Source organism: Athene noctua, chromosome 27, assembly GCF_965140245.1.
Source record: "Athene noctua chromosome 27, bAthNoc1.hap1.1, whole genome shotgun sequence".
Classification (NCBI taxonomy): Eukaryota; Metazoa; Chordata; class Aves; order Strigiformes; family Strigidae; genus Athene; species Athene noctua.
Window position 1 is genome coordinate 1,959,244 of NC_134063.1, and position 60,948 is coordinate 2,020,191.

The following is a 60,948-nucleotide window of genomic DNA, read 5'->3' on the forward strand; positions in this document are numbered from 1 at the left end:
ATCAAATGTTGTGAGAACGTACCCAACTTCCCTTGTTCAGCCTTGTTCAAGGCTGAGAACCCAAGTGTTTGGCCTTGTTGGAAACTCCCTTGGTTCTCTCCCCGAGCACTGGCCAGGCTCTGGGTGGAATCCAACAGGAGAATGAAACCAGATGTTTTCACTCCAAGAAAAGTGCAAGTCTTTCTGACTTGCTGGCTTTTGGTACGTAAGGTTGGACCCGCTCACAGCAGCTCTGGAGGCCTCACCTATGGGTGGAGGCACCGCGTAGGATTTCCCACTCTCCGAGAAGGGCTCAACAAATCCTGGGTGTAACCAGGGCTGCCCAGTGCCTGCGGGGCTGGGTCGTGGGAACGGGTGCAAGTGGGGATGGAACATAATCACTATTCTCCCCATCGTGTAATAATGATTAGGTGCATTACCTTGCTCGTTCTTGTTTTTCTATCATGATCTGTATGTAGTAATAATTAAGTGTACTATTCTGTATTTTTCTTATTGCTTATTTGCTGTATTACTTATATCTTTTAATTATTCACAGTAGAATAAGCCTACTCTTTTTACTCCGATGTCTGAACTTAATTGGCGTCCTCAATCAGCAGAGCAGCTCTCAGCTAGCAATTTGGAATAGCATGCAAATACTGTATTGCAAATTGCTAAAAAATATAAAGGAAGCTGTCACGGTAGAGATGGACACAACAACTTTTGTGCAGCAGAATAGCCATCTTTATTGTTCCCCCATCTCTTACAGACTTTATTCTTTTATCCATACGTCATTCTTATTGGTTACATGGCTGTTTGTCTACTACTTTATTGGCTACTTTTCTTTAAATCCCCCACTGTTTGGGTATCTGGCAAACACAGTATTTTTCTTCTTTCTCCTTATCTTCAGTTTCTTTCTCAGGCTGACACAGCACTCCTCCGAGACTTTCCCAGCTGCTCAGGGGTACACAACAAGCTGGTCAAGGTCAAACTGTCCTCTCTCTGTCAGGCATTAGGCAGGCCCTCTGCCTCCCCCAACAATTCCCCCTTTTTGTATTTGTGCTAAGAATATTGCATTGGCAGTCTTCTGCAGGGCCCTTTGCAGGAGACTGATGAGAAATGGCAACATTAAAAGCACAGTTTTGACCAGAGATATCTACCATCCAGACATCCCCCAAACTTTAAACATCCTTGTCAGCCAATCTAAGCCTTCCTGTTCTGTTAAATGTTTAACACCGTCTTTTAACTGCTGTATGCTCTTATGGATCGATTCAGAATGATCTGCAGTTGCTGGGGAACCCTGGTTGCAGCGAGGATTTAGAGCACCTTTCCTTATAAGCTGGAAATCCTACGCGATGTGTCCATCCGTAGGTGAGGGATCCAACGTCGCTGCAAGCAGGTCCAGCCTCTAAATCAACAGGCCAAAATAACTGGCAATTTTCTTTGCGCAGAAACATCTGATTCCATCCTCCTGTTGGGTTCCACCTGGAGCCTGGCCAGCACGCAAGGGGGAAAACCAAAGGAGTTTCTAATAAGGTTAAACACTTGAGTTCTTAATTCTTGATATTGCTAAACAAAGTAAGTGGAATACACACATTTCATCCTTATTAATAACTACCATTAAGGAGTTGCAATTACTGTTAGCATTTTCTCTTAAAAGAGTTGACAACCATAGTGTGATTAAGAACAGAGATAGTCTATTTTGTCCTATTGCAGTAGCAAGCATTACCCATACATTCTGTTTAAATGATCAGTTAAAAAGACCGCAAACTCTCGGCACAGGGGCACCCACGGCCGGCTCCTGAGTGTCCACCAAAAGCTGCCTCTTATGCCTCAGGTATGGTCTCACACACCTTGCCGGTAACCATCGGGGGCCGTGACCTGTGGGAGCACAAGCATAACCTCTTCCCCAGGTTAATAGCTCACATGGTCCACTCCACTGGCCAGTAACTAAATCTTTAACATGTACTTTGATGCCCTTTTGCAAATTCTGTTTGGAAAAAAGAGGAGAAGAAAAGTGTTGAAAAAGAGGTGGCAAAGAAGGATTATCCCCGTAATGGAGAAAGTTAAGAACATAAACTGCTTTGTCTAAACATGTCTGTGGTGGTTCCCCAACCATTCCCCCTTTTTGTTTTTGAAGCTGTTGCTTCAACGTACCATGTGCACGCTCAACAATCGCTTGTCCTGTGGGGGAATGAGGAATACCTGTAACATGAGTAATACCCCACGGATTAAACAATGTTTGAGCTTTCTTTGAAACGTATGCTGGGCCATTGTCCGTTTTAATTTGGTGTGGTAGCCCAAGCATAGTAAAAGCCTTCTGAAAATGTCAAATCACATCTTTTCTTGCTTTTCCATTATGTGCTGTTGCTACCAAAGCATGAGAATAAGTATCAATTGAAACATGAACATATTTCTGACGACCAAACTTATTTATATGAGTAACATCAGTTTGCCAAATCTGTAAGGCCTGCGTACTTCTGGGATTAGTACTAAAATACACTGGAGCGTGAGTTCCTTGATAATCAGGGCAAGCAGCTACCATAGAGTGAGTTTCAGTATGGGACAAGCTAAACTGGTGTCGTAGAGCTCGAAAACTTTGATGAAAAAATTGATGTGATAATACAGCTTGTTGCTTCATGTTAAGAACAGTACTCAGAGCCATAGCAAAAACAAGAGCATCCGCTCTGGCATTACCTTCCATATAAAACCCCGGTAAGGTAGTATGACTATGAATGTGCATGATGAAATAAGGTTTTGTTTGTAGCTGAATACTCTTCTAGAGTTCTAAAAGCACATTGATTGTCTGACATAATCTGAAGTACTTTGTCTAGTCAAGAAACTAAGTTAGCTACAACATGCTGAGTCAGTTACAATATTTACAGGAGTAGAAAAAATGGAAAAAACAACAGCCATTGCACGCAGCTCTACTACTTGCGGAGAACTTTTTTGATATACTTTGTTGTTCCAGTTGTTGTTTTCATACCATACTACTGCTGCTTCACCTGTTTTTCCCAAGCCATCTGTAAAGACAGTGGGGCCTGTCACAGGTTCTGGCCGGCTTAAATTTTTCTGACCAAATGGTATTTCTTGAGCAAATTTCAGTAGCGGGTGCGATGGTAGATGATACGATATCTGTCCTGGAAAACCCGCCATGGCCGCTTGTAGCTCAAAATTACTTGCCAGACACCAGTCAAAATACCACAGTAGGTAAAACAATCGTAGCTGGATCACGCCCTGTTAGTTCTAAACATCGTTTTCTGGTTTTTATGATTACATCAGCAATAAGTTCAAACAATCCAGGAGCAGTTTTTCGTGGCCAGAATGATAAACTCTTCCATTCTAAAACATGTAATGGGTCATCCCACTCAGGATTCCACTGCACCAAAGCACCAAATGACACAGTTTTGTCAATTAGTACAAAGAATTGTACTAATTGAGACAGAACTATTTGAGAAACAAACCCTCAGTTTCTGTACATCATTAAGCGTTTTAACGTCAAGGTGGAGTTTCACAGGTTGGGGCACAACCTGCTTGCTTGTAACTGTCATTCCCAAATATTTCCAGGATTCTACCTTTTGTACCTTTTCAGGGGCAATAACCAATCTGTATTGTTGTAATGAATCTCTGGCCAAATTCTCTATGTCGTTCAACTGCTCCTTGCTATTTGATGCTAACAGAATGTCATCCATGTAATGGTAACAATAACTAGTATGAAATTTTTCCCTTACAGGTGACAAAGCTTGTGCTACAAACCATTGACAAATTGTTGGCGAATTTTTCATGCCTTGTGGTAAAACCTTCCATTGATATGTGTTTGAAGGTACCACGTGATTTAAAGAAGGCACAGAAAATGAAAAAAAAAAATTTTTTTTCCTTATTACAAACACCGAGGTACCTGCAGGGCCTTTAATTTTTCAATTGGCAGGGGCCACTGATCCACCCACACAGGATTATTTGTTAACCAGGTTAATGCAAGTGTGGGTTGTTTAACACCCTGCAACACAGTGACCCCCGTCAAAAAATCCATAGTAATTTTCACTCCTCACTGTAACAAGCAGTCCCATCCCCACAGATTCAGGGGGGGAGGGGGGCTGTCGTCATATGGGGTTTGACAGTCGCCTGTTGACCCTCAGGGTTGGTGATCAGAATTGGCACAGCTGCTACTCCTGCTTGTGTCGACCCTCCCAGTCCTACTAGTCCCATTCCCATATTTTCTGTTGGCCAGGTGGATGGCCAGGAATAATGAGATATAACAGTTACATCAGCTCCTGTGTCCAGAAGTGTGGTAAGCGTTACTGTCACTGGCAATTGTCTTCTGCTGGATGGTGTTCGGGTCATCTGTGGTCTTGATGATGAAACAGTCTGTGACCAAGAGACTTGCGAAGGTCCTGTGGATCCAAATCCTCCAGTCATGTCACAACTGTTGTTCTGTCTTAGGAACCCAACTCAAAAGAGGTACAAGTTGAGCAATGAAAGTGTCTTTTGGAATGGTTACTCGTGGGTAAGGAGTAGAAATCATAGCACAAATTTGTCCAGTAAAATCAGCATCAGTAATCCTCACATGCACGATTAATCCATTCGGAGTGATGCTAGATCTCTCAATTAGTAGCATGCTCAGTCCTCGTCCTGTAGGTCCTTTTGCATCAGCTGGGACCTTAACAATATCTTTTTATTTATACTTGTGCTTGGAGGTCCCCTTATCTTCTTCCAGTATTCTAAAATACAGCCTAGGGGACTCTTTTTGACTATTCTCCCACTCTGGCTGCTTCCTATTTCATCTACTTTACCTTAAAATGCTACCCAAGTAAGCTGACAACATCCCCCTCAGGCAGATGGTTCAGAGGTGCACTCTCCCCACAGAGTACTCACCTAAGTTCAAGACAATTAACACAGAATTACTGCCTCCCGCTAGAGGAGATATTTCACCTGAGACACTTAAAACCCTGAGCCCAAACAAACAGCAGCACCGATGCCCCAGCGGGCGGGCACCAGGCTCTGCCCTAAGGGATGTTCCCTCGCCCTGCACTGCCCCCGTGCAGAGTCTGCCCTGCGCCTCGTTCCTCCCCGGCGCGTCCCCGGCGGGTCAGAGAACTCCGCCCTGCGCAGCGGCAGCTGGGTCGCGCCTCACACCCGCAGAACAATCACACAATCGCACAACTACACGAAGAGGCCTCTTACACTTGTTACTCACACAACATCAAACGACAAATACTACAAGCAGCAAAACACCATTAAGAATATCTAAAGCCATTGCTTGTTGATTATGTGGTGTTGAGAGACGAGGGACGGTGCATCACAGTGTCAGCACCTGCTGTAAAAAACTGCTGCTTTTGGTGTTGGGGGGGGGGACAGGCACGGGCCGAGAGCACGGGGCCAGAGGCCGCAGGTGGTCGCCCCGTGGCGGGGGGGCTCGGGGAGGCCCCGGGGCCGCGTGGACTCCACACTTGCAGGTGGGGGGCGCGAATGCTGAGCACATCTGTGAGCGATCGCCTCCAGTATACTTGTTGTAAATGAGTTTTTAAAGTTCATCCTCATTAATGCTTTTCTGTAGTTCTTTAGTAACAGGGAAATGCCGTCCTTATCAGCAGGTAGTGGACGTGTGGAAGGGGCTGGCGGCTTTTCTGGAGGTGTTTCAGCTACAACTGTAGGATCCATCCGAGAATCAGATCCACTAGGTGACATAGCATCAGCTGCAGCTGCCGCGGCAGTCCCATCACTTCTTAACTCTTTCAGGGGTTGATGTACCAGTTGCCATGCAGTTGAAGATGACACAGCGATGGCATTCTTCCTTACGTCCACCTTGAATAAGGCGATCCCTGCCTCTTTCCATGTTTCGAGATCAAAAGCAGACCGTGCATCATCAGGGACCCCGTTCCTTTTGCACCAGTTAAGCAAAGTGCACAGGGCTTTTTCCTCATCAGAGGGAGCTGGCGGAACAGAGGGCTCCACGATGGGAGGTGGAGGGGGCACTGCCTGAGGGGGTTTCTGCTCATTCGGTCTTTGTGGAGGAAACAACTCATCTTGTGCTTCCTCATCAGAGTCCTCATGCAATCCCCTCGCCCTCAACCGTGGTCTACGTTTAGGATGGGCTCCCCCTGCTCTTTTTGATGTGGGTTTATCAGAGAGGTGCAGAGTTTGCATAGCGGCACTTAATTCTCCTTCTTCATTGCTCTCATTATCACTCTCACTCTCCTGCTCTGCACTGCCCTCCTTGGTCAGTTCTTCGTCCTCCTTGGGGGGTGCCTACTGCTTCACCCCCTGATGCCATATGCCCATCGCCACCCTGTAAATCATTTGGAGGAGGAGGAGGCTGAGAGTGAGATCAGGGCAGCAATCTTATTTTTCCCGTAAGGGGTTTTCTTCCTGCAACAGCCGACATTCTAGCGTTAGCACCGCTTATTCCTTCCCCGTTGTCTTTTACATTTGCTATTTCTATTTTCTTTTTTCTCACACTCCGCCTTCCATCCCTTTAGAGTCTCACTTAACAGTTGCCAAGTAGTAACCAATTCTGCTGCTTCTTTTGACCCTTTAGAAATTGCAACCCCTAGTTTTTGCCCTAATGCTTGCCAGGCAGTCATGCTGAATGCAGTGGCTGCCATAGCTTCCAATCCTTGCATTTTGCTCCATATCAAAATCCATTTTAAACTCTGCTCGGTGGTTTTAACACCTTTTTTCTTTAACAGGGCTTTTCATGTGGTCAGTATCTTTTCTTCTTCTTTAGTTATTTGTTGCCCCATAATTACAGTCCCGTTCCTGGTGGCTCACCTTATCAGGTGTCGAAATTCAGGTCCGGACCAAGCAGAATCTCTCTGCTCTCAGCTACACCGGGCTCCGTCTCCGCTGCACCTCGACCTGCAGCTCCACAAAATTTCTCTGATCCCGTCTTTGTTGCGATCACATCGGCTCGATCACATCGGCTTGATCACGTCAGGGTCACCAGTTGTCGCGGTAGAGACGGACATGACAACTTTTTTGCAGCAGAATAGCCATCTTTATTGTTCCGCCATTTCTTACAGACTTTATTCTTTTATCCATACGTCATTCTTATTGGTTACATGGCTGTTTGTCTCCTACTTTATTGGCTACTTTTCTTAAAATCCCCCACTGTTTGGGTATCTGACAAACACAGTATTTTTCTTCTTTCTCCTTATCTTCAGTTTCTTTCTCAGGCTGACACAGCACTCCTCCGAGACTTTCCCAGCTGCTCAGGGGTACACAACAAGCTGGTCAAGGTCAAACTGTCCTCTCTCTGTCAGGCATTCGGCAGGCCCTCTGCCTCCCCCCAGCAGGAAGCATAAATGTGTAACTTCTGAGGTAGTAACTTGGGTTTCTATAGCTTTTTGTGTTATCAATTGTCCTTGGACTATTGAGGGAAAAAAAGAATATCCCTTTGCTATAATAAAAATCTCTACTATGTGAAAAAGACATGTCTTATTCATGAGTGTATGTAATAGTTCAGGCTTTATTTTTTTGTATTCTAGCCTTCAGTGAATGTGGCTCTTTGTAGGGATTGCTTTTTCTTTTGGTGGTGATTGTGGGTTTTTTCTTCAAATAAGAAAGTGATACAGAGTGAAAAATGGAAAGACAAAGATTTCTACTGTGTTATTTTTATACTTTCTGTTTACGATGATGAAGGGGGTTTTGTAAAAATTAAAGGAATTGCATAACAACAATCATCTTATGCCTTTTTCAGGTTTTACAGACTTGACAAATCAGCAGGTGGTTAATGTCTGCATTTCTTGGTATGCACAAGCGGTCACCTGGTTCTGTTGAGCCAGTCTCCTTCCAGAGGGTTTAGGCAAGCCTAAACCGTAACCCGTTTGTGACAAGGAGACTCTTCAGTAAGTGATTCCTATGAACACATGCTCAGCCATGTTTCTGTAAATGTTTCATCAATAACAAGTCATGTTGGTTCGGTTGCAGTGTGTGTTGAAATTCTGTTTGTGAAACTCAGACCAGTCTGTTTTTTTCAAGAGTGTAGAATAACACAGGCAGCTTCTTTCCTGGATGTTTTTTAGAAAGAACAGTACGCCTCTGACTTCACGGACTTGCTTGTGTCCACAGCTTGAACTACATGGAATTTTAAACACATTACTATTAAACAAGAAATACTGTCAAGCTTGTTTTTACAGTAAAAGCATTACCTACATGTTTTGAACTTTTTATTTATTGCTTGAGGAAGAAATACACCTTGGAAAAACTTGTTTATTTGGATAGATTATAAACTCAATTGTCAGCCTTAATTGTCTTACAAATGCTCATGTGACATGTTTAAAAACCATTCCCTTTGAGAATTGTTGGGATTTTTTTATAGCGAACTTCAGTTTACACTACATAATCTGAATGCTGCATCAACCTGAAATGGCACTTGAGACAAGAAGGAATTGAGTCTTGTGTCTTAAACCTCTTTTAGCAAAGGCAGAAACAGGACTGGCTTCTTTCAAAGTTAGAGTCTTGTCTGTGCTTGAGGCTTAGCTTGTGCAATCTTCTGTCTTTTTAGTCCACAATTTTAGCTTGAAAATGTGACATTACTTATTTACCTTGCTTTTACTTTATTGCTATAGATGATGACATGCATTTGTCTAGACCTTTCTACAATTACCCTCTGATTCAGATCTGCTATACAGGTCATCAACAGAAGCTTGAGCATTTATCAAGGTTAGCTAGAAGACTTGCACTGCAAATTCAGGAGCGGAAGGGAATGGCTTTTCTGTCAACAGTTGCATTTGCTACGCCTAATGCCTTTGGTGGCAGTGCCTGTGTTCTGTTGAACACACAGGTTACTTTCCTGTGTTGCAATGTTTATGTATACCTCTGCTTAGTGCCCTTGGTTGGTATCCTCATTTTTTGGTAGCATACATAATTCTGCTTGTCTGTGTAATTTGTTACTATTGAAAAAGATCATGTCCCTGCTACTGCCCCAACCTGACGCCCCAGGCAGCAGCAGCCCACTTCATATGAAATGGTCTGGCAGCGGCTCAGCCCTGCTGCCTCCCCTGCGAGCTGTGCGCTGGCCGTGTTCCCCAAGGAGCCTTTTGAGGCCCCTTGGCGTCTTCTCTAGGGGGGGTCTTACTCCTCGCCACCTCTGGGCAAAGGCAAGCTCCCTGCTCAGCTCGGCTTTTCAGGGCCCTGTCAGGCATCTTGACGTAGACTTCCACAGCCATCTCGGACACTGCCTGGTTCGCTTCCTGAACTTCATGGGAAAGCCACGAATGACCAGAGAAAAGAACCCCGGCAGCGGGCAGTTCAGCGTGGCTAGTACGTGCCTGCAGAGGCAAACGTCAGTGTCAGAAACAGAAGGGCAGCCTTGTTGATGGTAGCTGGGTCCTTCCCATGGGGTGCGGTCCTTCAAAAACAGACTGCTCTAGTGTGGGTCCTCCTGCTCCCGTGTGGGCAGCTCTCCGTGGGGCTAACGCCATCGCTGATGGGCTCAGCTTTGGCCAACGGCAGGTCTGTCTTGGAGCTGGCTGCAGCTTGCTCTGTTGGATGTGGGGGAAGCTTCTGGAATCTTCCCACAGAAGCACCCTGTGGAAAGGACCCAGGCTGGAGCAGTTTGTGAGGAAGGGCAGACGGAGAAGTTCACAGTCTCTCATGGGTGGGACTCCACGCTGGAACAGGGGAAGAGTGTGAGGAGTCCTTCCCCTGAGGAGGAAGGAGGCAAACTGGCCACAACCCCCATTGCCCTGTAGCCTGCCCCTACCCCGCTACCAAAACCTGGTTGTGTAAACCCAGTGCAGGGAGGAAGAAGCAGCTGATCCAGCTGAGCTGAGTGGGAACTGTGAGCTGCCTGGGTCATGGCCTCACTGCCACCCACAGCCTCCCTGTGCCACATGGCAAATGCATTTGTGACTACTGCCTACCCAAAAGGCCACCGACTCACGCCTGCGTACCTGCTGCTCTTCCAGGAGCTTTTGCAACGCACGTGATGCTTTGGGGGCTGATCTCTTGGAGTGTATCCCAGGTGGAGTTCTGTCTTTCTGACAAGAACCTGGCCAAGGATGCTTTCGTGCAGAAGAACAAGATGGGCTTCATCAGCATCAAAGTGTGGATGTCCTTCAAGAAGGTAGGCAGCCCATGGTGCTGGCCAGCTGGGGTGGGGAATGGCCCTTATGTGGAGGCTGTTGGGGTGTCTGGGTGTGCTCTGGCTGTCTCTGGTGGAGTGTACTGGGAGGTCCAGGCTCCACTCAAGCTGACTGTGTCCCGGGGAAGTGCTGACGGTGCAGAGCTGACCTCTGCTCTTTGCCTTCAATGTGCTGAAGCAGTTCTCCAGCCAGGGAGAGTGGCTGGGGAAGCAGTGAACAGTCCTCAAACCAACCCCAGGGCTGGATTCGCTGCTTCTGTCCCTGGTACTGCCAGGCTGCTTTGGGAGAGATCATCCCCCAACCAAACTCTACAGGAAGGTACTGGTGGTGTGAGTACAGGAAAGCTGCAGCTTGTTGTCGTGGTCCAGGGGGCACTGGGGACCTTGTGCAAAACCAGAAGATCCTCACGTGAAAGACGGTAATTGACTTGCCATAAATTTAGGTTGATGGGGTTGCAGCCTGCCTGGAGTGCTTACGCTGGTGCTTGTGCAGCTGCCAACTCTTGCTCATGTTTTCACCATGTCCTGGTCTCGTATGTGCCCAGGCTGCAGCCAGGCCAGGGGAGGAGGGTCCCAGGCCGGCCAGCAGCTCCTCCCTGCCCGTTCCTGGGGGGATTTGGGGTCCTTTTGCTGCGGCGCTGAGGCGATGCCGGGCTGCGGAGCTGAGCGGGGTGGGAGGCGAGGGAGGGCAGGAAGGTCTCGAGGCTGGGAAGGGCTTTGCAGCGAGCCCTGTCCCCGCGGGAGGGGACGCTGGCGTGTTCAGGACGAAGGCCTTGGGCCCTGGCTGGGGTGTGTGCCCGTGCCCCCCCTGGTGCCCCAACGTCTGTCCTGGTGCCAGGGGCTCCGTGCTGCTGTCTGTGTGGGGCCTTGTCTGTGAGTCCTGCAGGGAGCCGTCTGTGCCGGCTGCCCCACCAAATGGCTGCTTGCCCTGGGGTAGGGGCTGGAGGAGTCCCCCCACCCGCCATTGCCTGCCCTGCTGGGGGTGCCTCGGGCCTGGGGGGGGCTGGGTGCCCTTCGGGGATCACCGGCTGTGATTTGGGGCTCAGCGGGGCTGTTGCACCCTTGGGTGCCGTTTCGCGGTGCCCCCTGCGCTGCCTCCCCCTCCCACACAGACACAGAGAGGTTTTGTTTTGAAGAGATTTTAATTGCTATAAACAATGGAGAACATCCCATCAAAACTCTTCTAATACCCTCCGTCCCCCCCAAACACATGAACATGCCCACCCTTGTCGCCCACTGCCCAGGTCCCCACATCAGTCTCTTTTCCCCCCTGGCCCCCCCGGTCTGTCTGCGAGCGCCCTGCGCTTGCTGGGGAGCGGTGACTGACTGCTCTGCCTCCTCTTGCAGCCCCGCTTCTCTGGCACGGCCGGCTGGGATGGGGGCGGCTCCATCCCCGCATCCCCGCATGGCTCCTGGGCCTCCAGCCCCAGCAGAAAGTCCTCCAGGCCCAGGACGCCGTCGATGGTGTCGGGGATGCTGGAGTCCGGGCTGAGCAGCTCGTTGGGCAGCACAAGAGAGGGGGAGTCACAGGGGGGGATGGCTGCGCCGTTGTCCCCAGGGTTCCCAGGTGTGAGGCTGCTGCTGGGCCCATTCTGGCTGACCCCCTCCGTGTCCAGGGAGCAAGCGAGGAGCCTGAGGGCCTCTTGCTGAAGCATCTCCTCGGTCACAACCAGGTCGTCCATCACGTCCCCAGGTCCATGGTTGTAGGGGTCAGCAGCGGGGCTGGGGGGGACGTTGCTGCCTGGGGCGATGTCAGTGCCCAGGGGTGCCCCCGCAGAGGTGGCCATGCCAGCGGTGTTGACAGGAGCCGATGGTCCCTCGACGTTCCCACAGCTGGGGATGGAGGTGGGCGGTGGTGGCGTGTTGGTCCACTCGTAGCCATAGACTCGGGGATCAAAGCAGCAGCCACACGGAGCCATCAGCAGCCCTGTGTGGGGGAGAGGGAGCTGTGCTGAGCCGGGGGCACCCTCTGGGGGCACCCACCGAGCCAGCCCCCATCCCAACACCCCCCGGCTCTGCGCCAGGCACGTGGGGAGCTCGTGCCTGGGCCGCTGCCCGCGGGGTGAGCTGCTGTGCCCAAGGGAGGGGGTCACAAATCGGGGAGGAGACTGGCTTCTCCGAGGTGAAAAGGGGAGAGATGGCACCAAGTATCTGGTAAATTCTCTGGCCGTGGGCTCTACTGGGCACACATCAGCCAGGCGAGGGCAGGGACGCTCGCCCGGGCTTGCCGAACCCTCCTGTGAAAACTGCCTGGGGAGGGGACACGGCAGTGATGGGGACGCTGGGATGCCCGTGGTCGGGGGCGCTGAAGGTGCCGGGGTGCTGGAGCAGAGAGGGGTGCCATACCTGCTGGAGGGGCCTGGGGAGCGTGGGGTGCCCCCCCCGCCGGGGGTGTCCCAGCTGCAGGGAAGGGCTGCTCCTGCCCGGGCAGTGGGCACAGGTTGGCTGAGCCTGGAAGAGAGACGGGAGCCATGGCCGGCGCTCAGCTCCGCTCTTGCACCCAAGAGCATCCCAGGGCTGCAGGGGTTGGGGTCGGGGTCGCTGCCTACCTTGGGGGGAGATTTCAAAGAGACGCAGGAACATGGTCCTTGTGGGTTCCCAGGAGCCGCGCAGGAACGACCACCCTGGTGGCAGCTCCATGGCTTGTGGTGGCTCTTGGTGCCAAGGTCTCTCTGGGGTTTCCCGGACGGAATGTTGTGGCTGCCATGGTAACGCCCCGCCCCCAGCAACCACCCCAGTTCCAGCTGGGGAGGGAAAGGGTTAAAAGGGGCCTGTGGGTGCAGGGGCCTTGGGCTGGAAGCCTTGGTCCGTGCCCAGAGCTGGGACAGCCTTGGCATCGGGGGGACTTGGTGGCAGGAGCCCCACACCTGGAGTGCTGGGACGGAGGGGGCAGGAGGGGCAGGAGGGGCAGGCAGGGCAGGCGAGGGCAGGGAGAGGTGTGATGCTGCAGGGCTGACAGTCAGCGAGGACGAGGACGTGGCTGGGAGCCTCGGGGTGAGGCTGAGGGGGATGGACAACAAAGCAGATGTCCCAGTGGGTGTCTCCTGCCACTCGCCCAGCCGGGACGCCAGCACTGTGCAGTTCCTCTGCGGGCACTGGGAGAAATCTCTGGAGCGCTGAGCCTGGTCCTTGTGGCAGCTGCCAACTGCCCAGTAACACCCGCTGGGAATCCCGTCCTGCCGGGACAAGCAGGGCTGAAACAGTCCTGAGTTCTGTGGGGAGAACTTCTTGTCACAAGGACTCGGGGAGGCAACTAGGACAGATGCCCCCCGAGACTGGCTTGGAGGGAGTGCAGAAGGGCTGGTGGGACATGGGGTGGCAGGGCACTGCCTGGGCCAGAGCCATGACAGGATTGTTGAGTTGAAGCTGGTCACTGGAAGGAGGAGAAAAGGGCAGCAGAGTTGCTCCGGAGGGTTGTGAGAGAGCAAACATTACGCTCTTCGGGGAGGTACTTAGCAGAGTCCCTGGCAACCTGCAGGTGAGGCCTCAGGAGCCGGCGAGTGCTGCTCAGGGTTGAAGAAGCACCTTGGAGGAGCTGGGGAGCAGGCAACTGCCCCGTGTCAGGCGTCAAGCGAGGGGGCAGAAGGGGGCTTGGCCGAGCAGGGACCTGCTCGCTGAGCTGCAGAGGCAAAAGGAATTGCACCATCTCTGGGAGCAAGGTCAGGCCTGGCAGGAAGGGGCAGAGCCGTGGCTCGCACACGCAGGGAGGAGAGAGGAGAGGCCAAAGCTCAGTTAGAGTTGGAAGTGTCCGGTGATGTGTCTGACAACGAGAAGGGATTTGTCAGTAGGACTGTAGCAAGAGGAGCTCTGAAGAAAACATCAGAGTGAGACTTGTGGTCGACGGTCACCTGACAGAGAGGCCTAAAGGCAAAGCGAGGGCTTGATTTTTTTTTTCCTGCAGTCTTTAACAACACTCCTAGGCTGCTGGAGGCCCGGTCCCCTGAGTGAATTCACCCCGAGTGTGGCAACAGCCATTTTCCCTTTGTGGCCACTGAAGTTGCCAGGGACCAGCTCTATCAGCCTGGGGAGCTGAGGCCGCTTCCCGCAGGCACCGTGGCCTGTGCTGGGCACAGGTTGTGGAGCTCGGGTGGGAAAGGGGCAATAAAGAGACGGGAAGTTTCCAGGCACTCTGGGGCTTGTGCAGTGATTTCTTAATTTTTTTGTTCTTCTTCAAGTTTGCCCCCGTCCCGGTCTCGTGTGTGCCCAGGGTGCAGCCAGGCCAGGGGAGGAGGGTCCCAGGCCGGCCGGCAGCTCCTCCCTGCCCGTTCCTGGGGGGATTTGGGGTCCTTTTGCTGCGGCGCTGAGGCGATGCCGGGCTGCGGAGCTGAGCGGGGTGGGTGGCGAGGGAGGGCGGGAAGGTCTCGAGGCTGGGAAGGGCTTTGCAGCGAGCCCTGTCCCCGCGGGAGGGGACACTGGCGTGTTCAAGACGAAGGCCTTGGGCCCTGGCTGGGGTGTGTGCCCGTGCCCCCCCTGGTGCCCCAAGGTCTGTCCTGGTGCCAGGGGCTCCGTGCTGCTGTCTGCGTGGGGCCTTGTCTGTGAGTCCTGCAGGGAGCCGTCTGTGCCGGCTGCCCCGCCGAAGGGCTGCTTGCCCTGGGGAAGGGGCTGGAGGAGTCCCCCCACCCGCCATTGCCTGCCCCGCTGGGGGTGCCTCGGCCCTCGGGGGGGCTGGGTGCCCTTCAGGACTGGCCGGCTGTGATTTGGGGCTCAGCGGGGCTGTTGCACCCTTGGGTGCCGTTTCGCGGTGCCCCCTGCGCTGCTTCCCCCTCCTACACAGACACAGAGAGGTTCTGAAGCAAAGAGATTTTAATGACAAACAAGCAACAAAGAACATCATATCCAAACTATTGTAATCGTACTGCCTCCCCTCCAAATACATGAACATCCCCACCCACCCCCCAAACGGCCCACCCTCATCCCCCCATCCCACAAATACAATGATATACCCCCCCAATACACCACACTTCTCCTGCACCCCCCAAATACCCCACCCTCATCACCCACTGCCCCACTCCCTACATCAATCCCTTCTTCCCTGGCCCCCTCGGGCTGGCTGCGAGCACCCTGGGCTTGCTGGGGAGTGGTGACTGAGTGCTCTGCCCCCACTTCCAGCCTCGTTTCTCTGGCACGGCCGGCTGGGATGGGGGCGGCTCCATCCCCACATCCCCCCACGACTTCAGGGCCCCAGCCCCATCAAGAAGTCCTCTAGGCCCAGGATGCTGTCGATGGTGTTGGCGATGTTGTAGTCGAGGTCCAGTAGCTCATCGGGCAGCAGAAATGAGGGGGAGTCACAGGGGGGGGATGGCTTTGCCATTGTCCCCAGGATCTCTATGTGTGGGGCTGCTGCTGGGTTCATCCTGTCTGATCCCCACTGAGTCCAGCGACCAACCAAAGAGGCTCAGGGCCTCTTGGAGAAGGTTCTCATCACTCAGTTCAAGGTTGTCTGTCGTGTCCCCAAGTTCTTCATTGTGGGGAACAGCACCAGGGCTTCTGGGGACGTCACTGCCCAGGTGGATGTCACTGCCTGGGGCTGGCCCTGTGGGGGTGGCTGTGCCAGAGATGTTTTCCAGTTGCCACTGGATGTCCTTGTAGGTGGGGACAGATGCCAGTGGCACTGGGGATCCTGGAGCCACTGCTGTCCTCTCTCTACTGGTGTCACTGGGGTCCCCGGACATGGGGCTGCCACTGGGATGGTGCTGGCTGACCTCCACCGTGTCCAGGGAGCCGTCAAAGAGCCTGAGGGCCTGTTGGAGCAACATCTCCTCGGTCACGACCAGGTCTTCTGCCGTGTCCCCAAGGCCTGGCTTCTGGGGGCCAGCACCAGGACTGAAGGGGACGTCGCTGCCCGAGGGGATGTCACTGCCCAGAGGTGCCCCTGCAGAGGTGGCCGTGCCGGCGGTGTTGGTGGGAGCAGACAGCCCCTCGCTGTGCCCGTAGCCGGGGATGTTTGTCGGCAGCACCAGTGGGGCTGTGGCCACCACTCCCTGCTGGTCTTTGGGGGGTGCCAGTTGTTGCATTTGGCCCTGGGGTATCCCTGGCGCTGCCCAGCCCTCGGGAACCCCCAGGGCAGCACCCGGAAGAGCAGCGGTGCTGTGTCTGAGCGTGAAGGTTGACGGTGGTGGCACATCTGTCCACTCGTAGCAGAAGACCCGGGGGTCAAAGTAGCAGGATGAGGGGGATGGACAACAAAGCAGATGTCCCAGTGGGTGTCTCCTGCCGCTCGCCCAGCCGGGACGCCAGCACTGCGCAGTTCCTCTGCGGGCACTGGGAGAAATCTCTGGAGCGCTGAGCCTGGTCCTTGTGGCAGCTGCCAACTGCCCAGTAACACCCGCTGGGAATCCCCACAGCACATTTGGCATCATCCATGAGTCAGTACAGAGACAGAGCACTGCCCATTTCTCGCTCAGCAATATTCAAGGCCAGCTGGACGGCTTTCACCTCTGTGAACTGACTCGATTCACCTTCACCTTCAGCAGCTTCAGTGGCTTCTGTGGGGCTCTATACAGCTGCCTTCCACCTTAGATATTTTCCTACAATGTGACAGGACCCATCAGTAAACAGGTCACATTGCTTCTCATTATCCAGTATTTCAGTATATGGTGGCGCCTCTCCAGCACATGCTATCTCTTCTTCTGTTGCCATTCTGAAATCTTTGCCTTCTGGCCGGTTTGTGATCACTTCCAATATTCCTGGGGGTTGGGTCCCTATTCGAGCCTGCTGTGTGGTCAGTGGGAACCATTTACTCCACGAGTCATCGCCTGCATGGTGTGTGGAGGGGACCCACTCTTTGAACATCCAGCCCAGCACTGGCAGTCGGGGTGCCAGGAGGAGCTATGCTTTCAGTGCCAACCTCTTTCAAAGCAGCTCAGACCCCTTCATATGCTGCCAATATGTCTTTTTCAGTTGGACTATAACAGGCCTCAGATCCTCTGTATCCCCAACTCCAAAACCCCAGAGGTCAGCCCCTGGTCTCCCCAGGTGCTTTTTGCCAGAGACTCCACAAAAGGCCATTCTTCCTGGCTGCCGTGTAGAGCACATTTCTAACGTCCTGTCTGCACTGGCCTGGGGGCTACTGCATGAACAATTTCCCATTTCATTTGCTCAAAGTCTTGTTGCTCAGAGGCCCATTTAAAATAATTTTTCTTCTGGGTCACTTGATAGAGACAGATTACAACCAAACTATAATTTGGGATACACATTCTCCAAAAGCCCACAGCGCATAAGAAAGCTGGTGTTTCCTTATGTTCTAATGCCAAGCTACTGGCTCTATTATCCCAGCATGGGAGTAGCCAGGTGCTCACCTGGATGATGGCTGAAATCCTGCCTCATGTCTCGCAGCTCACGCAGGGATAGGGATCGAGTGATTACCACTGGTTCTGCCTCCTCCTCCTGTTCTTGTCCTGGTTCATCACTGTCCCTTACAAAGAGAAGTGATTTTTTTTAATATTTCTTCTTATGTATAGGAGCAGCTGACCCTAGCACGGGCTGTGTCTCTGGTCCAGCTGCGGTGCCTGTCGCCGCGGTCAGAGCAGTTGCAGTACCTGTCACCAGGGTTGAAGTGGCTGCAGCGCCTGTCACTTTATTGTCAGATCCAGAGACCTTCTCTTCCCCTTGAGGGCACGGAATAGTGTTGCACAGGGCTCAGTAGGCATGGGCCAGGCCCCAGCACACTGCGGTCATTTTTGTCTCCCTGGAATTGTTGGGGTGACAGCACACTTCTTCCAAATGTTCTACTAGTTTCTCAGGATTTTGCACTTGTTCAAGGGTAAAATTCCTAAACATTCAGGTGCGCACCATCCTAGGTACTTGCCCATGCTGTCCCACACCTCCAACCGCTCATAACTCTCTAGCCTTGGGGTAGTGACACTCTAACAGTTGCTTAATACTGAACAAAACCTGAACCCCATGGAGGGACACGCTGGCTCCCAGCAGTAGGATGACCATGTTAGTGTCAACATTCCAAGGATATTCAAAATCGTCAAAATTCTCATAGGCTGCTGTAAGTAGCCTGGAGGAGAGGGGAAGGTGGAGGGAGGTGTCTCCCCCATGGGTTGGCTCTCCGAGAAAAGGTAAAGGGTGTCATTGTTAACCCTTTCCACTAGATGGCCCCCGAGGTACAGAGGTGACGGCCGTGCTGAGAACAAACCGCTCCCACGGCCGGTGACTATCGCGCCATAAACCAGAGTTAGTGCAGCAAAGCCAAAACCTTAACCCACCTCCCACGGGTGATAAGCAGCAGCACAGGGACTATATACGGCAGGTGAGGTGACACATAACACAGCTCTAAGAGCAAGCAACATGACTCTTAAGAGCCAATAAACTGACATATGAACAGCAACTATTAATTGCTTATAACAGACTATTTGCTTATAAGCAACTATTTGCTTATAACAAATTCATTGTAACACACTCTGATCAGATCTGTCATTATCTCAACCCTTCCAAAAAGGACTGTTGTGGTTTGAACCCAGCCAGCAGCCCAACACCACGAAGCTGCTCACTCACCCTCCCACAGCCAAGGGATGGGCGAAAGAGTTGTGGAGAGGTGAAGTTAAGGAGACTCACAGGCAGAGATAAAAATAATTTCATCACTGAAATAAAATCAAAATAATAATTATAATAATGATAGTAATAATAGAAAATGCAAACAAGTAATGCACAATGCAATTGCTCAGCACCCACTGTCCAATGCTCAGCCTGTTCCCAGAGAACAGAGAATCCTGAAACCGCAATCCTGGAAGCAAGGGTGAAATTACTTCTATTCTTCAGCCTTCCACCTATTCCTTCTTTTCCCTTTTCTTCTTCCTCCTCTATTTTCTCCTTTTTCTATTCCAATTTTTCCTTTTTTGTCCTCTTCTTCTTGCTCCTCCCCCTTTTCCTTTCTGATCCTCTTTCTTATTTTTCCCCTCCTCCTCCTCCTGTTATTCATCTGTCTCCTATTCTTCTTCCTTTTCCACCTCCTGTTCTTCCTTCTGCCTTTCCTTTATCCTTCTCTTCTTCTTCCTCTTTTTTTTTTTTCATCTCTGCCTCCTCCTGTTCTTCCTATTCCTCCTGTTCCTTCTCCAGTTTCTCCTCTCTTTTCATCCCCTTGTCCCCTTTTCTCCTCTTTTTCTTCTCCTCCTGTTACCTCCTCCGCCTCCTTTTTCTCTTCTGGCTATTCTAGATCCTTCTGTTCTTTCTCTTCTTCCTCCTCCTTCTCAACCTCTCTCTCTCTTTCTCCTCCAGTTCTTTCAGTTCTTCATTTTTTTCCTCCTCCTCATTCTCCCACTCCTCTTCATTCTTTTCTGCCTGTAACTCTGTTTCTCATATTACCTTTCTGTTTCTTCACTTGTTCTTCTTAATTTTATTCCTCTTCCTGTTCCATCACACTTTCTGTTCCTAGTGTTGCTCTTAGTCTTTTTCCTTACCAAGTTTCTTCACATTCCTTCTGATCGTTCTGCTCTTCCTTTACCTGTTTCTGTGTGGGTTCCTCTACCTCCTCTTCATGTTGCCTCCTGTTTCTTCCTCCTCCTCTGCTTGCCACCTCCTCCTCTTCTTGACTCCTCCTGCCTCCTGTTGCCTTCTCCTCCTGCTACCTCCTGTTGCCTCCTGTTGCCTCCTATTGCCACCTCCTGTTGCCTTCTTCTCCTCCTCCTTCTGCCTCCTTATCCTCCTCCTCCTCCTCCAGTTGCCTCCTTCTCCTCTTGTTGCCCCCTATTGCCACCTCCTCCTCCTGTTGCCACCAGATGCCTCCTCTTACTCCTCCTTCTGAGTCCTCCTCTTCCTTCCTGTTTCATTCTGTTGTCTCCTCCTCCTCCTCCTCCTCCTGATATTTCTTCCTGTTATCACCTTCTCATCATCCTTTTTCTTTCTGCTGCCTGCTGTTGCTTCCTCGTCCTCCTCCTCCTCTTCCTGAGGGCCACTAATAGCTTTCTGTCCTGGCCACCTCTGTGTCCAAGCCCTAGGTGGTGGGTGTCCATTTTGCGCCTGGGCCCTGGCTGGGGTGAGGGCTAAGAGAGGTGGAGGGTCAGAGGGCAGAGCCAGCACAGAGTCCCAGCGCTGGGGGGGCTGTGAAGGGGCTCCTAAGGGAAGGTGAGAGCCCCTGACAGCTTCCAGTCCTGGCCACTTCTGCATGGGAGCCCATGGTGGGGGGTGTCTGGACCCAGGGGAGGGTGAGGGGAGAGTATGAGGTGCAGTGTGCGGCGCAGAGCCTGTTCCTCGCTCCTGGAGGGCAGCGGAGCATGTCCCAGGCATTGGAAAGCTCTGGCAGATGCACTGGGGCTCTCTATGGAGCAGCAGGGCCCTGACCAGGCCCCAGCAAAGCCCAGTAACGTGACCAGGGCTCTCTGGACAGCAGCAGGGCCTTGCCCAAGTGACTGCAAGTCTGGCAAAGGATCTGGGGAGCTCTGTAGATAAGCAGGGCTCCTCACAGCACCTGACAAAGCCCTGGGGGCACTCCTTAGGGCACGAGGACCCCCTGAGGCTTCCAGCAAAGCTCGCTGAAGGCCTTGGGGCAATCTGGATGGCAGCAGAGCATTGTCCAGCCCCTGGCAAAGCCTGGCAAAAGACCCAGTGCTCTCTGTAGGGCATCAGGGTTCCAAGCGGGACCCAGCAAAGCCCAGCAGAAGCCCTGGGACACTCTGAAGAGGAGTAGTGCCCAGTCTAGACCCTGGCAAAGCCCAGCAGAAACCACAGGTCTCTCTCTTGGGCATCAGGGCTCAGCCTGGGCTCCAACAAAGTCTAGCTGTGGTTGGATGGCCAAGGCTGGCTGCCACATCCCTACCAAGCCACTGTACCACTCCACTTCCTCCACTAGACAAGGGAAGAAGATATGACGAAAGGCTCGTAGGGTGAGATACAGCTAGGGAGATCACTCAGCAATTACTGTCACGGGCAAACACAGTCTCACCTTGGGGAAATTAGTTTCATTTATTGCTAATCAAATCAGAGTAGGATAATGAGAAATAAAAACAAATCTTAAAACAGCTTCCCCTACCCCTCCCTTCTTGCCAGGCTTGACTTCACTCTTGACTTCTCTACCTCCTCCCCTGAGCAGCACAGGGGGATGGGGAACAGGGGTTGCCATAAGTTCATCACAAGTTGTCTGCTGCTTCTTCCTCCTCACTCTTCCCCTGTTCCAGCATGAGATTCCTCCCATGGCAGACAGTCCTTCATGAGCCTCTCCACATGAGCCCTTCTCATGGGCTGAAGTTCTTCACAAACTCCTCCAGCATGGGTCCTTTCCATGGGGTGCAGTCTCTCAGGAATGGATTGTTCCAGCGTGGATCCCCCATGGGGCCACCAGTCCTGCCAGAAAACCTGCTCTAGCATGGGCTCCTCTTCATAGAGGCTCCTGTGGTGCCACAGGTCCTGCTAGGAGCCTGCTCCAGCACAGGCTCTTCATGGGATCACAGTTTCCTTAGGGCACATCCACCTGCTCTGGCATGGGCTCCTCCACGGGCTGCAGGTGGACATCTCCTCCACCATGGACCTCCACGGGCTGCAGGTGGACATCTCCTCCACCATGGACCTCCACGGGCTGCAGGTGGATATCTCCTCCACCATGGACCTCCACGGGCTGCAGGTGGATATCTCCTCCACCATGGACCTCCACGGGCTGCAGGGGGACAACCTGCTTCACCGCGGTCTGCCCCACAGGCTGCAGGGGAATCTCTGCTCCGGCACCTGGAGCACTCCTCCCCCTCCTTCCTCACTGACCTTGGGGTGTGCAAGCTGTTGCTCTCAAATATTCTCACTACTCCCTTCCAGCTGCTGTTATGCAGCAGTTTTTACCCTTTCTTAAATATGTTCTCACAGAGGCACCACCACCTTTGCATATTGGCTCAGCTTTGGCCAGCGGTGGGTCTGTCTTGGAGCTGTCTGGACCCAGCTCCCTCTGACATGGGGGGCAGCTTCTAGCATCTCACAGAAACCACCCCTGCAGTGCCCCCAGATACCAAAACCTTGCCACATAAGCCCAATACACCAGCAGAAGCCCCGGGGCACTCTGGGGAGAAGCAGAGTTCCCAGACCCTGGAAAAGACTGGGAAAAGCCCTGAGGCAGTCTTTACCGAAGTATGGCCCCTGCAGGCCCCCCAAAACTGGTGAGGGGCCTGGGGCTCTCTGGAGGGCAGTGGGGCCCTGATCAGGCATAAGAGTAAGGGACAAAATATTCAAAAACTCCCCATTAAAACCAATAGATCTGACATAAAATGACCCACTGACCAACAGGAGTGAGACCCAGAACCAAGATGCTTATGGGGCCTCCTGGGAGAAACAGGATTTACAACAGGCCAGTTGGACAGGGTCCTCACACCCACCTTACAGAAACTACGGGATAATTGTGAAAGGGATTGCACTGATGGCCTGTATATGCGGAAGGTGCTAGATAAAATTGTGCTCCCTGCTCCTCCAGCCCCACTATCAAGAAACTAATGGAGGAAATCCCAATCCCCGGGCCAAGGCGTTCCCATGACCCATCCCAAGTGGCCAAACTTTTTTAAATAAGTATTAGTAACCGCCTTTGTATACCATTAGTGGTAAATGATAGATTTTCATAGGGGCATAGGAGCCCCAGTATTGATGATTAAAGCGAGGGACAGCACTGCAAAGAATCCAGAAACTTTGAGAAAGGGTGTATCCATCAGGGATCGCCAGCAAAAGACAAGAGCTCCCAGTAGCCAAGATAGGGTTGGGCTCAATGATCTTTACAGGTCCATTCCAACCCAAACTATTCTATGATTCTAGCAAAGCCTGGTGACCACCCTGGGGCTCCCTGGAGGGCAACAGGGCCTTGCCCGGGCACCAGCCATGCCCAGCAAAGGCCCCAGAGTACTCTGGAGAGCAGCAGGACCCTGCCTGGTCCCTGTCAAAGCTCAGTGAAAGTCCGAGGGCTCTCTGGAGCCCAGGCCCTGCCCAGGTCCCAGCAAAAGCCTGGCCAAAGCCCCAGGGTCTCACTGTACGGCACCAGGACCCCGCATTCATCAAATCCATATAAATCCAATTGAGTGGCAAGAATGTTTTGTGGGACTGTGTCAACAGCCCTACAGAAGTCTAAGTAGATGATAACCAACAGCTCTTCCTTCATCCACTGATGCAGTCACTCCATTGTGGAGGGCCACTAGATGAGTGAAACATGAGTTTGCCCTTGGTGAGGCCATGCTGGCAGTCTCTGACCACTCCCATGCCTGGGAGTTTGCTGCATGGTGGTTGAGAAGAGTGTCACCTCTTAGGATAGGTCTGTCCCAGTTCCATTTAATCCCTGTCCTGAAAGCTCTTGGCTTTGCAAAGGGTGGGCGCAGCCCTCAGGGAGTCTGAGTGCAGAGCTGCTGCAGCATCCCTGCGCTACTTATCCTTAGTGTTAACATTAAAGGTGCAAGTGCTGCACTGAGGTGGGAGTGAGGATGAGGAGACCCTGGGTGTCTGCCCTCCCACACCCCCACAGTAGCCACAGTGACGGGTGTGCTTTTTAATGTCAGTTATAATAAAATATTTTTACAGAGCCCAAAAAATTCAAAATAGTGCAAAACATCTCACTGTCATGCATCCATGGTAGCCGCCGCCGGCAGAGCCGCGCGGGGTGATACAGACACACAGGCATCAGTGACACGTGTGCTACAGGAGCAGAACTGGTGGGTTCAATCACATGCGGAACAGGACAATTTGGGGAGGGGGCACGGGGCCAGGGGCACCACGGCTGGGGGGTGTGGGGCTGAGCCCCAGGCTGGCCGTGCGGGAGAAGTGGTTAGAAAAGGGGTGTAAACATTGAACAGAAACAAGAGAGGAAAGCTAAACCCTTTGGTCCCAGGCAAACCCTATAGAAAAAGAACTGTGGGGGCCGGTCGGGGGACCCTGTTTTGGGATGGGGAGGCTGCTGAGAGCGGTACTGACCTGGGGGGTCAGCAGGCCTCTGCCTTCCCCTGCACTTAGGGCAAGCTGGCCAGCTGGGGTGGCCATCCCCCACACCGCACACTGTGGCCTCCTGGGCACTCACACGAGACACACACACCACTGATCACGCAGAAATGGTGGTTAATGGGAAACTGGAGCGGGGGGGTGATCCTCTCGGGTGGGGGTAGGAAAGGTCTTATTTGCACCAAGGAGGTCTCATGGGCGCTGCTGCACTGCACGGGGATGGCTGGTACCCGCTGCTCAGAGCAAAGGCAGACAGGTCCCTCTGCTCCAGTGTCCCCAGCCCTCGCCCCCAAGCCCTGGCACCCTGGGGGCGGCAGTGGGGCAGCCCACGGTGACAGCAAGGCAGGAAGACAGGACAGGGGCCGGGGGCTGCTCCCTGCTGCTCCCGGCCCCCATGATGCCACTGCCAGCCAGGGAGGGGACCCTGTGCAGGGCATGCGGGGGCTGCATCCGCAGACCCAAAAGCCCCAATAGCCCTTCTGGGTGCAGGACACAGCCATGGTCTGGCTGCCCCGTGTATGTACAGCTATTCACATATGTACAGGCTGCTCAGCAGGTGGGAGCCTCTCTGTCCCTCAGGCTGCCCAAGGATGCTTGAGGGATGGGGACAAAGGGCCATCATGCTGTGCCAGACACTCACCAACACCCCTGGGCAGGATGAGACACCACCCCCAAGCCCACCCCAGCCCTCTCCTTGTGTCATTCATTGAGGTTTGGGGCTGGGTAGGACAGGGTAGGTTCAGGGAAGGGCCATTGGGGTCCCTCCATCTGAAACAAGCTGGGAAGGGGCAGATCTGGCCCATCGCCCAGTCTGGGGTCCAGCCCTCCCCTGCAGCCCCACCACCTTCCCATCGGGGTGGGATGGGGCATGGCCGTGCTCTGCACCTCTGTCACCCAGCCAGTTTAGTTAAGGGAGGGATGGGAGCGTCTTGCCACTGCAGCCACGTCCCCCGCTCACCCACACCAGGGCCGGGAAGGAGACTCCTCTTGCGGCCGCTCTTATGGCTTATACATGGCTGGAGGATGCTGTAGAAAAGAGGCCAGGAGTGGGGGGAGAGGGCTGGGGGCTGGAAAGGGTTTAACTGCTGCCCTCCTCGGCCGAGCGTGTGTCTGACTTGAGCTTGACAAACTCCTTGGCCACCTCATCATTGTTGCGTTGGGACAGGATGCGGAGGACAGTGAGGCCAGTGTCATCCATGTGAATGCGGCGGCCCAGGGGCAGCCAGCAGGCACAGCCGGGTCGCTGCAGGATGTCACGGAGCTGCAGGACAGCGATGCCCACGGTCCGGTCCTCGCGGGCGAAGCAGTAATCCTTCACACACACCTGCAGCTCGTAGCACTCAGGGCCCGTCTCTGTCCCCAGGGTGCTGCAGGGGCAAGGGAAGGGCAGTGTTGGCACAGAGGGTCACACTCCCAGGCCCCCTGGCCTTGTGACAGCACCCTATAGGGGTGCTGCCCCTCCACAGCCCCTAAAAAAGCCTTTTAATTTTTTTCCTTTTCCACAGTGCTTTTTTTTGATTCCCTCCCCCCATTTTACCAATGAGAAAACACCTAAAACATCCCCTGGAGGATCAGCAAACTCAACTGGCAGACTCCCAGAGGAGGTCCCCCACACCATGGGGACACATGCCCCAGCCTGGCCCCACATCCCCAGCCCCGCGCTGCCACTCACAACTGGAAGCTCTCATTGTACTTGGGGGCCCAGCTGTTGTTCTTGGATTTAGTGGCAAATTTCCTCTTCTTGTCACTGAGGTGGGGCCCGATGATGTTGACCTCGATGAAGGGCCGGAAGATGCCAGATGTCTGCCACTTGAGGTCATTTGCAGCCAACACTGCAAGGAAGGGGCACATCAGGCTTCTGGGGCACTGCAACCCACCAGAGCCCGCCATCCCCACCGGCAGAACCCACCTTTGACAGTGACTTTGTGTTCACCAGTGCCGGGATGGGTGAAGAGCTCCACGTGGATGGACACCTCCCCAACAGGGTCATCCACTCCAGAGCCTGTGTGGCAAAGGGAAGAGACATGAGTGTCCGTTCCTCTGGCATCCCTGCTGTCCCCTGCCCACCACCAACACCACTGGAGGCGGCAGGTCACCCACCACGGAGCAGGAGTGAGAGGGCAGCAGGATCTGGCCCAATTTGGCCTCTACCCAAGAGTTCTGGGGACAGCAGCAGGGGTGCAGCAACTGCCAAGGACAGCTGAGGCTGGCACCAGGCTGTGCTGGGGCATGGCAGGACCCCCCCAGAATGGCACCAGGCCAGCTCTGTCACCCCAGCCCATGTCAGCAGGGCCTAGTGAGCATCCCTTGCACAGGCAGGGGCTGAGGAGCCTGAGTGGGACGGGGCAGGGGACAGCGTGCCAGGTCCCCCTGCGGCTGGCACAGGGAGGGGATATCAGCACTCCATGCAGGGCTGAGAACATGGGCACAGCACTGGGCAGGAGGGATTTGACCCAGCCCTTGCACCACAGGGCAGCCACGGCCCTGCCAGGGGCTGGGGGCTGACCTGCCCCCTTCTGTATCCCCCTATCTCAGGGACCACATCAAGTCCTGGGGCCCCTGAGCCTGGGGAACTCGGGTGACCTGCGACCAACAGCCCAGCCCACCCCCTCCCCGCCAAAAGCCGTGCATGCACCCATGAAGGAGGGGGTGCAAGGCAGCGGGACAGGCTCCGTGAGTCAGACAGGGCCAAGGAGATCAAACGGAGCTCAGCAGAAAGCTCCCAGGTGGAAACAACAGTGCAAAGGAGGAAACATCCCCCCGTGTCACTGCATGGCCCCCAGCATGAGGGTGCCAGGCCAGGGGGAGGCTGGTGATGGCACACTCTCCATCCACCTTCAGGCCCACCCCTGGCACCCCAAACCCCGAGGCACCTGCCACCCGGGCAGCACTGCATGCTGAGCCAAAATGGAGGGGATGGTGGGCGAGGAAGGGGGGTCTGGGTAGGGGAGGCCAAGCATGGGGTGCAGTCCCGGCCCTTCTGGCAGGGTGTGATGGAGACCAAGCAGGACCCATGGAGCTGGGCTCATTCCTCACACCCCGGGGCAGGCGGACAGAGCTCGCCGGAGCAAGGCTAGTAATGGTCCTTCTGGCAGTAGGGTGGATGAGAGGGGGACATGGACACAGCCATGGCCTCCCCTGGGGTCACGTGTCCCTAGGGCACAGCTCCCCAACTTGCAGAGAGGTTGTGGCAGGTCCCCACTCCCAGGCAGCAGCACTGGGGACGATGCAGGGTGCCCCGGGATTGAAGCAAAGGCAGGCATCGCCATCCGCATGGGGTACAGCCCCCCTCCCCAGGCTGGTGGTCAGCACAGCTGAGCACAGTTCCTCCAAATTCAGCCCAAAGTAGCCCTGGGAGTGCAAGTCTGTGGGCAGAGGGGTCCAGCTCATGCCAGGAGTCCCCAAGGCTGGCGGTGCTGGGACGGGGCTCCTGGCCACCCCGGCCCCCAGTGCCGGGACTGTTACTAGCCCAGGCCGGCGGCGGCAGGCAGGTGCAGGGGTGGGCGAGCAGCACACGTACCCTTCTCAGGATAAATTTCTTCACTAAGGGTAAACCTAATACCTTTCCCACCATGAACTAGTGGGAAGGAGAGAGAAAGAGACAGAGACACATCACAGAGTAGACAGAGAGAGGAGGAAGGAGAGGATGTGTGTGGGGGACAGGAACAATGAAAGAAAGGGGGAGAAAACAGAAAGAAAGAGAGATCAGATCTCACAGACAGATGGAGAGCCGAGCATCTGGACAACACTAGTGACACGGGAGTGCCAGGCAGCACCCAGCTCTAAGCCCAGCAGGTCCTGGGGCCAGACTGCACCCAGGGGTGCTGGCACCCACCAGACCCAACCCCACACCCCCAACACGGCTGGCACAGGAGGCACAGACAGGACAGACGTCCCTTGCAGGAGACGCACAGACAGCAAACGCACGTCCCACTCCCCAAGGACGCAGACAAGCCTGCCTGGGGCACTCCGCTGTGGTACATGACCACTGCTGAACATCCCTGTCCCCTCCTCGAGCAGCCAAGGGACAAAATAAAGGTCAGTATTTAGACCCAAGGGGTAGCCCTGCCCCAGAGGGTGCCTGGCACCCTGCACCGCATGGCTCTGGGACAGGGGCGGTGCCTGAGAGGCACCCGGCACCCTGGATGGATCCCAAACCATGGGGTACGTGGGCACCCACCATGCCAGGACAGGCCCTGGCACAGCACCTGCATCCAGCCAAGGCTGCACGAGGTCAGAGCCCTGGCCGGGCTGGCACCACTTGGCCAAGACTGGCAGCTCTAAGGCAAGGTTGGACCAGAAGTGTCTGTGCTGGGCAGCAGGGGCCATCCAGAGGGGACAAACACTGTGACACATAGCCAGAGGGTGACCTTCTCCCCCACCCACAAGCCCCAGCTATGCCCTGGCACTGGGGACATGCTCTTCTTGCTGGTGGGGGACTTGGGGTTGCCAGGCTGCCTCTGGGCACCCACAGCTTCTCTTCACCTGCAAACCATGGGAGGAAAAAGCCCTTCCCTCCCCACCCATCCCTCCCACTCCTCTACGAGCCTGGCTGGGACCCCCAACCCCACCAGGATGGGGCCCTGGTTGTGGGGCAGCCAAGCCCGGGTGGGGGGCCCGAGTGGGGGGCCAGGGCAGTGCGTCCTACCCTGCGAAGCCTGGGTCTGCACAAAGGTTTTGATGAGGAGGTCAGTGGCCTGGGTGTAGAGGGACAGGGCGTAGCGCAGTGACTGCAGGTCAGGGCTCTTCTCCAGGAACGTCTTCTTCAGCCCCACGCCGCCAGCGTGGAAGTATTGCTAGAACGGAGGAAGACAGCTGCAGGGACCTCAGCAGCTCTGCTGGAGCCCCCCCCCCCCCGATGCTCCCCCAGGTCTATGCCTCGGGGCTAGAGCCCTCAGGGACACCCCTTCGTACCCCAGAGTACCCTCACCTTGATGGTGTCCAGTGCCAGCTCCACCACTGCACATTGCTTCGGGGTCAGGCTCTTGGCTTCCTCCCGCACCATGTGGTCCTGCAAGGCACAAATCCTGCTCTCAGCACAGGACCTGGGCCCCACTCCCCTCACTCCAGCTGTGTCAGCAAACAAGCCCTGGTGGGGTCCCTGCGACAGTGCCAGTGCCAGCCTCCAAAGTGCCACCCGTCCTGGCACAGGGAGGAGCTCAGACTGCCCGTGCTCCCCAGCCCAACCTCCCAGCCCTCACCTTCAGCTTGGAGAGCTGCCCCAGCTCCTTGGCTGCGTTGAAAATCATCTGCGTGCCCTGCAGAGAGCAGAGAGACAGGAATGACCCTGGTGAGCAGCCAGGACAGGGGTACCATGGACACATGGTGCCAGGAGCTTGCTGCAGCTCCAAGGGCTCCCCTGGCCCCCCAGGCTCCCGGGGACCAGAGGGGTGCTCCTCAGAGAGCCCCAAGGCCACCGGCCATGCCGTGGTGGTGCGGGGCTGGCAGCCCCTGTCCCAGCCCCTGAGCAAAGGGGTGTGGCTGGGGGCTTGGGGCCCCCAGAGCAGGACATCACCCTGGCATCAGGGCCCTCGCACCCTGCTCAGCACAAGCAGCTTGGCCCAAGGGTCCCATCCTGCTCCCTGTGGTGTCCAAGCACCCGCTTCTGCATCCAGCAGAGCCCAGCTCGGCACAGCACTGGCACCGCATGGGCAATCATAGGACATGGGGCGGGGGAGCAGAGAGTGAGCGCAGGGGGACAGTGGGCACGGGCAGGATGTACCACGGTCCCTCTGTACCCCACGATGCTGGTGGCCCAGCCAAACACCCCACTGCCCCCTGCCCAGTCCCAGCCCCACAGAGGCTCCCAGCCCCTCTGCACCCCAGGGAACACCGTGGATGGGAGCCCCTGGCCGCCTTCGCCTGCCCTGGGCCGTGCCACCCCCATGGGCAACGGCCGTGAAGCCATTCCTTGGGGCCACTGGCACGGCTCCTGGGAACGCAGCCCCACGGCACAGGCAGGTCCCACTCACCTCCCTAGTCTGGCAACCACTTACCAGGCTGAGCTCAAGCTTCCCTTCTCAAGCCCTCCAGTGTGCAACGTGCAACTGGGTAAAACGAGGGCCCAGTGAAGAAGAGCCAGCAATGCCCACCTCCTTCACCCTCCAGGCATCAGTAGCTCCAGTCCTTCCCAACAATGAGAAACCCCAGCATCTATCCCACTAGCCATTACCTTCTGCAGGGGTCTGGCCCGCCCATGCCCTCATTTTGTAAACCCCCATTAACCCTTTATGGGCTCCCCCCCCCCCCCCCCCCCAAGTTCTGTCCCATTAATCCTTCCCTTGCTCTCCCCGTCTCCCCCAGCCAGTGAACAGACTGGGAGCTGGGGACACTGGTGTCACCCAAACACACAACCGGACAACAACTACTGAGCTGGGACCCCCCCCGACCCCACAGCGCACGGGACAAGGGACAGGAAGGAGGTGAGAGGAGGGACCAGAGCCAAGTGGGGAGCAGAAGAGCCATGTCCTTACTTCAGTGTGACTGGGCAGCTTCACCCTGCTCTGGAAGAGAACAGCAAGGGACAGTTACTGGTGGCCCCAGCAGCAGCCAGCCGCGGGTCCAGGCCCCCCACATCCCCCAGCTGTGTAGGCTCTGGCCCTCTGACTGTGCCCAGTTCTCCACTGGATCAGCACCAGTTCACACCTGCAAAGGCTCAGCCCAATGTGCTTGCAATGTGATGAGCATGTCAGGTCTCTTCCTAAGTGGGGGCAGGCTTACTCCCTGCCTTGTTTGGGGCTGCAGAAATAGCAGCAGGGGGATGAAAGGAGCCCTCCCAGCATGCTCAGCAAACTGGGACAGGACCCAGCATCCCCTGGGAGAGCAGGGGGCATTGCCCACGCAGGCATTGCCCAGACAGTGCCGGCGTGGCTCTTCCTGAAGCCAGGCTCTGGGAGCAGGCAGCCTGGAGGGCTGTGGGGAGCACCCAAGAAAGGGAGAGTCCACGTGCCTGCAGAAAGCCTTTTGGGCAAGTTTTGGGTTCAGCACACCTTGCTGAGGCCCCCCAAGCATCAGGGGGAAGCAGGCTCAGAGGTCCAGGGGATCTCAGCAGCCCTGGGGCCCCCAGTGTGCCCTGCACATCCCCAGCATGGCCCAGCATCCTGGGGGTCACCTCTTCTTCAGCCCCCAGAGGTGAGATAGGTTTGTGCCCAGGATCTCCCATGCTTGGTCACCCCATCCCCACACCGTCCCAGCCAGGCACCTGGAGACGTGCTGAGCACCTTGGGCAGCATCTCCCATGCCCACCTGGTGATGGGTAACACCCCATACCCACCCAGAGGGCTAAACACAATGTGACACCGGCTCCCTATCCCAGGACACACAGAAACAGGTCACTGCCCCCATCCTGCACCCAGGCAGCACGTCCCGGACAACACGGTACACCTCAACACAACAACACGCCACGCAGGCAACGGCACATCCAGACAGCACGACAGAGGAAGCACGGACAAGCCTGGCCCTCCACAGCAGGCGGGTGTGGGGCCACGAGTGTGGCCATGGGGCAATGACACACATGGAGCCCACAGCTATTTACCTTCTCTGTCCCCTTGCCATGTTTTCTCAAGAGCGTTCCCTGTAGAAGCAACGTCAGAGGTTGAGTGGTGGGGTGGGGACAGCGTGGGACAGGACACAGGGGTGCAGGGCAGGGCTGGGCACGTGGGGTGGCCGCAAGCTGGCGGCAAAGACATGGCTGAGCTCCTACAGGACAGCCAGGGCCCATGGGGGGTGGCCCCTGTTGGGGTGCTGGGTTAGTGGAAGACTGGTCCCAGAGGTATGCTGGGTCAGTGAGGGACTTGTGTCTTCGGGATGCTGGGCCAACTGGTCCCCACTGGAATGCAGGATGCTGCACTGATGGGGAACTGGTCCCCACACTGGGATGCTGGGCTTATGGCTAGCTGATCCCTGCTGGGATAAAGGGGTGCTGAGCCCATGGGGAACTGGTCCCCACTAGCATACAGGGGGCAGGGGCTAGCTGGCACTGTGTGTGGGCATCCTCTGGTGCCCCCACATTCCCCTCCAGCTCTGGCCAACACTCACAGTGCTGGGAACGGAGCGGGGAGCGGGCAGTTGTACTTGGGTTTGGCACTCAGAGTCCTGGTCCATGCGGTGCTGGGCTCAGCAACAACCCCACACTGACCCAGGCCCAGCAGCGGCAAGAGAAACAGTGTAAAGTGGGGTAGCAGTGCCATGGCGGGGGGGTCCTAACCAGCCTCCTGGGGGGGCACAGAGGCACATCTGAATGAGGAGGGGGTAGCAGGGGAGTCAGCTAGTGGGGAAGCCTGTGGGAGGGACAAGCAGCAGAGTTAGGGCCAAGCAGGGGCACCAGAAGGGTTTCTTGTCCTGGAGGGGAACTGAGGCACGGGGTGAACAAGAGGTCCTTGAACCCCACAGAGCTGACACCACCTCGGCCCCCCAGCAGCCGCAGCAAGGCTGGGACACGGGGTCCCCATGAGGTCTGAGGGAGGCTCAGCCCCAGGCTGCCCCCAGGGCCTCTCCAAATGCTGCTGTTGGAAACAAAAGGGTTTGGGGGACATGAGACGGGCGTTTGTCCCCACAGGGACTGGCACCCAGCACCCCGCCACCGGCACCCACACCACTGCTCCTCCTCGTGAAGGTGCCTGCGGTCAAACCAGGAGTAGGGGGAGGACTGGGGGTGGCTGTGGCCCTTCCCTGGCCCCATGGGGCAGAAGCCCATGGCCACCGACTGAGCAGAAGAGGACGAGAGGTAACTGCTCCGCCAAAGCCATGCAAGGCCCCAGCAGCACTGCCGAGATGGGACCCACGCGCCCGGGCTCCGAGGGCTGTACCCCCACCAGGGAAAAAGTCTCACAACTTGCACCAGCAACCTGCCCACCGCTGAGCAGCCAGGCCAGGGACTGTCATGCCCCAGTGAGATGCTGCTCTCCACAGGCAGAGAAAGTCTCTGCCCTCAGCCCCCACCACAGCTGCACCCCAGCCAGGGCCTCAAGGGGAAACTGAGGCACAAGGGCCCAGGGAAGAGCAGCCCTGAGTGCCGGGCACGCACCGCTGCCCCTGCTCCTGCCTCCTGCCGCCTCTCTCACCCCTCAGCCAGAGAAGGACGATGGGACCAGCCAGGCTTTGGCTGTCCCTGGTTACATGGCGCTGCCCCAGCGCGTCCCCTCCTACTCCATCACCAACACTTGCCCCTCCCCACATCCAGCCACCGCGAATCTGTCCGGGACCTTTCCACCCCCTGAACCCAGCTGGGGCCGTGGGCAAGTGCCCACCAGGAGCAAGTGCCAAGCGGGCAGCATGAGGATGGGGACCACAGAGGTGGACCAAGTCAGGAGCCAGAGGAGGGCGTGGGCAGGACGCGGGCAGCCACACAAGACAAAAACCGGTGAGGCCAGGACCGACACACAGCGGACAGACAGACAGACAGACAGGGAGCTGCCGTACTTACAATCATCTGCCATTGAGAGGCGAGCGGAGCAATTGGAGAGAACAACCATGACATGAGTGTTGGCCTCTGCCTCCAGCCTCCCCAGCCCCAGCTGCCCCACGGCCCCCCCCACCCCACCAGCCAGGGTGGGCAGCAGAGCCAGGGGTGTCCCTCACCTGATGTGTCACAGCAGTTGGCATCGATGCCCTGCCACCAGCACCGCAGGTCCCCACAGCCCCAAAGTGGCCCCATCCCAGCCTGCCCAGCCCTTCCTCACCATGGCAGGGGGTTCTGCCCCGTGGGGACCCAGCTCCAGGGAGCTGGTAGACCCCACTTGACACCTGGCTCTGACACATAGCCCGAGGCCACCAACCCACCAGCCACCCTGGGCAGGCTGTCCCCTGCCACAGGGACCAGCCACAGCACAGCCCCTCTAAGGGCTGCCTCCCCTCAGGAAAACTGCCCCACAGATCCACATGGCCACCTCACCTCTGCCCCCAGCACAGGACTCGCAGCCTCCAGAACACAGCATAGCCACGCTCAGTGTGAGGGGACAGAGAGAGGGACTGGGAAGGCAACAGGGGCCCAGTGGCACCAGTGTTCCTGCTGGATTTGGCCATCTCTGGCCAAGGGTGTGCAAACCTGAACAGGAGCGATGCAGGGCTGAGCTGAGCCGGGCTCTGGGCTATGACAAGATGCCAGTGAGGTGGCACCACTGAGCGCTGACAGGTCACCAGTGCGCTGTCCCTTTCAGACACAGCCCGAGGAGCCCCACAGCCCCAGAAAGGTGACACAGTGGCCAGTGGCTCCAGGGACTCCAAGTAAGAGCCCAAGCTCAGCTTTTTGACAGTGACAAAAGCCACTGAGAGTGACAGGGACAGATGTGTGGCTGGCTCAGAGCCCTTGGTGTCACCTTCCCTGCCTGACCCTGAGGGAACAGCTGCCCCTGGAAGCTTCAGGGTGCACAGCTACAAGTGGGGGAGGACAGACACACAGCGCTGCGATACAGAGCCCCAAAGCCTGTGGGCAACCTCCCTCTGAGGAGGGACCATTCCCCGGGCTTTGCCCTGCTTCCTCAGAGTCTGTTCAGCTCACGAGCAAGGAAGAGTTCAGCCCTGCTGCTGGGATGTGCCCTCCCATCCCCACGAAGCCAGTCCCCGCTCCTCAGACAACCGCAGCCCCATGGCAAGGACGATGTGCGGTGGCTCCCCACACTCTGAGAGCCTCCTGACTCACTTTCTGGCACAGGGACTGTGCCCACAGCTGCTGCCCCAGCTCAAGGGCAAGGATGGAGAGGAAAGGACCAGTGTCCCATCTTGGTGCCACATGGAAGTGACAGGAAGGTCCTTTGGCAAAGCCAGCCAAGAGGGTGCTGAGCTGTGCTGGGTACCTGGGTCAAGCATGACCTTTCTTTCCTCTGTCCCTTCGCTGGCCATGAGCTGGGGGCAGGTTTGGGGACATCACCAAAGTCCCAACCCCCTCAGCAGCCAGCGAGGGCACCTGGACAGCAATGTCCCACACTGGCCCCAATCAGCCACCTCTCAGCTCCAGCGTCCCCTGTCGCTGGTCCCCCTCCCCATCACTCACCGTTTGGTCAGTAAGCGGAGGCAGGACGATTGTCTTTTCCATCGTGTTCATCACCAGCTTCCAGAGCTCCTTCAGCACCCGCTTCAGCACTGTCTTCTCACAGATCTTGGCAAAGAGTGTCAGGCTGCAGAGAGGGGATGGAGCTGAAAGTCCCAGCACAGCACCCTGATGCCACCCCTTGCACGGTCACCCTGACCCTAGAGGTCCCACAGACTCTTGGGCCAGAGGCACTGGGGAGGGGGAGGGAGGTCCCTGTTGCCCTCCACACTCACTTGCTGTCCAGAAGGTCCATGATGGGCTGCAGGACGTTGTCAGCATCCTGCGCAACGCTGCTGCAGGTGCTAGCGGGAACGTTGCCGGTGCCCTTCACCTGGCCCAGGATGTCACCCATCTGCTTCACACACTCCTCGATGTGTGGCTGGAAACTGGGGACAACAACGCCCAGGCAGCTCAGCATCCCCCACGGCCGTGCCCAGAACCCGGCTGAGCAGAACCCCCAGCCTGGCCCCAGCCACAGCTCCTGGATCCCCAAACCTCTCCCTGGCCCCACATCCTCTTGCCCAGGTGTACCTGGTGGCAAAGACGCGGCTCAGCTCATCCAGGACATTGTTGAGTTTCACCTGCAGTTCCTTGAGGATATCACTGGCTTCTGTGTCCAGCTGAAGGAGGGACAGGTTGGAGAAGCCATCAGGGTCCCTGGCCCAGCCCTGGGGGGGGGTCTCTGAACCCCAAATTCCCCTGGGCAGGGTGAAGCCCATTCGTCACCCAACATCGTGGGAGAGCAGGATGCCATGGGGTGGGACAGTGTGTTCCCATACAGGAGTGAGGAACGGGGGAAAGGGCTGCCTCTGGGGAGAAGGGACTGATCCAGCCCCTCCACAGGGCTCCCTCCTGGAGACCCCTGACACTCACCTCCTTCCCACCCATGGCTTCAAACATCTTCTCAAGCTGGACGCGGAGCTGCTGGATGTTGTTCATCAGGATGCAGGGCTGGAGGAGTGGGATGGAGAGGGGGGTCATCACAAACAAATGTGGTTGGAGCAGCTGCCCACCACCCCAGATCCCTCCCACCCTGCACTGGGGGACACAGGAACAGTCGTGGCACAGAGCCCTGACTAGCAACACTTCAGGGACTCCCATCAGATAGAGACTGAGGGCAGGACCTGGGTCACAGGGACCAGCTCTGGAGCCAGGGTGATGGCTGGGGTCACTGTGTGGGACATGCCCCCCCATCCCCACCAGGCAGGTGGTAAGTAGAAGAGAGATACATCACCACTTTCTCCTTCTCCTTAGAGCAGTACAAGGCAAAATCCTTGGAGATGATCTCAGCATACTGGAGAAGCACATTGCTGATGGTCTGCAGTCAAACGAGGGCCGCAACAAACATACCCAGACAGCAGCAAAGAGGAGGAAGGAGGAAGAGAAGTAGGCCATGAATCCCACAGCAGTGAAACAACCCAATGCCTAGATAGACCCTGGGACACCCGGACCCTCTAGCCCCATGGATGCACCAGGAGCTGCATGGGCACAGCCACTGGAAGCCAGATGCAGCACATCTGGCTTTCACAGGCAGCTCCCACACAGCTGTGAAGGCATCAGCCTACATGTAACTCCCTCCCACACTGCAGCAAGCCAGTAGCATTTAATTAATCTAGATTGATTACTAATTAATTATCTAATCTCCTGTGCTAGCAAAGCTGGGACAGCCACAGGGTCTGTTAGTGACACACTTGCTTGAACATCCCTCTTATTGGTGGTGCAATCTGTGCCCTGTGCTGCTGCCTGCGTCTGGATGGGAGGCGGCAGAGAGAGCCCAGGAGCCCTGGGCCAGGGCTGGGACTGGGTGCCAGAGGTGCTGCTGGCCCAGCAGCCCCCACCCCAGCAGCTGCCCACCTTGGCAAACCTTCGCATGTAGTGCCCAACGATCTGGGGGTCAGGACATTCGAGCTTCTTGATGATCTCAAAGCTCTGATTGAGCTGGGAGAAGACGTCCACCACCGAGCAAGAGAAGAGTGCGTGTTCCGACGTCTGCTGGAACTGGGGGAGCAAGAGGCAGTGTCAGCAGGAGGTGGGGAGGGAAGATTTTGGGCATTGAGGGACAAGCCCTTCACCCAGCCCTAGTTGCAGCTCCTGTGCCCACTGACAGTCCTGTCCATACCCCATCCTTCTTGTCGCGCTCCAGTGCTCCATGCAGGAAATCCCGCGACACCTCTTCATTCTCATCCAGCCACTGGATAACGAAGGGCTCAAACCAGCTGGAAGAGAGGCCCATCCCCAGTGAGGCTGGCTAGTCCCTGGGGTGCAAGCACCCCCTCCCCGGCCCCCCAAGGCCTGCACTCACGCGGGGTACTCAGGCACACGGCTCTTGAAGGAGGGAAGCTCGGTGACATACTCGTTGTACAGCCACTTCACCTTGAAGTGCAGGTTCATGTAGTCCGCACTCTTGCACAGGCGGTGCTTGTCGTGCTCTGCACGGGAAAGGTGAGTGTGTGCAGGGGTTGCTTCGAGCCCCAAACCTGGGAGGCAGCTGCCTCAAGGGCAGCTCCAGGGATGCCAGTGTAATGGGAAGTGCTTCTTGAGTGGGATTTAAGCTAGCCATCGTGTTGATGAGCAGGCAAAATGGGTTTGCCCAGGGAACAGGCAAGAGTGCAGCTCCTGCCTGGTTCCCCCACCCGGCTCAAGGTGGCACAGGGGGACTCACCCTCCATCGCATACTTCATGTCCTGAGCAAAGAGGTTCCACATCACCTCAGCGCTGATCTTCCCCACGTTCAGTTCCTGGGGGAACCTGGGACGAGGGGAAAGCACGGACACGGGGTGGACCAGCCTCCACTACAACCCCCCACATCTCCTGCTTGCCTCAGTTTCCCAATCTGTAGGATGGATGTTACAACCCACTTCCAAAGGACTAAAGCCACCATTGCCACCATGTGGATATCCCCCTGAGTGCAAAGCAGGGTCCCCTTTCCCAGCACCTACTCACTGGTTCAGGCAGGGCGTGTAGGAATTCTTGTCCTCCTCGATAATGGAGACTATCAAGGTGATGAGCTTGGACCAGAAATCCAGGTTTTTGATGCTGGGGCCCTGCTCCTCGGGAGGCACCTCGCCTTTCTTAGTCTGGAGTGATGGGGACACAGTGGAAGCTCCAGTCATCCCACCCACCAGGCTCAATTTCAGGGCAGGGCTAACAAGGAGGCAGGAGGACTCTGGGGACACCCTGAAGGCCCCCACGCAGCCCCGCCTTGTCTGGGCCCAGTCTCAACCCCGCAGCAGTGGGGCTCAAACCCTGCCCAAGGCTTGGGGCTCATTCTGCATGGGGCTGAGTGCTCTGGAGAGGGAGCAGGAGCATCACGGGAAGAAGAAGGGCAGGGGATGGGCAAGGTGAGAAGGGGGCAGCGAGGTCCCAGTGCATCCCAGCTCCCCCAGCCCAACGCACCGGGTCCGTCTGGTACTCGCGACTGTAGAGCTCATGACAGTTGTTGAAGATGTACTCGTAGGTGGAGTTGAGGCAGGCTTTCACGCAGTCCTTCACCACCTGGCTGGCTCGTGGGGGGCTCTGCAGCTCCTGGACCTGGGTGTGCAGGGAGGGAGCGGTGCTGGAGGCAGACCTGCAGCCCCAGGAGCTATCACAGGGTCAGCGTGACCCCAACCTTGCAAAGAACTGAGGTCAGCCAGAGTTAGGCTCGCACCAGAAGGACGGGCTGAGCAGGTGCCCCACCATACCTTCATCCGAAAGAAGGTGATGCTGGTCAGCAAATCCACCGTGGACTTGAGATCCTGCAGCCGTTCGGGACTGCTGGCAGGGAAGTTGTTCTGCCAAAGGGGAATAAGAGAGCTGAGTTGCACATAAAATTCTCACGGGGCTGAGTGGAGGGGGACCAAACACCTGCCTGTTGTTTCAGACTTTATTAGACAGGTGAGGAAGCTGAGGCACAGCAGGCGTCTTACCCGGTACATGGAGAGGTCGATCCTCAGCGAGTTGTGCAGCTGATCGAGGAGTTTGACGAACCGCTCCTTCTGCGGAGAAATGCCCCAGAGCCAGGTAAACGGGGGAAAGGCAGCAGGGACCACCCCCCCCCCGCTGCCCCTGGCTCTCTCTGCCCACACCACCCCCAGCTCATCCCTTTCCTTCCTCATGTCTTGTTGTTTTTCCTTCCCTCTTTCCTTCATCAGAGCCCTGCCGGCAGGCACAGGATGCCCATGGCATGTCCTCACTGGTGGCTGGGGATCACTGGCAGCCATCGATGTCTCCCTGGGCACACGTGGCTGTGCTGGGCATGGTACAGAATGAAGAGGCAACACTACATATCCCCTCTGCTCTCGCTGGCGGTCGGTGCTGGAGTGGGGACGGGCTGCTCTATCCGCGCTGCCCACTTGGGGCAGAAGCAGGGAGATGGTGCGCAAGATTGTGCCCCTGGGCCGCATGGCCCCTGGATTGAAGCTTTCTGAATGCTCAGAAAAAAAAGGCAGGGAAAGAGCAGCTGGGCTCTTGCAGCGCTTGCCCACCTTTGGGGCTGAGCTGCTCTGAGGCAAAGCCAGGATGGACCCCGGGAGTTGGATGCCTCCATGGGCTCCTCGCTCGCCCAACTGAGCTGCATCGAGGGACATGGGCAGGGAACCGTCCCCGGTATGGGGGTCTCCACTGGGGCTGAGTGGCTTTATTCAGCTCAGCCCAGGTCCCGTCCAGGAAGCGCAGGGCAAGAGAATGCAAATCTCATGCTGGGCTGCGGATCGGGCATCAGAGCTGAGGGTAAAGCAACCAGTCTGCCACAAAACACCGTCAGGAGGCATTTCGCTTTCCATCTCCGCCGGGGGGTGGGCTTTGGGCAACCCCGTGGGCCCCTGGGTTCCCCCCGCAGCACCAGCTGTACCAGGTCAGGGCTGTCCCACTGGGCTCCGGAGAGCCCGGAGCAGCTCCCCAGGTCCTGGGGGCGAGGACAAGGGGACGGGATGGGGCAGCATGTCCCGCACCCGCCTGGCCATGGCTTGGCCAAGCCCACAGCCTGCACTGGCAACCGCAAACCTTCGGCGTGCTCGCCCGCCGGAGACGGCAAAGCCAGGCTTTGGGCCGAGACCGTGCGTCCCCGCCACCAAACGGCTGCAGTGCTTTAAAACTGGACACGACGGGTACTCGGGGTTAAAGCGACACGGCCGGGCACTTTAGGACCCAGCCTTAGGCTCTCTAAAAAAAGAGAAAGAAACAAGTTTTTAAAACCCTCCATGTTAGAGAAAAGGCGCTTTTTTTTTTGTACAGTTTCCTCCTCCTGCATGACCCGGAGGCACAGCTCACTTGGCTGTAGCTACACCCTGCAACAGGAACTGGGAGGTGAGTCAAAGCTGCTGCCCGGAGCTGCTCGGCCCTGGCTGCGGCCCTGGTTACCCAGCACTTTGCCTGACCCAGGGCTGGGCACTGATCCCAGCTCGACCCATGTGCATCCAGAGCAACCAACCACCTCTGGGACGACATGGGGGGAGCCGGGGCAAGAGCTCAGCCCCTCCTTGCCCACATCCCCAAGGACACACCTGGCCCCGGCACAAAGTCGCCCTGCTTGCTGCAAGCAAGGCATGCAGCGGGCACCCATGGGTGCTAGCACAGCCAGGCGGGTTTGCAGCGGTCCCAGAGTGTGCCCAAAGCTCCCAGGGCCATGCAAAACTCCCAACGAGATGCAGCGATGGCTCTTTGCCACCTGCTTGTGATTTTGCCACCAAAGTTTCCCCCTCCTGCCACACCGCTGAGCAGCATCCCAGCCCGCTCAGACTCCAGTGGTGGTTTTACCATAATAATCTGGGGAGCAAATTTAGACCTTCTCCCAGGAAGGCAGTGGCTCTTCTACTTCCTGAAAAACTGGAGCAGGATGAATTTTGGGGCAAGCAGGGGCTGACCCCCCAGGTGCTCAGCTGCAGTTTGGAGCGGGGTGTTTTGCACAGCCCTTTTTGCTTCCCAAGCCCCCCGCCCCCTCCCAAGAGAAGAGAGAGAAGAAGGAAGGAGTGTTTACGCACCATCGGACTTACCCCGAAATTGGAAGCAGCAAAGCGGTCAGAGGCTGAAACATTGGTGGAAGCAGTGGTGTGGGCATAGTAGGCATTGATGTTGGCTAGCAGGGTACTCATCACTGCTGGGACCCCCGGGCACATGTATTTGGAGGAAAGGCAAGCAAAATGCCTGCAAAGGGAGGCAGAAAGTGAGGTTACGAGGCAATGGGAGGGGCTGCCTGTAGGAAGGGGCTGTGGGGTTTGGGGTGCACGCACAGAGAAGGGGAGGGAAGGGTGCACGGGTGCAGGGCGAGCTAGGGCAGCATGTCTCCACCTGTGGCGGGGAGGCGGGTGCAAACAGCAGCAGGAAAGGAGGATGCTGACAGTGACCCCCCACTCAGGGCTGGCGCAGCCCCGCCAAGCAGGGTGGAAGGTGAGGGACTCACGTCATGGCCTGGTAGATGGACTCCACCCCGTAGCGCATGGCAAACTCGTCCACGATCTCCTGTGCAGTCTCGTCAAAGTACACCTTCCAGGCGTCATCTCCCTTGGCATCAGGGATCTTCACCACCCCATTGTTTTGCAAATCCGTCACGAAGTGGAACAGGTTCTGGAGGTATAAATGAGTCCCATCAAGTCCCCCAGACTGGTGGTGGCACAGTGGCGTTGCTGCGGTGGGGGTCATGCCCCCCACCCCTGCCAGGGCTGCTCACCTCGTGCAGGCACGTGTACTGTACGTGGTAGGGAGCCACCTTCTCCTCGCCTTTGATCTCCACGCTGATGTGTAGCCGGATGGCTCCTGACACGGCTGACTTGTCTGTCCGCTTGTCTGCAGGGGCACAGGGAGAGGAGGAGACGTGAGGCTTCCCCAGAGCAACTCTGCTCACTCCTGGCCCCAAAAAGGGGCAGACAGCTCCAGCACAGAGTAGTTGCTGGGGCTGGGGCCAGGGGGATGCCCAGCGCCAAGCGCAGCAAGGCCAGGGTACAATGCAACTGAGGCATTGCAGGGAGGGGTTGGCCGTATTTCCAATCCAGAGATGTGGCCTCTCCATGCCTCCGTTTCCCCTCTGTGGAGGGCCGGTGCCCCAGACCTCCTGGGCAAAGGTTTTGAGAATACACTGGAAAACACTCGATCCAAATGGCTTTTGATATTCAGTGTTTTTACCAGCAGACCTATATGCTAACATGCCCATACAGACTAATACACTGAAATAGCCTTCAGCCAGCGCGGGCAGCACGTCCCCTCAGGAGCACAGGGCCAGAGGTCCTGGCCCAAGGGGGCTGTGCTGGGGCAGCTGGTTACCGAGGTTGTACCAGACGTCCATCTCCCCACTCAGGGTCCGGACCTCGATGATCGTCTGGCCTAGGAAGTCATCGGACTCCCTCTTGAAGCGTTGTTTGACACGGGACTTGATGTCATCATCTTCGTCCCAGACACGGACCTTGATGCGGTCAGAGGAGTTATGGCACTCACTGGGGAAGCAAGAAGGGGCAAGCCCTGGAATGAGCAGGGAAACTTTTCCAGCCTCTCCCCAGCCTGTTTCCCTAAACAGGAGGGAGGCACCATCCCAGCACTTGGCAGGAACTGGGCAAGAGAGTACATGGCACCCACCCTCCCCAGTGGGCTCGGCAGGGCCCAACACAGCCTGGATCAGCCCCCATCGCCAGGAGCCAAACCCTCCACGGCACAAAACCAGCAGTCCCAGTGGCCCCAGCAGCCTCCCTCCACCCACAAGGGGGGCAGGATGAGGCCCCAGCTGACTCCCCACCACCCTGCAGGGACATGCTGACAGCCCAGCATGACTGCGAGTGGCCAGGAAGGGGGACGGAGGGACCAGGGGTGAACTTACAAATGGAAATTCTCCTCCCAGACTGGGTTGAGATTGCCGTAGATAGTTTTAGTCCTTTTTTTTGTCTTTCCAACCTGGACAGTGACATATGGGTCACTGGACCCTGTCTTATCCTTTGCTTGCAGGCCCTGGGCACAAACAACTGCAGCGCAGCATGGCACAGCACAGCACAGCACAGCACACCCATCCACACGAAGCACACGCGTGGCACAGACAGTGGAGAGAACAGAGAGAGGAGTCAGAGCCACAGCCACACCAAGATCCCCGAAACAGGCACTCTGTGCACCCCAGCAGAGCCCTGGGGACTGGAGCCTCTTTGCAGGATGAGGGGAAGGAGGGGGGCTGAGGCATGCAGCATCCTTGGGCAACGGCACAGCCACAGTGCCCAGAACACAGTGCCAGGCCAGCCAGTGCCTACCCGTGATGCTGATCTTGGCTGACCATTTGGAGGTGCCATCCAGGACACTCTGCTTCACTGCCTTCATCTGCTGCGTGTGCGTGGTCTTGGTGACCCCAAACACCTCCTGGATCAGCTCAAATATCTCCGGCTTGTTGCGCTCCCGGATCTTCATGCGGTCCTTGAGCACCATGATGATATTCTGGGTCCGGTCCTCTGCTCCGTGCTTGGAGCTCTTCTCCGCTGCTCCTGGCAGAGGACGGCCATGGGTGAGATGGGACAGTGGGGCAGATGGTGTCCAGGAGAGAGCCAAGAGCTCCCCAAGCCCACCATGCATGAATTAATTCAAACCTGGAGGGGTCTACACCCTGCCCAGGACAGATCTGCCCGCTCACCACTTCCCCCACGCACAAAGCAGGAGTCCAGCTCTCCCCAGCCACTCCCTCCTCCCTCTCCAAAGTGGGAAGGGATGAGGCTGCAGGCGACGCCCCCTTACTCTGCAGGCAGTCGGCATTGAGCAGGTCCTGGCACTTCTCGTGACACTTGACGCCACACTCGGCGCAGCGCATGCCCTGCCGGGCGATGCCCCAGAGCAGCCCCTCGCACTCGTAGCAGTAGGTGGGGGTGGTGGCTGTCCACACCTCAAAGTTGTGGGGCGTCGTGCAGGAGATGGGGTACACTAAGGCTTGCAGGGTCTTCTTGTAAACATGGTTTTTCTGTGCAAGGACAGGAGAGAGAGGGGGAGAAAAGCTCAGGCAGTGTAGAACAGCTGGGCCATGCAGGGTGCAGAGTGCATCCACAGGTCCTGGGCCATGTGCAGTGCCACTGCTGGGGGCAGACAAGCAGGGCAGAGGACAGGGCAAAGGACAAACACCACCATCCCCAGGTGCAGCCGTGAGCACTCTGGCTGCTTTGGCAGCACCAGAGGAGGATGCTGGTGTAGCACAGACCCCACATCTCCATTGCCGGCCCGGCTGGCTGGGGCTCAGCCCTCCCACCATGACCACCCAAACAACCCCAGCACCTACCAGCTCCTCGTTGTTCAAGGTGCTCGAGGCCAGCGCGGATGTGATTCCTGCTTTCCTGGACTGGACCAGGGACTGTGGGAAAGAAACACAGTTCCCAGATCCAGCAGAGTACGGGGTGTCCCTCCCACAGTGGCTGTAAAACACCTGGGACAGACCCCAACTCCAGGTGGGGGGGGGGGGGGGGGGGGATGTGTGTGCTAGCTGCATGGGCTGGCAGTGGGGACAGCCCAGCTCTCAGTTATGTCAGCACTGTGGCAGTGATGCCACCCCGCTGTGCAGTGGGACTGGAACCAGTTCAGCAGCCCACGGCATTCCCAGTTCAGCCCCAACAGGGCAGAACCTCTCAATGCGTGTCTGAGACCCTGGGGAGATCGGGGTGGGGGGCACTTACCATTGCCTGCAGGCACCCAGGGCCAGCGAGAGGGGGAGAAAAGGCCGTTAGTACAAGCCACCTCACGGCAGATCAAGTCCTGGCCCCTTCCCTGCTGGAACCAGCGGGAATTGGGGCAACACCAACCCCTCACCCAGCACTGGGCTGGTCCCGGGGGCGGTTTCACACCCCAAGCCACAGCTCAGGCTGCAGCCTGCCAAATCCCAGCAGGGAAAGGCAGCAGCCCCACCTGACCCCCTGCACTCTGCCCACCCCATCACCACCCACAACCCAACACCCCAAAACCCCGACACCGACACAGCACAGTGCAGAAGCGTCAGTGGCTGCCCGAGCGTACTGGGGGGTGGAGGGCACTGGGGTGAGGGGCAGCAAGGGGGGCAGAGGGATGGGAGAGGGCAGGCAGGTTGGGGACAGGACGGAGACACCCTGGGGAGGGCACAACAAGGAGACGGCGAGGTGTAAAGAGAGGGGGAAGGAGGCGAAGGACACCTAATTCTGGGTGCAAAGGGTGTCTGCTTTCCAAAATTGCTGTCTCTTGTCACCAGGGGTGTGACAGCAGAGTGAGCCTGTGCATTACAGCCCGGGGGCAGGATGGGACCCCAGCATGGGGACTGGGCTGTAGTGGCACAGCGTGACAATAGTGGGGACAGGAGCAGAGAGTCTGTGCAGCTCAGTAAAGCCAGCACTGCCCCTCCTCTGGCACATGAGTCTATCTGCCCAGCACCAGCGCGGTCCAAGCTGCAGGGAGCCTATGGCAGGTGGGACAGCAAGGGACCAGGGACACAGCACCGGAAAAAAATAGGAAACCAGACACAGCCCTTGGAAGCCTTGGGCTGATGCTTGGCGTAGGGACAGGGCCCTGGATCTCCGTTAAAGAGAAGCACCCTCAGGTGGGGAGAGCCCAGCTGTGCCATCCTCACAGCTCCCCACTGCGAGGGCCAGGGTCAGGAGACCCCCAAAACAGCCTGGGACACCCCCGCCCCCCACCAGTGGGGCTGGAGGAGGCTGGGCAGGGCTGGCCACCAGCACCCAAGGGTGCTCTCTCTTTAACCCCTCAGACCACGCTCACCAGATCGCTGACTAGAGGGAGAGATTTGCGTCCAGGCTTAATGTCGGGCATGCTGTTAATGCAGCGCAGAAACCTTACTGCCGCCCCCCTGCCGCCAGGGACGGCCAAGTCAGGCCAGAGAAAAGAAAACAGAAAACATAAGCCATGTTAGAGGCGGCTGGGGAGTGGGGCACGGGTGCCCGGCAAGCGCCGGCCGGGGCAGGCGGCGCAGTCCAGCGGGGCGCAGCAGGAGCGAAGCCGGCAGCTGTGTGGTGCAAGGCGTTAGGAGGAACCTCACCAAATCGCTAACTAAGGGGATGGGTTTTCGCTTGCGTATGTCCGGCATGCTGTCTATAATGATCAGCCCGCCACCAGGCCTGCAAGAGAGATGAGAGTCAGTGGGGAAGGGGAATCTGAGACAGGAAGGGACCCCCTGCTATTGCCCCATGTTCGCTCAGGACTTGGTGGACAGGACTGCAGAGTAACCCCTGGGTGGCCTGGGACACACCTGTGGGACCCCCATCCCCACCAACACCCCAGCCAGGGCAGGACTCCCTTCCCCCCAGACTAAAAACTGGAGGGGAAGGGGATTCTGGAAGAAAACTGTGATTTTCCCCATATGAAGATGTTTTGCTTCAGTGGTGTGACAGTGAAATGCAGGAAAAAATAACTCTTTTGGCTTAGTTAGCTTTGGCTTTGCAGCATGGAGTGGGAGCCCTGGGGTTTCCCTCTGGGACAGCAAAGGTGAGCACCGAGCCGTTCTGCTGCGAGAGAAACCGAGGCAGCATGGCTTGGGCTGAAATGCCACTTTGCAGCCTCCAGCCCCGTCTGCAAGAAAACCCCAGCTCAATCTGGCGGGTTCTCAAGGAAACCTGCCAGGGTCTGCATGGGTCAGCAGCAGGGCCATCTGCGAGGGTGAGAGGGAGGTGAGACCCACGACCCATCCAGGTGAGAGGTTCAAGGTTCCCCATGGCACCAGCCCCAAATGGCAGGAGAGAAGTGGGATCCGCCACCCCAGCTCAGAGCCATCCCAAACCACTCACCTCCTCGCTCTCCCCCTCGGCAGCAGCTCTCAGGGACACGGAGCAGTGGCATCTCTGCTGACTCCTCCAACAGCACCAAGCGACCAGCATCCAGCCCAAAAATCTGGCCCCCCGCATGCTCACATCTTGGCCAACTCTCCCCCACACCACACCCCCAACAAGCTCATTAATCGCATCCTAATGAGCAGGGGAGAACAGCTCGCAAAACCCCAGGGGGACAGAAAGTTCCAGCTTCCCCACATACTCACCCGCCTTTGAACCACAGGGATTTAGCTTCTCCATCACCTTCCCCGCGGGCCTGCAAGACAAGGGGCAACAGTCATGGGCAAAGCACTGAGCCCCCGGCACGCATGGCAGCCCTCCCCGGGGCTCAGCATCGCTGGCAGCTGAGCGCCCAGCCAGCGCCCGCAGCACTGGGCAAGCATGTCAAGGGTTTACAGGGTGAGCAGAGAAAAGCGTGTTCCTAAAACAATGGGGCTCTTCCCAGCAAAGGGCTTGAACTGGGAATAAAATATCTTCAAGAGGCTGAGGTGGGAAAGTGGTGGGCAGGCTTCAGCAGAGGGGCTTGGGCTGGCAAAGGAGTGGGGATGGCTGCACCGTGCAAAAATGCAGGGTTTGGGGGATCAGAGAAGCATCATTAGAAAGGCTCAGCAGGTCTGTATGGACCCACAGCCGGCTGGAGAGAAGTGCAGGGAGAAGACAGAGCACACTGGGGATGGGGTGTGTGCAGGGACCATCCCACAGTGTCACCTCCCTGGAAGGGAGGGGATTATTTTGGGGGAGAAGGGAGGAAAGAGCCAATTACACCTCCCTGAGGGGGCAATCCCTGCACACACACGCACACAGAAGGCACACACATTGCTGGGTCGTTCCTGTTGGACATGCTTACCTGCAGGCAGGCTACACCCCTTCCCTGCAGGAAGGGGAGACGCGGGTGCAAGGGCCATGGTGGTGGACAACTGAAAAGAGAAGCGGTGGGGAGGGGGATCGAAGCCCCAGGGGGCGAATCCAGAACCAAAACAAAAAGAAAAGATGGAGGATGGAGTCTAAAAACAGAACAAAAAATTGTCAACTCAATACAGGGGAGAGGGCGGAGAGGCTCGCACCAGCACACTGCATGCAGCACACACCGGGGGAAGGTCCTCAGCACTCCCTGCCCCTCGTGGGGGTCCCACTTGGTGTGAATGGGGTTGTAGGGCCACCACCACTGGGGGTCCCCAGGTCCCCACTGCCCTTAGGGTATGGGATGTCCACGGGATCGGGGAGCAGAAATGTCTGGAAGATGCCCGAGTGCAGGAAGGGGCCGTGCCCCCAGCCTAGCACCCAGCTGGTGCTGGGACCCGGCTGCGGGGTTGCTCACCTCCTGCAGCTGCATGCAGACCTTGTTGAAGGCTCTCAGCCAGTTGGCTTTGGCTCGTGTCTTGGGGTCCTGCACCTCTGCCTCTGCCTGCTCCCTGCAAGTACACACACCTTGCTCACTTCCCAGCACAGCACTGGGGAGGGGGGTCAGCCCCCACACCCCAGGCAGGACTGAGGCTGCAATTTAGGGATCCTGATGGACCTTGAGCCATTGTGGCCATGGCAAAAAACCCCTCTTGCTACTAGGAAGGACTCTAACAAGGTAGCAAGTCCTGCTGCAAAGAACAGCACAGTCAAGGCAGAGCAATGGGGATAAGCCCAGAGTTCCCCCTCCCTGGGGAGACTCTGCCCTGGGCACCCAAGTGTCACAGAGGGATCCCTCCAGGAGCAATGGGCCAGGGGGCTGACGGTGACACAGCATGTAGGTTAAACACCCTTCACCCCTCATCTCCCCAGCAGAATGCCCTCTGGCCGCTTCCCAACACGCTGGGACCTGGGATCAAGAGATTTTAACACCCCCAGTGGCTCCAAGCCCAGGAGGACCCGCCAGCCTGGACATGCTGGTTGAGGGTTTTTTCCTCCTCTCTTGCAAAATCAATACATGGAAGAAAAGACAATAAATCCTCCAAATATCCCAACCTCCTGGAGAGCCTGGTATAATGTGACACTGGAGATGGGTGCCCAGAACTGGGCTGGTACGAGTCTGTGGGGAGCTCAGGAGACAAACCTGCCCAAACTGGCACAGTGAGGCCTTGCCTGTGCTAACATGTAGTCCTCAGTGCTAATCTATGGTCCTCGGCACAAATCTGGGGTCTTCAGCGCTGATCCATGGTCTCCAGTGCCCAGCACAGGACCCTCTAAGCCCCCTGCCCAGAGAACAGGCACTGTAGGCAGACATGAACTAAGGCCACATCACCGGGACTCTAGTCAGCCCTTGGGCCTAAATATGTATTTTTTTTAAAAAAGGCACATTACACATTCTTTTAAATTAGAGATTCCCCAGCTCTGGTCTAGAATTTAAACTAAATAAAAGACTGAAAAAGCCCATCACGCTTCCCCTCTGTGCAGAGTGGTGGCGCTCACCGAACCACAGAAAAATGGACATTGTTGGTAATTAAAGGCAAAGACCAATATAAGAATCATTCATGTGCTGTACAAGGGATGTGGCCACCAAATAGTTCATCTGTACATCATAGGAGGCTACGGGCAAGCTTTTAACATGGCCTAGGGAAAGGACTGACTCCTGTGAAGGAAATTTCCTCCTCTGAGTGTGCCAAGCTCCAGGGTACTCCCTCCATCCAGGGAGTCAATAGCTTGAGCCAGAGGAGAGGAATCGCAGCCCCAAACCCCCACTTCCTCCATCCCCAGGTTTGTCCCAGGTTATAAACCCGCACCCCCGCTAGCCCTGGCAGGGTCTCAAACACCTTGAGCTCTGCCTCTGCTTAGCGTGGGCACCAGTGGCTGGGCCAGGGCAGTGTCCCGAGGGGGCCAACCCTTGCCTGGGTGGCACAAGGTGGGCTTCCCCCAGCTCAATGCCGCAGGCACCTGGAAAAGCCCCAGACACCACAGAAGGTCGGTGGCGCTGCCCCTTGGCACTGCAGCACCAGCACCCCCTCCAGAGCACTCCCAGCGTCCGCAGGCACGGCGCCACCCCAAGGACTCTGCAGGCAGACATCCCCCTCCTACCTCTCAGCAGGTTTCAGGGGTTCAGGGGCCTCTTGCAGAGGAGCTTCATCCACTCCCGGCTGGGCCTGGAGGGCCTCTGGGGTTTCCTGGGGGGCAGAAGTGTCCTCCTCCTTCCTCTCCTCCTTTTTCTCTTCCTTCCTCTCCTGCTGCTGCGGCTTCAGCTGTGGGACCAGCTGGGGTTGCTGCTGCTGCTGTGGGGCCTGTTGCTGCTGCTGCCCGGGGGGTTTCTGTGGTGGGGGGTAGGCATCATGCTCCGGGGTTTCGTAAGTGCCCTGCTCCTGCAGGTCTTCCTCCTCCTCCTCCTCCTTGGGGTAGCCTTCCTCATTCTCGCTGTAGTCCTCATTGAACTCTTCCTCCTCCTCTTCCTCCTCCTCCAGATACAGGTCATCATCCTCCTCCTCCCAGCGGGGCGAGTCTTTGCGGTAGCTGACGGAGCTGTGGCAGGAGTGGTAGGAGTCGCCGTCCCGCTCATCCAGCTCTGAGTCCCGGAGGCTCTCGTTCTCAAAGTCCTCGCTCAGCTGGGAGCTGCCCTGGCTCAGCTCGGCCGATGAGGCGTAGCGGCTGCTCCCTGTGGGGCTGCGGGGCCGAGGGGAGACAAGGACAGGGGTCCCGTGGGTCCATGCTGCAGCCTCACCTGCCCTGTGCCACCCCAGCAAGAGCCCCGGGGTCCCTGCACTGCAGGCAGGCGGATGAGCAGCTCCCCCCGGGGCACAGCCCCAGGTGAGCACTGGGCTCCTCATCCTGGGGGTTGAAGGCACAGACCCAGGAGATTCTGTGGGCTGGGACTAACCCCCCAGGCTGTGGCACTCTCAGGGGTCTGACCTTCCTGCCTGCACCTAGGCTGAACATAGGGATGGGGGGGATGGTGTCTGTCCCCTTGGCTCACCCCGGCCAGTGGTGGGAGTAGAGTGCAGCCAGGCAGCACCCCCAGCCAGATCTTGCCTCCTGCTTTGGCCAGACACCCCATCCTGCCCCCAGCTCACAGACCTGTCACCCAACCTCTACTCTGATATCGCAGCGCTCCCTGTAGACCTCCCAGGCACCCCCTCTCCACAGACACCCCCTCAACCCCATCACCCCTACTTGGGGGTCCCTTCTCTACTCTTCCTGCCAGGCCAGACCCCTTCCCACCACCCCATCCACCCCACTGGACCCCAGCCCTTCCATCATTCCCCTCTCACAGCTGCCTGCACCTGAGGGAGCAGCAGCTCAGAGGGGCTCCCTGCATCCCAGGAGGCTGCCGGGGACAGGGTGGCCGCGGGGCTCCATGGGGAGAGGCTCACATAAGCAAACATGCAGACAGGACAGGGACACGCCTAGGAAGAGGCCGACACCACGTCTCCAGCACCGGCAGCCAGGGCTCGGGGGTGGGCAAGGGGAAAGGAGGACAAGGGACAGGGTGGGCAGAGCCCTGGGCCCAGAGTGGCTGGGCCAGGCAGTGGGGAGCCAGGGGACACCGCAGGGAGGAGGGTGCTGGGGGATGCCCAGGCTGGTCACTGCCGGGAGGGGTCCTGGCATCATCCAGGTACCCTGGGAAGGGGGACTTGTGGCACAGGGGTGCAGGTGACACGGCTCATGCCTTGAAACCCCTCACCTCCCCGGCCTGATCCTGGCCAGAGCTGGGACGGGGGCCCTTGGCATACCGTGAGGGTCCCAAATCACTGCGCAAGGCTTTTGCTCAGCCAGGTTCTCCCTGGGAGGTGACCACAAACGGAGGGTGGCATATGAGTCCCCGAGGCCCCAGCTCCCACACCCGCTGGCTTGACAGGGAACAGGCAGCAGTGCTGCTAGACGGTCACTGTGCCGGCGAGCGGGACCAGGGTGCTGGGGCATCCCCCCCACGAGCGAGGGTGCAGCGTCAAGAAGGGAAGCCACGGGGCCGAGAGACGCTGGAGCATCCCAACGCTGCTCCCCTGCAAGGCAGTCCGGGGTGGGGAGAGGGGCACCCTGCGGCGGCACGAGGCCACCCTTGCCGGGACTGGTGTTGGCCTCACCACGGCTGCAAGGACCGACCACAGCACTCTGCGACGGCACACGGCACGCGACGAGGTAGCGACCCACCTATCCGATAGGTCTAGGGACCGCCTGCTCTCAAGGGAAGGCTGGCGGCTGGTCCGCCTGCTCGACTCGGAAGCGGACTCAGCGTCGCTGCGTCCGTTTGCGGCAGAGTCTACACTACCATAGCGTCTGCCGGGGAGGAGAGGAAGATGATCAGCAAGGTTCCGGGCACCACACCACTGCCACCCGCCGCGCCCCGGCATCCCCTGCTGCCGTGGGGACGCCGGCAGGGAGGCTCTGCCTGGCCGGATGGGGCTGGCACCTTGGGCTGGATGCTGGCGAGGAACGGGGCCATGCTGCGACCGCGGGGACGGGGGGACGGGCAGGTGTCCCTGCCTGCGGCTCTGCCTGCAGCCACGTCTGTGTCCCCAGCCACTAGCTCAGCTCCCAGCAAGGACAGCCAGAGCTTAGGGGTCCCAAAGCCCCACGAGGACAGAGCAGCGTGGTGACCCAAAGAGCTTGAATACTTTCAAGTGAGAAGGAAAGGCTTGGGACCAGCACCATCCCCCTCTTCCTCGCCTCAGCATCCTTCCCTCTGTCACCCACCGCCCTAGAAGCACCGTCCCTGGCGACACCCCAGGGGACCCACTGGCCTCTGCCACCTGTGGAGAGGGGATTGAGAGAGCAGGTCCTGGGGGTGAGCTGGCAGCGCCAACACTACCTGATGGGACGCTGGTCTGAGTAGTCCATCTCGTAGCTCTGCATGGAGTCAGTGTAGGAGTCACGGGAGCTCTGCTGCTGGTGCCTCATGGGGTACTGGTGGACAGAGGCGTTGGGCTGGGAGGTGGTGTAGTACGGCGGCGGGATGCTGTTGCTGGTCTCGCTGCGGTAATCACTGTCGCGGTCGTCCACTGTGCTGTCAGGGTCATCGTCTGCAAGGGGCCGCAGTGAGTGGAGTAAGGAACAGCCCCACGGCCGTTGTGGCCAGGGATGCCTCAAATCTACTCCGTGCCCAGCAAAACCTCGCTACTGCCACCATGTCCCCACCACTGGGGGATCGTGCTGGGGAGATGGACTGGGATGGACCCAGGAAGGGGTGAGGGGCAAGCTGTGCGTGTTCCCCTCTGCAGAAAGGGGTTTTGGGGTATGAGAGGAGGGTGGAAAGGGGACATGGGATATACAGAAGGGGGGAAGAGGAGGACAGGGTGCAGGGACCCTTCCTCTGTCCCATCAATATCCCACCACAGAGGCAAAGCCTGATCTGCTCCTTGCTAACAGGCACCCCAAGGGCACAGAGCCTCATGGTGCCACATCCCAGCTAGCCTGTGGGGACAGTCCTGCACAGGACAGGGCACTTGGTGCCTCCGTCCTCACCCAGCACAGAGCCACAGCCCAAGGCCACAGACTGGAACTGAGCTCAGGTCCCCTGAGCCCTGGGCAAGGCGAAGGGGGATGCGCTGGGGACTGCCAGGCTGGGAGGAGAGGAGGGGACAAGATACTTACTCTGCTGTTCTCCCCAGCCAAAATAATTCCAGTTGCCTACAAAAAAAAGAGGGGCAGAGACAATAAGGATGGAGGCAGCTCTGGGATAGCAGCAGGAGCTGGCTGGGAGGAACCAGGATCTCCCAGGAACGGTGGAACTGAGCTGGACTGGGGACAGTGCCCCAAGATGGGATGAGGAGAGCACCCAGGACGGGGCACACTGGCACTGACCTGTGCCGGGTGGGGACAGGGGTTGGGCAATGCAGTTCTAAGACGGGATGGGGATGGGGCCTAGGGGTAGGCACAGTGGCACTGAACTGCACAGGGGACGGGGCCTGGGGCTGAGCACAGAGGCACGGAGCTGTGCCTGGGACAGTGGCGGGCTGTGCATGGCCCCCGCGTGGTTACAGAAGGGGAAACTGAGGCACAAGTTGGGACAAATTGAGCTGTCATTCCCCATCCCCTAGACTCATCTGCCCACCCCACCCCCCCCCCAAGGAGCCCCCTTGCCAGCCTCGCTGCCCCTCGCCCAGGCTACTCAGGGGACCATCCTCCCCACCCCCATTGCCATGCCCCCCCCACCCCTCTCCCCTACGACTCAGCCCCACAGGAGAGCTCACACACTGAGGGGCAGGGAGACAGCAGAGAACTGGCAGACACAGCAGGGAGGATGGGAACGGGGACGGGGTGTGGGGTGAGGTTGAGCCCCACTCAGGTTGGGGTCCAGTGCCTCAAGCCAGGCACTGCTCCCGCGCATCCCCGGTGCGGTTTGCTGGGGGACAGGGCAGTGGGGGTGTCCTGCAGCGGGGCAGGGGCAGGGCAGCACTTACAGCACTGGGAGCTGTGAACGGGCAGAGGCTTTTCCTGCTCCTCCTGGAAGGCATACTGGGGAGAGACGGGACGATGAGGGCTGTCCCCTCGCAGCACCACTGCTCCCTGCCCAGCCCTCTCCCAGTTCTGCACAGACTTACATCATCCTGGTCCCGCATGGCATTGAGCTGCTCCAGCTTCTTGGCCCAGTACCTGGCCTCCTCCTCAGGGATATCTGCAAGGGCAAAGACCACGATTGGTGCACAGACCAGCCCCCCCAAAACAGCCCCCCAGCTTCTGGGGCTACAGGATCACAGCCCCAGCCCCAAGGCCCATGAGCATCCCAGGGGCTGGGTGCAAGGAAGGATGCCCCCCCCAGGAGTGCCTGGGAACAGGTACTCACCCAGCGGCAGCTCAAAGCGGGTGTCAAGGAGGATACGGTGGAAAGTGGGGTCCTTGGTGCCTGAAATCTCGTTGTCGGTCATGATGACCTGGGAGTCAAGCGTGAGCCATTCTCCAGGGCCCTCCTGTGGGGCAAAAATTGGGGTGAGGAGAGCTGCCAGGGACCCCCCTCCCCCAGCCCCACACCCCACGCACACAGGATCTGGCCCCAAGCAGGAATGAGGAAGGCTCTGCCCCCCCCGAAGAACAGCCACGAGGGTGGCTACATGTCCCTTAGGGAGCAGCAGGGGGATGGGGGTGCCTGGCTCCCTACCTCATTGGACTGCCGGATGGTCCGGAGGGGGATCCACACCGTCCCCACCATGGTGTCCCAGATGAGCCCCTTGTTCCACACCTCCACCGTCAGGCCCAGATCGAGCCGGTTGATCTCGCTGGGGAGAGGGGGGAGGCATCAGGTCACCCAGCAGCCCCCCGGGGGCCACCCCAGCCTCTGCCTGGACCCCTTGGCCCCAGGACTCACAGGAGCCCCCCAGAGCTGGGGTCAGAGGGAGCACCGGCAGTGGGCAACCTCCCCCTGATGAGGGGGTCAGGGGGAGCAGCAGGGGTGGGGGACACTCACAACATGAAGTCCTGCTCCCAGGAGGGCAGGTTGCCCCGCACCGCGATGGTTGTGCTCTTGACATTTTGGACCTTCAGTGTCACGTAGGTGTTAAATTTCTCTGTGGGAGCAAGCAAAAGGTGAAGTGGACCCCAGAGTGTACCCCCAACCATGGTGCCACCCCCCAGACACCCCCCACTGCCACCCCCACACTGTCCTCAGCACCCCAGCCCCAGTCGGCCAGGCAGGATGGACCCTACCACTGCCAGGTGGCTTGTCTGTGCCGCCCCCCCAATCCTGTCCAGGGCATCCCCATCTCTGCATGTGTTCCCCCCACATTTGCCAAATGATGCCTCCAGAGCTGAGGCTGAGCTTGGGGTCCCCTTGCCACCCCCCAACCCTTCCGCTGATCCTGACACACCCGACCAGCCCAGGAGCTGAGCCCCAAGCCCCACGCTCCCCCCAGGAAGGCAGACAGGTGGGGGGACACTCACCTTGGGGCCCGTCGAACTTGGCCTTTTTAACTGTGGGGACAGAGAGGGAGGGAAGAGATTCAGCCTGAGGACCCAGTGCGGGGGGCTGGGGATCCCCACCAGGGTGCCAAGGGTGTGAGAGGACCCCACACCTGGCTGGCCCCCCACCCCTGTCTGCAAGGTGAGGAAAGGCGGTGGGATCTCTCCTGCTGGTGTAAATCAGGAGTCCCCAATGCCAGGCATGATGGAGGGGGATCAGGCATGAGCTGCAGGTGGGCACCAGAGGGGAGCAAAGCCCCACCCCCAAAAAACTGCCACTTTGGGACAACTTGAAACAGCCTGCAACCCCAAACAACCAGCCTCCATCTGTTGAGGTGTTTAACTCCCCTCACCCCCCAATTCTAAATTCAGATGCATTTGGGGAAACAGATCATGTTACCATACACATCCCAGAAGAAAGGGGGTGTTTGGGGGAACCCTCCCACAGCTCGGGTCCCTGCCATGGGGCACCAGCCCAGCAGTGCCAGGGTTAAGGCTCTTGTCTCCCAAGCCGTTGACCCAGATTTTGTAGAGGAAATGGGGGGGCTGTGACCCTCCCTGCCCTACAGGGTGGGGGACGTGCTCCCCTCCACTGCAGCAGGGAGCCTCAAAACACCCCCACTGCACCCCAGCCCTGTCCCCCTCTCGGGGGTGCCAAGGAGCCGGTCCCCATCCTGCCCACTGGAGACCCCCCACAACTGGCTGATTGCAGACGGGGGGGTGGTTGCATCTGGGCCGGATCCTGCTCAGCACCACAGGAACAAACACCCCCGATTCTGGCTGATGCCCCCCACCAGTGCTGCGAGCGGGTGGTGAAGGGGGCATTGGTACCTAGGTTTTGCCTGCACTGGGGGGGCAAACAGGCAGCTGGGCAGAGCCAGGTACCAACGCTGCCGATGCCAGGGGGTGGCGGGGGCCAGGGGCATCCTCAGGGCTTACGGGAGGGGACATGGCAGGGAGGGAATGACACAGCACCAGGAGAATGCTTAAATGACGCGGGTGCCAGCGGGTGGAGGACCAACGTGACCGAGGAGAGATTAAAATAGCCCTGGCGATATCAAAGGTAATTTGATTTCAGAGACGTGGCACTCACCAGCCACTTAGCACCCGCCACCAGCGGTGGAGGGGCCGCGGGGCTGTCACCGGCTCCACGTGCCCAGCAAGGTTCTGCGGAGTCAACGTGGCACGAGCAGGCCCCGCCAGGCCCCAGGGTACCTCTGAGGAAACCGAGGCATGGGGGAATCGTTGGCTCAGCCTCAGCTCCGGAAACAACTGGGGATCCTTCGGCTCGGCCGCCTGTCCCGTGCCACCAAGAGGGTCAGGCGTTAGGCGGCTCTTTGCCCGGAGGAAGGTCCCAGCCGCGTCACTGGTGGCCGTATTCCCAGGGAATCGCAGGACTCTGGGAGCTGCGGCTTCACTCAGGGATGATTCGTGCGGGGAGGGTTGGTTCAAGGCCAGGCACAAGGCTCTGGGATCCCAACATCCCCGTGCATCACCAGGTTGGAAGCCTGGGGGGCTGATGGGGATGGCCAGCATCACTGTGTATTATAATATTGTATATGTTTGTATGTATTGTAAATTATCTGTTGGTTTATATGTATGATTTATTATTATTATTATTATTATTATTATTATTATTATTATTATTATTATTGATGCTGTTATCATTATATTTGAACACAGTATTTGGTACCAGGACCTGCCCAGGACATACCCTTGGAGCTGCACAGGGACCCCCGGCGGGTCCTTGCCCCGGACCCAGACTCACCCACCGGGGCCGACCGCTCCCCACCAGCTGCTGCCTCCGAAATGGGAGAGCAGAGCAAGGAAAAGCTCCAAAAATACCCGAGCTGACAGGAACAAACAATTACCCAGGGAACACGTGGCTCTCCTGGCTGTCATATACTGCCGGGGAGAAGTCCTGCTGCCACCATCTGCAGCTGATGGCCCCAAGCGGGCTGGGCCACCCCCCTGCCCACCAATGGGTCCCCAAAGCTGGCGCAGGGGTGGCAGGTCCCAGGGTGCCACCCTTGGGGCTAAACTCAACCAGAGCCCCCAGACAAGTTGCTGGGGAGAGCAGGACCCCCCATGGGAGCTGGGTACCCCCACAATAGGCGGGAAGACCCGAGGTGCTTCCCAGGCTGGGGTAACCAACCTCCTCTCGGGGCGGCTTGGCCTGTTGGGGAAACTGAGGCAGGAGGCAGCTGGCGGGGGATGGGACTAGCAGTGGCGTAAAAAACAGGCTGGGCTGTGGGCATCCTGCAGCACGTCCGTCTGTCTGCCCATCCCTCTGTTCACCCATCCATTCACCTACCTGTCTGCCCACCCATCCATCCATCCATCCATCCATCCCTCCGTCCCTCCATCCGTCCCTCCATCCGTCCATCCCTTCTGTCCATCTACCCACCCATCTCTTTGTCTGTCCATCCTTTGACCATCCATCCACTCACCTCTCTCCATCCACCCCCTCCCCTCCATCTGTCTGTCCATCCATCCATCTCCTCCCTCCATCCGTCTATCCCCTCCCTCCACCCACCCACCCCTCTGTCTACCTGCTCACATCTCCCCCCTTCCATCCATCTGTCCATCCGTCTCTCCATCTGTCCCTCCGGATGCCCGTCCACCCGCCCGTCCATCTGTCCGTCTGTCTCGCACCATTTTGGACACCCCCCTCCCGGCCACGCACCCCTGTCCCCGCTCACCCCGCGCCTCCCAGGTGCCCCTCACCCCGGCGCATCCCCCCGGCACGAAGCCCTTGGGGCCCTGGACCCCGGGAGGGGCGGGGGGACCCTCTGGGGTGGCATCTCCCCCCCTGCGAGCCCAAAACTCGGGTGACAAAACCAGCTGTCCCCCGCGAGCGGTGACAGGGTGGCGGGGGAAGCCCAAACCCCCTGGGAGCTGTTTCTCATCACCCGCCCCCGGCGCCGCGGAGGGTGTCACCGCCTGTGACAGTCCCTTAACGGCACTAAAGACGCGGCCCCCCCTCTCCCCCTTGCCGGAGGGGGGGACACCCCAAACCTGGGGCTGGCTGGTGGCTGGCTGGGGGACACGCTGGCTGTGGCAGGGCTCCCGGCCCCCCCGGCAGCCACCCTCGCTGTGACAGCACCCAAGTGACAAAGACGTGGCAGGGGGGTGGGAGGGGGCACGGCCCCCCCCCCCGTCCCACCGAGCCCAGGCAGCAGCGGGGGAGGCCCCGTTTTCCTCCTGATTTCCCCCAGGGAGGGAACGCTGGTGGGGGGATCCCAGACACCCTGTCCCCCACCTTGCTCCCAGCGGCTCCATCTCGCCACCCCAGCACCCCCAGATGCCACCCCCCCCCCCCGCGGGGGGTGCCGCAGGGCCTGGGGGAGAGAGAAAAGGACTCCGACCCCCCCCCCGACTGGGCTCTCAATCCAGAGTCAGCGCCAGCGAGGCCGAGCCCGAGACTGCAGGGCTCATCTGCGCACTGAGCTGGGCAGGTCTCAGCAGGTTGGGACGCAGGGACGCCCCGCCTGTGCGCCCCCCCGCCAGTTCCCCCCAGTATGTGGTGACCAGCACCCCTAAACCTGCCCTGACCCCCCCGCCTGCCCGCAACCCCCCAGCGTCACCGTGCCTGAGGTGGAGCAACGCCTGCAGGGGCGAGGGGGCTGGGGAGGGAGGGGTTGAAGGGGGGGGTGTCATTTGGGGGGTATTTAGGGGTTTGCAGGTGGGGTGGGAATAGGGGGATTAGGGGGTGTAAGGGGTTCGATGGGGGGTGGGAATGTGGAGGCGCCTGGGGATAGATGATGTCTGGGGGGGGTGTTCGGGGGGGCGATGCTTCGGGGGTGGGAATTGAGGGACTTGGGGGGCGTTGGGGGGGTCGCGTGGTGCATGTTTAGGGTGGAGGTGTTTGGGAAGGGGGGGCTGTGTCTGAGCGCGGGGGGGCTTGGGGATAGATGGGGGGGTGCTTGGGGTGGGGGGTGTCCGGGGAGAGACAGGGGGGTGAGGGTGGCGGGGGAGTCTGCGCTTGGGGGGGGACGGGAGAGGTGCGGGGGGGTGGGGAGGTGGAAGAAGGGGGCTCCGGGGGGCGGGAAGGCGGAGAGGGACGGGGGGAGCGGCGGGGGGAGCGGCGGGGGCAGGGAGCGGGGAGAGGCCCCTCGGGGCGGGGGGGGGGGGGGGCGCCCAGCCCTGCCCCACCCCCCCTCGCTTCCCCTCCCCCACTCCCGGCCCCGGCTCCGCGCGCGCGCCCCCGCCGGTTCATTCATAAATCCGTGCGCCGGTTTTTGTGAATGAAGCCGTTCCCACGACCACCAGCCCCCGTCCCGTCCCCCCCCCCACGTCCGCCAGCCCCGGGGCGCCCCGCCGTCCGCCGCGGGGAGAGGGGCGCGGCCCGCTGCTCCCCCGGGCCCCCCCGCCCCCCCCCCGGGCCCCGCCCGCCGCCCCCTCCCCGCCTGTGCCCCCCCGCCCCGGTACCTCCGACGCAGAGCAGCGACATGGTCCCGGTGGCGGCGCCGGGGCGGGGCGCGGGGGGCGCTGCCGCCGCCCGGGTGCTATCGGGCCGCCATCTTGTTCAGCACCGGGGACAGCTCCTGACGTCAGCGCCGCGCCCCCGCCCCCGCCTTAAAGGGGCCGCCGGGCGCCGCCCGCCCCCCCCCTCACCCAGGGCCGGGGGGGCGAGTCGGTCTGAGTAGGGGAAAGCCCGGCCCGGCGCAGCCCCGGGGGGGGCTGTATGGCCCCGGAGGGGTCTGTCACCTCCGCATTGCCTGGGGGAAGGGGGCGGCGGTCCTGCCCCAGGAGTGGGGGGCTGTGCTGTCCTACCGACATCGCTCCGGGGGAGGGGGGAGCGTGTCCAGCCCACATTGCACCCCAAGGTGGAGCCCTGGGGGTCTGTCGTGCTCTCGTTGCCCCTGGGAGGGCGGGGGGTCGTCTGGCTTGTACAGCTGGGGGGGGTCTGCCTGCATGGTTCTAGGAGGGGGGGTGATTTCGGAGCACAGCGTTTCCCCCATCCCGGGGGCCGGCATGGAGGGGGCTCACAGCCCCTGGGGACAGCAGGCAGCAACGTGCCATGTCCAGGGACGGGTCTAAGCAGATGGGGGGACGGGTCTAAGCAGATGGGGGGAAATTATCATCATCCCTCCCCAAGAAGGTCCCCGCTCTCCTCCCCACCTCCAACTGTCACACCCCAAAGAGATGCTCGGATCTGGGCGCACTGATCCTCGCTCAGGGCTGGAGAAGCGCCACGGCCCCAGGGAGGAACCAGCACCCCATCTCCATTCGCTGACCCTCATGGGAGGGGTCCCGCATGGGGGTTAAAGCAGAGCCCCCAACTCCCTCATCTGGGGACATGAGCTTCGTCGGAGCCTGTCCCCATCTGCCGCCCTTCCTGCTGTGGAGCCAGGTGATGAACTCTCTCTCCCCCCCGGCTGCTCCCAGCACTCCTGTAGCACAAGCAGGGGTGGCACCATGCCACTCCG

At 58.3% G+C, this 60,948-nt stretch overlaps 1 protein-coding gene across 1 annotated transcript; it reads right to left on the reverse strand.

The window, feature by feature from the left end:
* Nucleotides 1–20,491: 20,491 nt before the first annotated feature.
* On the reverse strand, nucleotides 20,492–60,061 carry UNC13A (unc-13 homolog A). The gene is made up of 45 exons (XM_074928164.1): nucleotides 59,948–60,061; nucleotides 55,499–55,528; nucleotides 55,026–55,125; nucleotides 54,720–54,837; nucleotides 54,408–54,531; nucleotides 54,166–54,239; nucleotides 54,025–54,079; nucleotides 53,216–53,251; nucleotides 52,434–52,644; nucleotides 49,715–50,290; nucleotides 48,030–48,123; nucleotides 46,918–46,967; nucleotides 45,925–46,003; nucleotides 44,579–44,584; nucleotides 44,188–44,259; nucleotides 43,656–43,875; nucleotides 43,181–43,408; nucleotides 42,763–42,904; nucleotides 42,216–42,385; nucleotides 41,626–41,741; nucleotides 41,359–41,522; nucleotides 40,952–41,102; nucleotides 38,888–38,956; nucleotides 38,663–38,752; nucleotides 38,376–38,510; nucleotides 37,923–38,056; nucleotides 37,642–37,727; nucleotides 37,282–37,408; nucleotides 37,099–37,195; nucleotides 36,834–36,977; nucleotides 36,214–36,297; nucleotides 35,853–35,930; nucleotides 35,511–35,599; nucleotides 35,213–35,365; nucleotides 34,941–35,064; nucleotides 33,375–33,380; nucleotides 31,485–31,523; nucleotides 30,424–30,453; nucleotides 29,152–29,208; nucleotides 28,881–28,961; nucleotides 28,599–28,746; nucleotides 25,860–25,952; nucleotides 25,623–25,782; nucleotides 21,645–25,317; nucleotides 20,492–21,527 (listed from the first exon to the last, which is right to left on the reverse strand). Exons 1-44 carry the CDS (start codon nucleotides 59,967–59,969, stop codon nucleotides 25,029–25,031), a joined length of 5,151 nt encoding a protein of 1,716 aa, XP_074784265.1. The 5' UTR covers nucleotides 59,970–60,061; the 3' UTR covers nucleotides 20,492–21,527; nucleotides 21,645–25,028.
* Nucleotides 60,062–60,948: the final 887 nt, after the last annotated feature.

Excerpts from the sequence above, each read along its gene's own strand:
- UNC13A (XM_074928164.1), bottom strand. The coding sequence starts at position 59,969 with ATGTCGCTGCTCTGCGTCGGAG. Across the intron at positions 38,511-38,662 it reads TCACCTTCTTTCGGATGAAG|GTCCAGGAGCTGCAGAGCCC; the intron begins GTATGGTGGGGC and ends CTGCACACCCAG. Across the intron at positions 37,409-37,641 it reads CATGAAGTATGCGATGGAGG|AGCACGACAAGCACCGCCTG; the intron begins GTGAGTCCCCCT and ends TTTCCCGTGCAG.